Raw genomic sequence first — 72089 nt, forward strand, 5'->3', positions numbered from 1 at the left:
GAGAAACTATTGGGAAACAAACCGTAAATCTTACAAAGAGCGTTTTAGAAGAAACATTTGATGAGGATATGTCAAGTATCATCGTTGTGCACAATAAATTCCCGGAATAAAGCTGTGGTAATGAAATCGACTACGAGACCAAGTGCAGGTTTATCAAAATGTTTAATACGTTATAAGATACTAAAAAAAGATCAAAAATACCTTTCACCAGATGCGAAATGAAAATTAATTTAGAAAAATCGAAGCCATTCAGTTGTTCACCTAGGCGGTTATCATATAGTGAAAAGGATCAGCTCGAAAAAATGTTAGACGAATACCTAGATAAAGGTATTATAAGAAATTGTGACTCGGAATATGCTTCTCCAATCTTTTTGGTAAAGAAGAAAACTGGAGATCTTAGGTTATGCATAGACTATCGCACGCTATATAAGGTTTTAATTAAAGACAACTATCCTCTGCCTATAATGGATGACCTCTTGGACAAGCTAGTCAATAAAAATGTATTTTCGAAGCTCGATCTAAATATTTTCACTTATTCGTGAGCGAAGATTCGATAAGGTACACGTCCTTTGTGACTCCTTTAGGACAGTTTGAATTTTTGAGGATGTCCATTGGAATAAAAAATGCTTCAGCCGTTTTTCAACGTTTCGTAGACAACATTTTTTCCGATTTGATTAGAGAAAATAAGGGTATTGTATATATGGATGGCATAGATATAGAGGAACATTTAAGTACATCAAAGGAAGTGTTTATTCAATTAGTTAATAAAAAGTTATAGATGCGGCTGGATAAATGGATTTAGGAATTAGAGCAGATGATAGAGGGCTTGATGCTATCAAAAACTTTCCGACTCCAGTAAAATTACACAACGAGTTTAATGACAAAAGAGTTTAATTGTTTTTCGAGTCTTAAGAAAAAACTAATTGAGACAGGAGATTTACTATTTATGTTCACAAAGACGATGTCGAGTTACATTGCGATGCAAGTTCTTTAGGTTTCGGTGCAGTTTTATTGCAAAAGAAATGTGATGGAAAACTTTATCCCGTGTTTTATTTCTCAAAGCGAACGACGAAGACTGAGTCCAAGTACCACAGCTTTGAGTTAGAAACATTGGCTATCATATACGCTCTTCGCAGGTTTCGAATTTACCTTCATGGACAGCCTTTTAAGATAATAACCGATTGCAATTCTTTGACCCTTACTTTAAATAGGACTGACCTAAACCGAAGTGCCCGATGGGCAATCGAGCTTCAAAATTTTGATTACGAAGTAGTTCAACGATCGGGAAATAAGATGCAGCACGTAGATGCTATAAGTAGGTGTCATGTATTGACAGTTAAAGCCAATAGTTTTGAAATCTGTTAATTTGTCAATCAAAGGATTCAAATATTTTACAAGTTCGGAACCAACTGGATAGTCATGTTTTACATAAATACCACAATGAACTTATTGAACGTATTGGTTTAATAAGATGAAAGAGAAGTGCAGTAGTCACATCGAAAGTTGCCTAAAATGTGTTGCATTTGCTCAGAAAACGGGGAAATCAGAAGGTTTTCTGTACAGCATTCCGAAAGGGGATAAGCCATTCGAGTTACTGCATATAGATCACTACGGACCAGTAGATAAAGGAAGAGCAAATAAACACATATTTTTGATAGTTGACGGGTTTACTAAGTTCGTACGACTGTACTCAACTAAGGCGACAATTACAAAAGAAAGTTTAGAGGAAATTCAACTAAAAGCAATAGATAATCAAAATAAAGCTCAGGCGTACAATAAGACTTATTTTGACAAGACAAAGAAAAAGACCTAGGACTATGAAAAGAGGGATTATGTCATGGTAAAAAACTTGGAGTTGCGAGAAAGTTGATCCCCAAGAATAAAGGACCATATGTTATAGCCAAAGGGCTTAGGAACGACAGGTTCTTGTTGCAGGACGTTGAAGGCTTTCAAGTATCGCGAAATTTGTATAAGGTTGTCTGGAGTGCTCAAAATATAAGACCATGAATAGGGAAAAGGAAATCACTGTAAGACATAAGATAATGTGATTAAACGTCGTAATAAGATAAGAGTAATGTTAACTTTCGCCTTAAGAATCTCAGGATCAGGGGATCCAAGTCGCAGAATGGCCGAATTGTAGTAGGCTGAGTATATGGTCAACTTAGGTCCGATAAAACTCTCGATTGTAAATGTTAAGCTAACATTAAGGATAACATTATCTGTAAGCAAGCCCAAGATTGGACATTCTTAGTACACGAGCTGAATAAAGTGGACGCTCCTTAAGTGAAACCGTGTATTACAGTATATTTTGTAAAACCTTCTCTTTCACAAATTCAGAAGTGGGATCAGATCTAAGTAATGGACGACATAAACTTTAACGAATACTCGGTTGTGTAGTTAAAAAGATGGCTTTCCGCGTTGGGATTGCCAACTCAAGGCCTTAAGGCCGAATTAATGGCTCGCCTTGTGCGTGTTCCTCGTGAAGAACGCGGCCATGCACCACGTGAGGACGCCAACCAAAACCATGGACAAGATCAAGACGCCAACCAAAACAATGGAGAGGATCAACCCGCTAACGAGAATTCTGGAGAGGGACGCCTCCGCCCAAGAACTTCAAGGCGCCGAGGGCACCGAACCGGACAACGCACCAGCGGCTGCACAGAGGGCGATTTCCCGAGATGCTCTCGAGCAACATGAGCTTCTTGCTATCATCAGGCAACTGCAGGCAGAAGTTGGTGCGCATCGCAGTTTGTTGTAGAAGGCGCAGACACGTGGCGCCACACAACAACAAAAACAATAAGCAGTTGGAGTCTCGAACATTCTACCGCAGTCGCATGTGCATGCATCGATTGGCAACCCTGCCAGTCTGATCGTACCACCAACCTCAAACGACAACGCATCTGGTGGCAGCACTGCAATCCTGAACGTTTCGGCAGCCCTGCAAGGCATCGTATCGGGTGGCAACACCAGCAGTTTGGCAGAATTCGGTTCAGCAGACAATAACAACCTCGTTTTCAACGCCGACAGAGCCACCAGCCGGGCTGCATCAGCAGCATCATTGTCTTTCGCCAAAGAAGCAGCCATAGACTTTGATGAAAACATGTGTGCTCGCAACTGGGTGGAGCACCTTAAAAACATTGGATGCTGTTTGTTACCAAGCTTAAGGGAAAGGCACAGCGTTGGTTACTTGCCAACCCTACTAGGATACTGGAACCTTTCGAAAGGTTATGCGAGCAGCTAATTATGGCTTTCGGGCAAATATCTTCTAATTCCGAGCAGTGTAGCAAGTTCGAGCAACGTAAATGGCAGGAAACCGAGCGTTGTGCCAAGTACTTCGAGGAAAAGATGATGTTAGCTCAACCCATCAACCTGGACACAGATGAGCTTTTAGAGCAAATCATCGAGGGAATGCCATCAGAAAATTTGAGGGATCAAGCTCGCATCCAACGATTCGCCAACCCGGAGCAGATGCAGCAAGCCTTCGCAAATATCTGCCTCCCGCAGATATATGAACAACAACAACTATGTAAGATCTATCCAAATTTTTTTTGTTCATTATTCTTATGTAACAATCATTGCAGAATCTCTCATAGACTCAGGCAGCGCGATATCTTTTATAATACTATCCAAAGTCCCTTATGGAATACACATTAATAAAGTTAACACTCCATATTATGGTATAAATAAGAGCTAACTTGATGTAAAAGGAAAAACGTTGTGCTTTATTATGAAGAAAGAAATAAAGATTCATTTTGATTTAATAATTGTTGCTGATGAGTCCATGAGCCATGATGCAATTATGGGAAGGGATTTCATGGATGTTTATAGATTAAGCATTAATCTAGACTCCCTTGACACTATTAAGAATAGTGATTGTAGTATTTATAAAAAGAACTCCATCTGTCACACCTACAACTTGAACCTGTTGTGTTGGACGAAGGGACAACGACATGCAATGGCTGAGTTATCAGATTCTTTTTGTACGGATTGCCTAACTAAAAATAAGACTGTTAGGGAACAATTGGTAGAAGAAAAGATTGTTAAGGAGCAACTGTTAGGAAATGAGATTGTTAAGCAGCAACTGTTAGGAAATAAGATTGTTAAGGAGCAACTGGTAGGAGAAGAGACTGTTATGAACCGACTTTTAGGAAATGAAACTTTTGAGGAGAAACTATTGGGAAACAAACCGTAAATCTTACAAAGAGCGTTTTAGAAGAAACATTTGATGAGGATATGTCAAGTATCATCGTTGTGCACAATAAATTCCCGGAATAAAGCTGTGGTAATGAAATTGACTACGAGACCAAGTGCAGGTTTATCAAAATGTTTAATACGTTATAAGATACTAAAAAAAGACCAAAAATACCTTTCACCAGATGCGAAATGAAAATTAATTTAGAAAAATCGAAGCCATTCAGTTGTTCACCTAGGCGGTTATCATATAGTGAAAAGGATCAGCTCGAAAAAATGTTAGACGAATACCTAGATAAAGGTATTATAAGAAATAGTGACTCGGAATATGCTTCTCCAATCGTTTTGGTAAAGAAGAAAACTGGAGATCTTAGGTTATGCATAGACTATCGCACGCTATATAAGGTTTTAATTAAAGACAACTATCCTCTGCCTATAATGGATGACCTCTTGGACAAGCTAGTCAATAAAAATGTATTTTCGAAGCTCGATCTAAATATTTTCACTTATTCGTGAGCGAAGATTCGATAAGGTACACGACCTTTGTGACTCCTTTAGGACAGTTTGAATTTTTGAGGATGTCCATTGGAATAAAAAATGCTTCAGCCGTTTTTCAACGTTTCGTAAACAACATTTTTTCCGATTTGATTAGAGAAAATAAGGGTATTGTATATATGGATGGCATAGATATAGAGGAACATTTAAGTACATCAAAGGAAGTGTTTATTCAATTAGTTAATAAAAAGTTATAGCTGCGGCTGGATAAATGGATTTAGGAATTAGAGCAGATGATAGAGGGCTTGATGCTATCAAAAACTTTCCGACTCCAGTAAAATTACACAACGAGTTTAATTACAAAAGAGTTTAATTGTTTTTCGAGTCTTAAGAAAAAACTAATTGAGACAGGAGATTGACTATTTATGTTCACAAAGACGATGTCGAGTTACATTGCGTTGCAAGTTCTTTAGGTTTCGGTGCAGCTTTATTGCAAAAGAAATGTGATGGAAAACTTTATCCCGTGTTTTATTTCTCAAAGCGAACGACGAAGACTGAGTCCAAGTACCACAGCTTTGAGTTAGAAACATTGGCTATCATATACGCTCTTCGCAGGTTTCGAATTTACCTTCATGGACAGCCTTTTAAGATAATAACCGATTGCAATTCTTTGACCCTTACTTTAAATAGGACTGACCTAAACCGAAGTGCCCGATGGGCAATCGATATTTTACAAGTTCGGGACCAACTGGATAGTCATGTTTTACATAAATACCACAATGAACTTATTGAACGTATTGGTTTAATAAGATGAAAGAGAAGTGCAGTAGTCACATCGAAAATTGCCTAAAATGTGTTGCATTTGCTCAAAAAACGGGGAAATCAGAAGGTTTTCTGTATAGCATTCCGAAAGGGGATAAGCCATTCGAGTTACTGCATATAGATCACTACGGACCAGTAGATAAAGGAAGAACAAATAAACACATATTTTTGATAGTTGACGGGTTTACTAAGTTCGTACGACTGTACTCAACTAAGGCGACAATTACAAAAGAAAGTTTAGAGGAAATTCAACTAAAAGCAATAGATAATCAAAATAAAGCTCAGGCGTACAATAAGACTTATTTTAACAAGACAAAGAAAAAGACCTAGGACTATGAAAAGAGGGATTATGTCATGGTAAAAAACTTGGAGTTGCGAGAAAGTTGATCCCCAAGAATAAAGGACCATATGTTATAGCCAAAGGGCTTAGGAACGACAGGTTCTTGTTGCAGGACGTTGAAGGCTTTCAAGTATCGCGAAATTCGTATAAGGTTGTCTGGAGTGCTCAAAATATAAGACCATGGATAGGGAAAAGGAAATCACTGTAAGACATAAGATAATGTGATTAAACGTCGTAATAAGATAAGAGTAATGTAATTAGCTTTAACTTTCGCCTTAAGAATCTCAGGATCAGGGGATCCAAGTCGCAGAATGGCCGAATTGTAGTAGGCTGAGTATATGGTCAACTTAGGTCCGATAAAACTCTCGATTGTAAATGTTAAGCTAACATTAAGGATAACATTATCTGTAAGCAAGCCCAAGATTGGACATTGTTAGTACACGAGCTGAATAAAGTGGACGCTCCTTAAGTGAAACCGTGTATTACAGTGTATTTTGTAAAACCTTCTCTTTCACAAATTCAGAAGTGGGATCAGATCTAAGCAATGGACGACATAAACTTTAACGAATACTCGGTTGTGTAGTTAAAAAGGTGGTTTTCCGCGTTGGGATTGCCAACTCAAGGCCTTAAAGCCGAATTAATGGCTCCCCTTGTGCGTGTTCCTCGTGAAGAACGCGGCCATGCACCACGTGAGGACGCCAACCAAAACCATGGACAAGATCAAGACGCCAACCAAAACAATGGAGAGGATCAACCCGCTAACGAGAATTCTGGAGAGGGACGCCTCCGCCCAAGAACTTCAAGGCGCCGAGGGCACCGAACCGGACAACGCACCAGCGGCTGCACAGAGGGCGATTTCCCGAGATTCTCTCGAGCAACATGAGCTTCTTGCTATCATCAGGCAACTGCAGGCAGAAGTTGGTGCGCATCGCAGTTTGTTGCAGAAGGCGCAGACACGTGGCGCCACACAACAACAAAAACAATAAGCAGTTGGAGTCTCGAACATTCTACCGCAGTCGCATGTGCATGCATCGATTGGCAACCCTGCCAGTCTGATCGTACCACCAACCTCAAACGACAACGCATCTGGTGGCAGCACTGCAATCCTGAACGTTTCGGCAGCCCTGCAAGGCATCGTATCGGGTGGCAACACCAGCAGTTTGGCAGAATTCGGTCCAGCAGACAATAACAACCTCGTTTTTAACGCCGACAGAGCCACCAGCCGGGCTGCATCAGCAGCATCATTGTCTTTCGCCAAAGAAGCAGCCATAGACTTTGACGAAAACATGTGTGCTCGAAACTGGGTGGAGCACCTTAAAAACATTGGATGCTGTTTGTTACCAAGCTTAAGGGAAAGGCACAGCGTTGGTTACTTGCCAACCCTACTAGGATGCTGGAACCTTTCGAAAGGTTATGCGAGCAGCTAATTATGGCTTTCGGGCAAATATCTTCTAATTCCGAGCAGTGTAGCAAGTTCGAGCAACGTAAATGGCAGGAAACCGAGCGTTGTGCCAAGTACTTCGAGGAAAAGATGATGTTAGCTCAACCCATCAACCTGGACACAGATGAGCTTTTAGAGCAAATCATCGAGGGAATGCCATCAGAAAATTTGAGGGATCAAGCTCGCATCCAACGATTCGCCAACCCGGAGCAGATGCAGCAAGCCTTCGCAAATATCTGCCTCCCGCAGATATATGAACAACAACAACTATGTAAGATCTATCCAAATTTTTTTTGTTCATTATTCTTATGTAACAATCATTGCAGAATCTCTCATAGACTCAGGCAGCGCGATATCTTTTATAATACTATCCAAAGTCCCTTATGGAATACACATTAATAAAGTTAACACTCCATATTATGGTATAAATAAGAGCTAACTTGATGTAAAAGGAAAAACGTTGTGCTTTATTATGAAGAAAGAAATAAAGATTCATTTTGATTTAATAATTGTTGCTGATGAGTCCATGAGCCATGATGCAATTCTGGGAAGGGATTTCATGGATGTTTATAGATTAAGCATTAATCTAGACTCCCTTGACACTATTAAGAATAGTGATTGTAGTATTTATAAAAAGAACTCCATCTGTCACACCTACAACTTGAACCTGTTGTGTGGGACGAAGGGACAACGACATGCAATGGCTGAGTTATCAGATTCTTTTTGTACGGATTGCCTAACTAAAAATAAGACTGTTAGGGAACAATTGGTAGAAGAAAAGATTGTTAAGGAGCAACTGTTAGGAAATGAGATTGTTAAGCAGCAACTGTTAGGAAATGAGATTGTTAAGGAGCAACTGTTAGGAAATGAGATTGTTAAGGAGCAACTGGTAGGAGAAGAGACTGTTATGAACCGACTTTTAGGAAATGAAACTTTTGAGGAGAAACTATTGGGAAACAAACCGTAAATCTTACAAAGAGCGTTTTAGAAGAAACATTTGATGAGGATATGTCAAGTATCATCGTTGTGCACAATAAATTCCCGGAATAAAGCTGTGGTAATGAAATTGACTACGAGACCAAGTGCAGGTTTATCAAAATGTTTAATACGTTATAAGATACTAAAAAAAGACCAAAAATACCTTTCACCAGATGCGAAATGAAAATTAATTTAGAAAAATCGAAGCCATTCAGTTGTTCACCTAGGCGGTTATCATATAGTGAAAAGGATCAGCTCGAAAAAATGTTAGACGAATACCTAGATAAAGGTATTATAAGAAATAGTGACTCGGAATATGCTTCTCCAATCGTTTTGGTAAAGAAGAAAACTGGAGATCTTAGGTTATGCATAGACTATCGCACGCTATATAAGGTTTTAATTAAAGACAACTATCCTCTGCCTATAATGGATGACCTCTTGGACAAGCTAGTCAATAAAAATGTATTTTCGAAGCTCGATCTAAATATTTTCACTTATTCGTGAGCGAAGATTCGATAAGGTACACGTCCTTTGTGACTCCTTTAGGACAGTTTGAATTTTTGAGGATGTCCATTGGAATAAAAAATGCTTCAGCCGTTTTTCAACGTTTCGTAAACAACATTTTTTCCGATTTGATTAGAGAAAATAAGGGTATTGTATATATGGATGGCACAGATATAGAGGAACATTTAAGTACATCAAAGGAAGTGTTTATTCAATTAGTTAATAAAAAGTTATAGCTGCGGCTGGATAAATGGATTTAGGAATTAGAGCAGATGCTATCAAAAACTTTCCAACTCCAGTAAAATTACACAACGAGTTTAATTACAAAAGAGTTTAATTGTTTTTCGAGTCTTAAGAAAAAACTAATTGAGACAGGAGATTGACTATTTATCTTCACAAAGACGATGTCGAGTTACATTGCAATGCAAGTTCTTTAGGTTTCGGTGCAGTTTTATTGCAAAAGAAATGTGATGGAAAACTTTATCCCGTGTTTTATTTCTCAAAGCGAACGACGAAGACTGAGTCCAAGTACCACAGCTTTGAGTTAGAAACATTGGCTATCATATACGCTCTTCGCAGGTTTCGAATTTACCTTCATGGACAGCCTTTTAAGATAATAACCGATTGCAATTCTTTGACCCTTACTTTAAATAGGACTGACCTAAACCGAAGTGCCCGATGGGCAATCGAGCTTCAAAATTTTGATTACGAAGTAGTTCAACGATCGGGAAATAATATGCAGCACGTAGATGCTATAAGTAGGTGTCATGTATTGACAGTTAAAGCCAATAGTTTTGAAATCTGTTAATTTGTCAATCAAAGGATTCAAATATTTAACAAGTTCAGGACCAACTGGATAGTCATGTTTTACATAAATACCACAATGAACTATTGGTTTAATAAGATGAAAGAGAAGTGCAGTAGTCACATCGAAAATTGCCTAAAATGTGTTGCATTTGCTCAAAAAACGGGGAAATCAGAAGGTTTTCTGTATAGCATTCCGAAAAGGAATAAGCCATTCGAGTTACTGCATATAGATCACTACGGACCAGTAGATAAAGGAAGAGCAAATAAACACATATTTTTGATAGTTGACGGGTTTACTAAGTTCGTACGACTGTACTCAACTAAGGCGACAATTACAAAAGAAAGTTTAGAGGAAATTCAACTAAAAGCAATAGATAATCAAAATAAAGCTCAGGCGTACAATAAGACTTATTTTGACAAGACAAAGAAAAAGACCTAGGACTATGAAAAGAGGGATTATGTCATGGTAAAAAACTTGGAGTTGCGAGAAAGTTGATCCCCAAGAATAAAGGACCATATGTTATAGCCAAAGGGCTTAGGAACGACAGGTTCTTGTTGCAGGACGTTGAAGGCTTTCAAGTATCGCGAAATTTGTATAAGGTTGTCTGGAGTGCTCAAAATATAAGACCATGGATAGGGAAAAGGAAATCACTGTAAGACATAAGATAATATGAATAAACGTCGTAATAAGATAAGAGTAATGTAATTAGCTTTAACTTTCGCCTTAAGAATCTCAGGATCAGGGGATCCAAGTCGCAGAATGGCCGAATTGTAGTAGGCTGAGTATATGGTCAACTTAGGTCCGATAAAACTCTCGATTGTAAATGTTAAGCTAACATTAAGGATAACATTATCTGTAAGCAAGCCCAAGATTGGACATTCTTAGTACACGAGCTGAATAAAGTGGACGCTCCTTAAGTGAAACCGTGTATTACAGTGTATTTTGTAAAACCTTCTCTTTCACAAATTCAGAAGTGGGATCAGATCTAAGCAATGGACGACATAAACTTTAACGAATACCCGGTTGTGTAGTTAAAAAGATGGCTTTCCGCGTTGGGATTGCCAACTCAAGGCCTTAAAGCCGAATTAATGGCTCGCCTTGTGCGTGTTTCTCGTGAAGAACGCGGCCATGCACCACGTGAGGACGCCAACCAAAACCATGGACAAGATCAAGACGCCAACCAAAACAATGGAGAGGATCAACCCGCTAACGAGAATTCTGGAGAGGGACGCCTCCGCCCAAGAACTTCAAGGCGCCGAGGGCACCGAACCGGACAACGCACCAGCGGCTGCACAGAGGGCGATTTCCCGAGATTCTCTCGAGCAACATGAGCTTCTTGCTATCATCAGGCAACTGCAGGCAGAAGTTGGTGCGCATCGCAGTTTGTTGCAGAAGGCGCAGACACGTGGCGCCACACAACAACAAAAACAATAATCAGTTGGAGTCTCGAACATTCTACCGCAGTCGCATGTGCATGCATCGATTGGCAACCCTGCCAGTCTGATCGTACCACCAACCTCAAACGACAACGCTTTTGGTAGCAGCACTGCAATCCTGAACGTTTCGGCAGCCCTGCAAGGCATCGTATCGGGTGGCAACACCAGCAGTTTGGCAGAATTCGGTTCAGCAGACAATAACAACCTCGTTTTTAACGCCGACAGAGCCACCAGTCGGGCTGCATCAGCAGCATCATTGTCTTTCGCCAAAGAAGCAGCCATAGACTTTGACGAAAACATGTGTGCTCGCAACTGGGTGGAGCACCTTAAAAACATTGGATGCTGTTTGTTACCAAGCTTAAGGGAAAGGCACAGCGTTGGTTACTTGCCAACCCTACTAGGATGCTGGAACCTTTCGAAAGGTTATGCGAGCAGCTAATTATGGCTTTCGGGCAAATATCTTCTAATTCCGAGCAGTGTAGCAAGTTCGAGCAACGTAAATGGCAGGAAACCGAGCGTTGTGCCAAGTACTTCGAGGAAAAGATGATGTTAGCTCAACCCATCAACCTGGACACAGATGAGCTTTTAGAGCAAATCATCGAGGGAATGCCATCAGAAAATTTGAGGGATCAAGCTCGCATCCAACGATTCGCCAACCCGGAGCAGATGCAGCAAGCCTTCGCAAATATCTGCCTCCCGCAGATATATGAACAACAACAACTATGTAAGATCTATCCAAATTTTTTTTGTTCATTATTCTTGTGTAACAATCATTGCAGAATCTCTCATAGACTCAGGCAGCGCGATATCTTTTATAATACTATCCAAAGTCTCTTATGGAATACACATTAATAAAGTTAACACTTCATATTATGGTATAAATAAGAGCTAACTTGATGGAAAAGGAAAAACGTTGTGCTTTATTATGAAGAAAGAAATAAAGATTCATTTTGATTTAATAATTGTTGCTGATGAGTCCATGAGCCATGATGCAATTCTGGGAAGGGATTTCATGGATGTTTATAGATTAAGCATTAATCTAGACTCCCTTGACACTATTAAGAATAGTGATTGTAGTATTTATAAAAAGAACTCCATCTGTCACACCTACAACTTGAACCTGTTGTGTGGGACGAAGGGACAACGACATGCAATGGCTGAGTTATCAGATTCTTTTTGTACGGATTGCCTAACTAAAAATAAGACTGTTAGGGAACAATTGGTAGAAGAAAAGATTGTTAAGGAGCAACTGTTAGGAAATGAGATTGTTAAGCAGCAACTGTTAGGAAATGGGATTGTTAAGGAGCAACTGTTAGGAAATGAGATTGTTAAGGAGCAACTGCTCAAAATATAAGACCATGGATAGGAAAAAGGAAATCACTGTAAGACATAAGATAATATGATTAAACGTCGTAATAAGATAAGAGTAATGTAATTAGCTTTAACTTTCGCCTTAAGAATCTCAGGATCAGGGGATCCAAGTCACAGAATGGCCGAATTGTAGTAGGCTGAGTATATGGTCAACTTAGGTCCGATAAAACTCTCGATTGTAAATGTTAATCTAAATGTTAATTATCTGTAAGCAAGCCCAAGATTGGACAGTCTTAGTACACGAGCTGAATAAAGTGGACGCTCCTTAAGTGAAACCGTGTATTACAGTGTATTTTGTAAAACCTTCTCTTTCACAAATACATACATATTAATTTACTTTTAACTATATTTTATTTCAATTGTATAATTTAAATTTTCTGTATATTATTTTATATATATATATATATTATTTTCAGCGTCACCAGACGAGTCAATCTACGCAAACAAGTCTCTCAGTTTTAAAGCTATCGGGCTGAAACTTTCCCAAAAGTCTTCTTTCTATTGCAGGTAGAGCATAAGTCGGAACCAGTCCGATTGGACAACTATATCTTATAGCTCCCACAGGAACTATTGGTGAAAAAATTTTAAAAAAATTATATCTTCGATATTTTTTAACATATAATTTTCTAAGCTTGGAAATAACATTTTTTAATTAGCTCTGAATTTCGAATTAAATTTTATCAAAGTCGGAGGACTATATCATATAGCTGTCATAGGAATGATCGGAAAATTGGTGGGAAAATAATATATAACAAATTATAGCTTTGGTGGATTTTGACATATAACCTTCTTAGCTTGGAAATAAAATTATTTTATTAGTTCTGAATGTGGAATTAAATTTTATCAAAATCGGACGACTATATTATATAGCTGTCATAGGAACAATCGGGAAATTAGTGGAAAAATAATATGAAAGAATTATTTAGTAAAGTTGATTATTTCTTATAACTGCAAGGGTATACAAACTTCGGTTTACCGAAGATAACTTCCCTTCTTGTTTGTTTAAAATATCACTTTTTTAAATGAATTTAAATGTTTCGCATCGCACAATTTTAACAGCCGCAGACGCAAAAAAATGACTGGCCGAAGGTTGCTCTCTGAGAGCCCCGGGCAGGCAGATTATAAGACACAGAAAGAAAGTAATATTCGAAGATTTGCCGATGGCCCTCAAAAGAAACACACGAGAGGCCTAATCCTGGGGAGCTCCTACACAGAAAAAAAATTGATATGATATGATGGTCAATTTGATGAAATCCAATATTAATTCGGCCCCGATATGTCACAAATTGATATTTGATATAATCGAAATGTTAAGAAAGATATTTCGGTAATATTATTTTTACATTAGCGGTATCACTTCTTTCTAGAAAAAAGCTTTGACAAAGCTTTCTTTTCACAATCAAGGGTTGGCTCAGAGGGCTAGCGCTTCGTTTATGATACTCATGTCTGAGGGTTAGGGCTTCAAGTCCTCCCCGTGACAATTTATTTGTATTTTTTTTATTGAAATCTGATATTATTTAAGCAGCTTTGTTATAACAATTATAAGGACATTTTAGATATTATTCTTAAACACTTAAAGCATACTCTGCCTTGGAGTGTACTTCGACCTGGGACCTTCAGCATCAGAGACAGACACCTTACCAGCTGGTCTATCGTACAACGTTTTCCGCGGGCGTTAAGTTCAAAAGACATGGAAACCATGTTAGTGCAAACGAGACAACATGTTTGAAGTAATCCAAGTCGAATTTCGAATAGGTCTATTTCGCTTCCACTCACGTAATTAACGCCTCCATATTGCTCTATCCTCTCTTTTTCGATGTCAAGAAATATTCGAAAAGAGAGAATTCGAGAAATTACATTTTTTGGTATCAATTTGACATTATTTCATGGTAAAATTGATATTTGTCGAAAAAACACAAACTTACCATGCGCATATCAAATCGATCTTGACGCATTTTTTTTGTGTAGGGAAGAGAAGGGACAGGCCAAAAGGTACGTAACTGCACGTAAGCTATACGATTTAACCAAAACTCGCGACCTTTCTGATTTTAGGAAAACGAAAAGGTCAAATAGAGCTCTCGAAAAAAATCTGGCCAAATTCACAATTACACAGGGAAGTAAATACAATATAGATAATCAAGGTACATATACAAAAAAATTGTGGTAATTCTCAACGCCGCGATGCCACGACCGGGAGATACCGAGATAAGGTGAACGTTGTAGTCTGGAACGGACTCACCGGGAAATGCTGTCGTCGGCGTAAATGGCAATGGGCGTTCTCGGCTGATATTATCGATAGAGTCCTTCCCATTATCGACTTCAGGTGCAACAAACGATTCTCCTCATCCTAGCCTCTTAAAGTTTTTGTCTTCACAAGAACTCTAGAGCAAGAATTCGTGCAGATGGCATTTTGGTTTGTTCTTAAAATTCTTGAAAATTTTTTTACAAATGTAAACAAACGAATTTAGCAACAACAAACAGCTATCCAGAGCTGCATTATGTAGCCTGACCGGTAATTAAAATATTTAAGTAAGTACAAATATTTAAGTAAGTAAGCACTTTAAACAACTATTCCTTTTGTAATTTTGCAAATAAAATCATAAATTAAGCTTATAAATTTTTGGAAAATTTTCAAAATAAGACAAAAAAAAATTCCTTAGTTCTTCAATATTTGAAAAAAAAAATTCCTTAGTTCTTCAATATTTGATAATGTGTGTACTTAATAGTCGTGGCCAATTTTCGGTACCTACGGTTTTTATGGATTGGTTTCCAAACCAACCATACCCAAATCCGTCCCCGGTTTCTGTGACATCTCTGATAAACAATTTCATAAAAAAGTCATATACAAAATATCGATGGTGTGCTAGTTTTATTTTTTCTTGTATTTTGTTGTTGTATTTTTATTTTATTTTTATTTAGTACAAAGTAACCAAATACTTTTGCCCAGAATTTAATTCAATTTAGTGTGTGGACCATTGAAACAATCGGAAAATTAGTTGGAAAATAAAAAAAATTATATCTTTGGTGCTTTTTAACATATAACCTTATAAGTTCGGAAATAACATTTTTTAATTAGTTCGGAATTTCGAATTAAATTTTGTCAAAATCGGACGTCTATATCATAAGCTGCCATAGAAACAATCGCAAAATTAGTCGGAAAATATGAATAAAAGTATATCTTCGGTGTTTTTTAACATACAACCTTCTAAGCTTGGAAATACCATTTTTTAATTAGTTCGAAATTTTGAATTCAATTTTATTAAAATCGGACGACTATATCATATATCTGCCATAGAAACGACCTCAAAATTGGTCGGCAAATATGAAAAAATGATATCTTTCGTGTTTTTTAACATATAACCTTCTAAGCTTGAAAATAATATATTTTAATTAGTTCTGAATTTCAAATTAAATTTTATTAAAATCGGACGACTATATAATATAGCTGTCATAGGAACATTCGGAAAATTGGGGGAAATATAATATGAAACAAATTATAGCTTTGGGGCTTTTTGACATATTATTTATAATATTGGGAATATAATTTTTTATATTTTTAAGAATTTCGAATTCAATTAAATAAAAACCGGATTGCTCTAACAATATGTATATCTTTAAAAAATGGTCTAGAAAAATCACTGAAGCCAGCAACAATCCCTAAAAATATCACATGGTTGATTACATGATTGATAATTTCTTATAACTGCAAGGGTATACACTTCGGCTTGCCGAAGTTTACTTCCTTTCCTTTTAATGTTGGATTCCACAGCTCTTCTGCAAGAACACAGTCAAAATTGCATTTTTTGAGCCTTTCTCGTATTATCACAAGTCATATATACCTTTCGTTCATTGCTATGGCTAGCTCGCGGCTTTAGTCTTCGGCTTAGGCTATAAGAAGTACACTTTTTATAAAAATAAGAGTAAATATAACTTTGATTCTGGAGGAAATGGGAACACACACCCAAATTAAGTTTAAGTACTTACAGTATAATTTGTAATATGATTTTTCCTAGATGTCCTAAGAGCATCGGCACCACTTATTGAGTGAGTTGACAGTTATTATTGGATACGCGGTTACGCGCTCTGCCCGTGAAACTTTAACTTAATCTGTCGTTAAAGCGCCCGCACAATAGGAGCTTCAGATAGCAATGGGTCCCAGCCTGCATGTCTTCGTCGGAGGGAGCTCCGAATTTAATTCTTGGTTTAGGAGCGCATGATCGGTGCTCCCTAACGTCCATCTCGTCGGCTAGGCCCCGCAAAGAGGTGCATTCTAGATCTTATCGTATAGGTGCGCACAAACTTGTGGGCACCCATATAGAGATGTGAAAACTACATCGTCTTTCGTCTCTGCATCACACAGAGAGTGGTGAACCCCACAGACATCCGTCATCGGCGCGCACAAACGGTGTAGAGGAAGCGCACATCGGCAGCATCCCTAGCCCCAAATCGTCGCAGGCTACCAACATAATCTCGTCGCGGGAACAACAGGAGGTACATCCTGAATCTTTATCTTATCGCGGAATCGTCCGTACAGCGATCCGCATTTTAAATTGTTGGTAGAGTTGCCTTCGTAAATACATGAAAACTTTGTTGCTTTCACTTGCATACATTCATATCATAATTTCAACTGGCTTTCAGTCATCATCCGCAAAAAGGACTATACCCATGCCTTGCCTTTTCCTTCGCGCCCTCTTTTGTTGCGTCTGCTAAAAAAGGGAATTTTCTGGTCACAATGGATGAAAAGTGGAAAACGAATTGGTAGAACTCCCTCAGCGGAGGAGGACACTAACGAATAGCTGGTAGAGCTTGAGCAGAATAAGAAACACATAATTAGAATTGACCCCACAGTTAATACATAATTAGTTTTCAACGACGAATCGCTATCAAATGTCGAAAAGTTCAATCATCCGTTATACTGTTAAGAAAAGGAAGCATTAGCAACAGTAAAAGCCTACCAGATCCCAGAAGTAAAATTCGCAATTACGTGCCTTAAATACTTTAAATTTATCACTCGCTTGCTAGAAGTCCCAACAATGTAAGTGCCATCCGCAGCAGCGCTACGATCTCTCATCGACACCGTTACTAGTATTTACAAATATCTTCCTTCGATCGGCAAAAAGAAAGTTTATAACAACGCAATGATAATTTATATCGTTGTGTCTAGAGTAGATCCCAGAGCGCACTCGCGTTGGAAAGAACAAATTAGTTACGATTTAATTCCTTCATGAAACGATTGCTCAGAAGCGCTTAACAAACGTTAACAATACTTGGCGGCTAAATAGTCCACGACTGGAAGAAAACCACCCAAACTGGGACAGCTGGGCAAGAAGCCTTAAACCATTATCGACTCCAGGCGCAACAAACGGTTCTCCTCATCATAGCCTCTTGAAGTTGTTGTCTTCGCAAGTACACTACAGCAAGAATTCGTGCAGATGGCATTTTGGTTTGTTTTTACAATTATTATACAAATATTAAATTCAGCAACAACAAGCAGCTGTCCAGAGTTGCATTATGTAGTCTGACGGGTAATTCAATTTTTTTATTTTATTCCTTAACTTTGTACATTTTAAACAAGTTTTCCCCTTGTAATTTTGCAAAACAAAGAATAAATTAAGTTTATAAATTTTCAAAAAAGGTCAATTAAAATTCCCAAATTTTTAAATATTCGATAATGTGTGCAGATACATAGACAGCCGTGGTTAATTTTCGGTAAATTTTCCGAAGAAACAAAATCGCTGTGAAACCTACGGTTTCAATTTCCAATCCAACCATTCAAAAATCCGTTGTCGGTTTCTGTGACACCCCTTATAAACATTTTTACAAAAAAAAATCGGAGAACTCGGCTTTAAATTTTCTTTCTTCTTTGTTTGCCCAGAATTTAATTCAATTTAGAGTGTGCGCGCCCAACAGGATGTACATTTATGGGCTTATCGATTGCATAATCTCTAATCTCGGATTGAAGCAATATTAAGTCTTTAGCAAAATTTTGTAAGTCGCGCCCATCTGTGATTAATCCTCAAATGCAAAGTACACAAAAATTCGTAAAAATGGTCAAGATGGTCGTCGTAGATCCACCAGGTATGGAGCCATGTTGATTCGTTTCGATATAACCCCTTATTAGGAATGATAATTATTTGAAAAATATTCTTTAGAACAATTTAGCTATGCTGCTGACTTAGAAATTGGCACTGCCAGGTGGAATATAGGAAGCCACAATGGATATCTTCCCGGATGAGCGAGACACCGTCACCGCTAACTGAAAATTTAGGAGTTGCGGCTTATAGCCATGATGTCACCACCTCCTCTCTCACACTGCGTTCTGCTAAAGTCTCTTTATGAAAAACTTGAAATAATTTAGTATCTAAGAATTCATTCGAACTAAAGTTCGAAATTAGCCCAGATTCAACCAGTATAATAACGTCACAGAAAAAAATTGCATCAATAGAGAGAAGTGGTGGAAAGCCCAGTGAAGAGAGTAGGCGACAACTCATATAAGAGAGCGCAAGTGTAAGCAGAGTGCGGCGAGCAATATCGCGAATGGCAAACGGCGAATGCAGGAAAACAGAATGAAAGCAGAGAGCGCCAAACCACAGAGGGAGCCGTTTTGGGAGAGTAACTGTGAGCATAAGCAACGCAAAAGAAACAGCAGAATTTGAAGCATCTGTATTTTGTATTTTGTATTTTGTTGTTGTATTTTTATTTTATTTTTATTTAGTACAAAGTAACCAAATACTTTTGCCCAGAATTTAATTCAATTTAGTGTGTGGACCATTGAAACAATCGGAAAATTAGTTGGAAAATAAAAAAAATTATATCTTTGGTGCTTTTTAACATATAACCTTATAAGTTCGGAAATAACATTTTTTAATTAGTTCGGAATTTCGAATTAAATTTTGTCAAAATCGGACGTCTATATCATAAGCTGCCATAGAAACAATCGCAAAATTAGTCGGAAAATATGAATAAAAGTATATCTTCGGTGTTTTTTAACATACAACCTTCTAAGCTTGGAAATACCATTTTTTAATTAGTTCGAAATTTTGAATTCAATTTTATTAAAATCGGACGACTATATCATATATCTGCCATAGAAACGACCTCAAAATTGGTCGGCAAATATGAAAAAATGATATCTTTCGTGTTTTTTAACATATAACCTTCTAAGCTTGAAAATAATATATTTTAATTAGTTCTGAATTTCAAATTAAATTTTATTAAAATCGGACGACTATATAATATAGCTGTCATAGGAACATTCGGAAAATTGGGGGAAATATAATATGAAACAAATTATAGCTTTGGGGCTTTTTGACATATTATTTATAATATTGGGAATATAATTTTTTATATTTTTAAGAATTTCGAATTCAATTAAATAAAAACCGGATTGCTCTAACAATATGTATATCTTTAAAAAATGGTCTAGAAAAATCACTGAAGCCAGCAACAATCCCTAAAAATATCACATGGTTGATTACATGATTGATAATTTCTTATAACTGCAAGGGTATACACTTCGGCTTGCCGAAGTTTACTTCCTTTCCTTTTAATGTTGGATTCCACAGCTCTTCTGCAAGAACACAGTCAAAATTGCATTTTTTTAGCCTTTCTCGTATTATCACAAGTCATATATACCTTTCGTTCATTGCTATGGCTAGCTCGCGGCTTTAGTCTTCGGCTTAGGCTATAAGAAGTACACTTTTTATAAAAATAAGAGTAAATATAACTTTGATTCTGGAGGAAATGGGAACACACACCCAAATTAAGTTTAAGTACTTACAGTATAATTTGTAATATGATTTTTCCTAGATGTCCTAAGAGCATCGGCACCACTTATTGAGTGAGTTGACAGTTATTATTGGATACGCGGTTACGCGCTCTGCCCGTGAAACTTTAACTTAATCTGTCGTTAAAGCGCCCGCACAATAGGAGCTTCAGATAGCAATGGGTCCCAGCCTGCATGTCTTCGTCGGAGGGAGCTCCGAATTTAATTCTTGGTTTAGGAGCGCATGATCGGTGCTCCCTAACGTCCATCTCGTCGGCTAGGCCCCGCAAAGAGGTGCATTCTAGATCTTATCGTATAGGTGCGCACAAACTTGTGGGCACCCATATAGAGATGTGAAAACTACATCGTCTTTCGTCTCTGCATCACACAGAGAGTGGTGAACCCCACAGACATCCGTCATCGGCGCGCACAAACGGTGTAGAGGAAGCGCACATCGGCAGCATCCCTAGCCCCAAATCGTCGCAGGCTACCAACATAATCTCGTCGCGGGAACAACAGGAGGTACATCCTGAATCTTTATCTTATCGCGGAATCGTCCGTACAGCGATCCGCATTTTAAATTGTTGGTAGAGTTGCCTTCGTAAATACATGAAAACTTTGTTGCTTTCACTTGCATACATTCATATCATAATTTCAACTGGCTTTCAGTCATCATCCGTAAAAAGGACTATACCCATGCCTTGCCTTTTCCTTCGCGCCCTCTTTTGTTGCGTCTGCTAAAAAAGGGAATTTTCTGGTCACAATGGATGAAAAGTGGAAAACGAATTGGTAGAACTCCCTCAGCGGAGGAGGACACTAACGAATAGCTGGTAGAGCTTGAGCAGAATAAGAAACACATAATTAGAATTGACCCCACAGTTAATACATAATTAGTTTTCAACGACGAATCGCTATCAAATGTCGAAAAGTTCAATCATCCGTTATACTGTTAAGAAAAGGAAGCATTAGCAACAGTAAAAGCCTACCAGATCCCAGAAGTAAAATTCGCAATTACGTGCCTTAAATACTTTAAATTTATCACTCGCTTGCTAGAAGTCCCAACAATGTAAGTGCCATCCGCAGCAGCGCTACGATCTCTCATCGACACCGTTACTAGTATTTACAAATATCTTCCTTCGATCGGCAAAAAGAAAGTTTATAACAACGCAATGATAATTTATATCGTTGTGTCTAGAGTAGATCCCAGAGCGCACTCGCGTTGGAAAGAACAAATTAGTTACGATTTAATTCCTTCATGAAACGATTGCTCAGAAGCGCTTAACAAACGTTAACAATACTTGGCGGCTAAATAGTCCACGACTGGAAGAAAACCACCCAAACTGGGACAGCTGGGCAAGAAGCCTTAAACCATTATCGACTCCAGGCGCAACAAACGGTTCTCCTCATCATAGCCTCTTGAAGTTGTTGTCTTCGCAAGTACACTACAGCAAGAATTCGTGCAGATGGCATTTTGGTTTGTTTTTACAATTATTATACAAATATTAAATTCAGCAACAACAAGCAGCTGTCCAGAGTTGCATTATGTAGTCTGACGGGTAATTCAATTTTTTTATTTTATTCCTTAACTTTGTACATTTTAAACAAGTTTTCCCCTTGTAATTTTGCAAAACAAAGAATAAATTAAGTTTATAAATTTTCAAAAAAGGTCAATTAAAATTCCCAAATTTTTAAATATTCGATAATGTGTGTAGATACATAGACAGCCGTGGTTAATTTTCGGTAAATTTTCCGAAGAAACAAAATCGCTGTGAAACCTACGGTTTCAATTTCCAATCCAACCATTCAAAAATCCGTTGTCGGTTTCTGTGACACCCCTTATAAACATTTTTACAAAAAAAAATCGGAGAACTCGGCTTTAAATTTTCTTTCTTCTTTGTTTGCCCAGAATTTAATTCAATTTAGAGTGTGCGCGCCCAACAGGATGTACATTTATGGGCTTATCGATTGCATAATCTCTAATCTCGGATTGAAGCAATATTAAGTCTTTAGCAAAATTTTGTAAGTCGCGCCCATCTGTGATTAATCCTCAAATGCAAAGTACACAAAAATTCGTAAAAATGGTCAAGATGGTCGTCGTAGATCCACCAGGTATGGAGCCATGTTGATTCGTTTCGATATAACCCCTTATTAGGAATGATAATTATTTGAAAAATATTCTTTAGAACAATTTAGCTATGCTGCTGACTTAGAAATTGGCACTGCCAGGTGGAATATAGGAAGCCACAATGGATATCTTCCCGGATGAGCGAGACACCGTCACCGCTAACTGAAAATTTAGGAGTTGCGGCTTATAGCCATGATGTCACCACCTCCTCTCTCACACTGCGTTCTGCTAAAGTCTCTTTATGAAAAACTTGAAATAATTTAGTATCTAAGAATTCATTCGAACTAAAGTTCGAAATTAGCCCAGATTCAACCAGTATAATAACGTCACAGAAAAAAATTGCATCAATAGAGAGAAGTGGTGGAAAGCCCAGTGAAGAGAGTAGGCGACAACTCATATAAGAGAGCGCAAGTGTAAGCAGAGTGCGGCGAGCAATATCGCGAATGGCAAACGGCGAATGCAGGAAAACAGAATGAAAGCAGAGAGCGCCAAACCACAGAGGGAGCCGTTTTGGGAGAGTAACTGTGAGCATAAGCAACGCAAAAGAAACAGCAGAATTTGAAGCATCTGTATTTTGTATTTTGTATTTTGTTGTTGTATTTTTATTTTATTTTTATTTAGTACAAAGTAACCAAATACTTTTGCCCAGAATTTAATTCAATTTAGTGTGTGGACCATTGAAACAATCGGAAAATTAGTTGGAAAATAAAAAAAATTATATCTTTGGTGCTTTTTAACATATAACCTTATAAGTTCGGAAATAACATTTTTTAATTAGTTCGGAATTTCGAATTAAATTTTGTCAAAATCGGACGTCTATATCATAAGCTGCCATAGAAACAATCGCAAAATTAGTCGGAAAATATGAATAAAAGTATATCTTCGGTGTTTTTTAACATACAACCTTCTAAGCTTGGAAATACCATTTTTTAATTAGTTCGAAATTTTGAATTCAATTTTATTAAAATCGGACGACTATATCATATATCTGCCATAGAAACGACCTCAAAATTGGTCGGCAAATATGAAAAAATGATATCTTTCGTGTTTTTTAACATATAACCTTCTAAGCTTGAAAATAATATATTTTAATTAGTTCTGAATTTCAAATTAAATTTTATTAAAATCGGACGACTATATAATATAGCTGTCATAGGAACATTCGGAAAATTGGGGGAAATATAATATGAAACAAATTATAGCTTTGGGGCTTTTTGACATATTATTTATAATATTGGGAATATAATTTTTTATATTTTTAAGAATTTCGAATTCAATTAAATAAAAACCGGATTGCTCTAACAATATGTATATCTTTAAAAAATGGTCTAGAAAAATCACTGAAGCCAGCAACAATCCCTAAAAATATCACATGGTTGATTACATGATTGATAATTTCTTATAACTGCAAGGGTATACACTTCGGCTTGCCGAAGTTTACTTCCTTTCCTTTTAATGTTGGATTCCACAGCTCTTCTGCAAGAACACAGTCAAAATTGCATTTTTTGAGCCTTTCTCGTATTATCACAAGTCATATATACCTTTCGTTCATTGCTATGGCTAGCTCGCGGCTTTAGTCTTCGGCTTAGGCTATAAGAAGTACACTTTTTATAAAAATAAGAGTAAATATAACTTTGATTCTGGAGGAAATGGGAACACACACCCAAATTAAGTTTAAGTACTTACAGTATAATTTGTAATATGATTTTTCCTAGATGTCCTAAGAGCATCGGCACCACTTATTGAGTGAGTTGACAGTTATTATTGGATACGCGGTTACGCGCTCTGCCCGTGAAACTTTAACTTAATCTGTCGTTAAAGCGCCCGCACAATAGGAGCTTCAGATAGCAATGGGTCCCAGCCTGCATGTCTTCGTCGGAGGGAGCTCCGAATTTAATTCTTGGTTTAGGAGCGCATGATCGGTGCTCCCTAACGTCCATCTCGTCGGCTAGGCCCCGCAAAGAGGTGCATTCTAGATCTTATCGTATAGGTGCGCACAAACTTGTGGGCACCCATATAGAGATGTGAAAACTACATCGTCTTTCGTCTCTGCATCACACAGAGAGTGGTGAACCCCACAGACATCCGTCATCGGCGCGCACAAACGGTGTAGAGGAAGCGCACATCGGCAGCATCCCTAGCCCCAAATCGTCGCAGGCTACCAACATAATCTCGTCGCGGGAACAACAGGAGGTACATCCTGAATCTTTATCTTATCGCGGAATCGTCCGTACAGCGATCCGCATTTTAAATTGTTGGTAGAGTTGCCTTCGTAAATACATGAAAACTTTGTTGCTTTCACTTGCATACATTCATATCATAATTTCAACTGGCTTTCAGTCATCATCCGCAAAAAGGACTATACCCATGCCTTGCCTTTTCCTTCGCGCCCTCTTTTGTTGCGTCTGCTAAAAAAGGGAATTTTCTGGTCACAATGGATGAAAAGTGGAAAACGAATTGGTAGAACTCCCTCAGCGGAGGAGGACACTAACGAATAGCTGGTAGAGCTTGAGCAGAATAAGAAACACATAATTAGAATTGACCCCACAGTTAATACATAATTAGTTTTCAACGACGAATCGCTATCAAATGTCGAAAAGTTCAATCATCCGTTATACTGTTAAGAAAAGGAAGCATTAGCAACAGTAAAAGCCTACCAGATCCCAGAAGTAAAATTCGCAATTACGTGCCTTAAATACTTTAAATTTATCACTCGCTTGCTAGAAGTCCCAACAATGTAAGTGCCATCCGCAGCAGCGCTACGATCTCTCATCGACACCGTTACTAGTATTTACAAATATCTTCCTTCGATCGGCAAAAAGAAAGTTTATAACAACGCAATGATAATTTATATCGTTGTGTCTAGAGTAGATCCCAGAGCGCACTCGCGTTGGAAAGAACAAATTAGTTACGATTTAATTCCTTCATGAAACGATTGCTCAGAAGCGCTTAACAAACGTTAACAATACTTGGCGGCTAAATAGTCCACGACTGGAAGAAAACCACCCAAACTGGGACAGCTGGGCAAGAAGCCTTAAACCATTATCGACTCCAGGCGCAACAAACGGTTCTCCTCATCATAGCCTCTTGAAGTTGTTGTCTTCGCAAGTACACTACAGCAAGAATTCGTGCAGATGGCATTTTGGTTTGTTTTTACAATTATTATACAAATATTAAATTCAGCAACAACAAGCAGCTGTCCAGAGTTGCATTATGTAGTCTGACGGGTAATTCAATTTTTTTATTTTATTCCTTAACTTTGTACATTTTAAACAAGTTTTCCCCTTGTAATTTTGCAAAACAAAGAATAAATTAAGTTTATAAATTTTCAAAAAAGGTCAATTAAAATTCCCAAATTTTTAAATATTCGATAATGTGTGTAGATACATAGACAGCCGTGGTTAATTTTCGGTAAATTTTCCGAAGAAACAAAATCGCTGTGAAACCTACGGTTTCAATTTCCAATCCAACCATTCAAAAATCCGTTGTCGGTTTCTGTGACACCCCTTATAAACATTTTTACAAAAAAAAATCGGAGAACTCGGCTTTAAATTTTCTTTCTTCTTTGTTTGCCCAGAATTTAATTCAATTTAGAGTGTGCGCGCCCAACAGGATGTACATTTATGGGCTTATCGATTGGATAATCTCTAATCTCGGATTGAAGCAATATTAAGTCTTTAGCAAAATTTTGTAAGTCGCGCCCATCTGTGATTAATCCTCAAATGCAAAGTACACAAAAATTCGTAAAAATGGTCAAGATGGTCGTCGTAGATCCACCAGGTATGGAGCCATGTTGATTCGTTTCGATATAACCCCTTATTAGGAATGATAATTATTTGAAAAATATTCTTTAGAACAATTTAGCTATGCTGCTGACTTAGAAATTGGCACTGCCAGGTGGAATATAGGAAGCCACAATGGATATCTTCCCGGATGAGCGAGACACCGTCACCGCTAACTGAAAATTTAGGAGTTGCGGCTTATAGCCATGATGTCACCACCTCCTCTCTCACACTGCGTTCTGCTAAAGTCTCTTTATGAAAAACTTGAAATAATTTAGTATCTAAGAATTCATTCGAACTAAAGTTCGAAATTAGCCCAGATTCAACCAGTATAATAACGTCACAGAAAAAAATTGCATCAATAGAGAGAAGTGGTGGAAAGCCCAGTGAAGAGAGTAGGCGACAACTCATATAAGAGAGCGCAAGTGTAAGCAGAGTACGGCGAGCAATATCGCGAATGGCAAACGGCGAATGCAGGAAAACAGAATGAAAGCAGAGAGCGCCAAACCACAGAGGGAGCCGTTTTGGGAGAGTAACTGTGAGCATAAGCAACGCAAAAGAAACAGCAGAATTTGAAGCATCTGTATTTTGTATTTTGTATTTTGTTGTTGTATTTTTATTTTATTTTTATTTAGTACAAAGTAACCAAATACTTTTGCCCAGAATTTAATTCAATTTAGTGTGTGGACCATTGAAACAATCGGAAAATTAGTTGGAAAATAAAAAAAATTATATCTTTGGTGCTTTTTAACATATAACCTTATAAGTTCGGAAATAACATTTTTTAATTAGTTCGGAATTTCGAATTAAATTTTGTCAAAATCGGACGTCTATATCATAAGCTGCCATAGAAACAATCGCAAAATTAGTCGGAAAATATGAATAAAAGTATATCTTCGGTGTTTTTTAACATACAACCTTCTAAGCTTGGAAATACCATTTTTTAATTAGTTCGAAATTTTGAATTCAATTTTATTAAAATCGGACGACTATATCATATATCTGCCATAGAAACGACCTCAAAATTGGTCGGCAAATATGAAAAAATGATATCTTTCGTGTTTTTTAACATATAACCTTCTAAGCTTGAAAATAATATATTTTAATTAGTTCTGAATTTCAAATTAAATTTTATTAAAATCGGACGACTATATAATATAGCTGTCATAGGAACATTCGGAAAATTGGGGGAAATATAATATGAAACAAATTATAGCTTTGGGGCTTTTTGACATATTATTTATAATATTGGGAATATAATTTTTTATATTTTTAAGAATTTCGAATTCAATTAAATAAAAACCGGATTGCTCTAACAATATGTATATCTTTAAAAAATGGTCTAGAAAAATCACTGAAGCCAGCAACAATCCCTAAAAATATCACATGGTTGATTACATGATTGATAATTTCTTATAACTGCAAGGGTATACACTTCGGCTTGCCGAAGTTTACTTCCTTTCCTTTTAATGTTGGATTCCACAGCTCTTCTGCAAGAACACAGTCAAAATTGCATTTTTTGAGCCTTTCTCGTATTATCACAAGTCATATATACCTTTCGTTCATTGCTATGGCTAGCTCGCGGCTTTAGTCTTCGGCTTAGGCTATAAGAAGTACACTTTTTATAAAAATAAGAGTAAATATAACTTTGATTCTGGAGGAAATGGGAACACACACCCAAATTAAGTTTAAGTACTTACAGTATAATTTGTAATATGATTTTTCCTAGATGTCCTAAGAGCATCGGCACCACTTATTGAGTGAGTTGACAGTTATTATTGGATACGCGGTTACGCGCTCTGCCCGTGAAACTTTAACTTAATCTGTCGTTAAAGCGCCCGCACAATAGGAGCTTCAGATAGCAATGGGTCCCAGCCTGCATGTCTTCGTCGGAGGGAGCTCCGAATTTAATTCTTGGTTTAGGAGCGCATGATCGGTGCTCCCTAACGTCCATCTCGTCGGCTAGGCCCCGCAAAGAGGTGCATTCTAGATCTTATCGTATAGGTGCGCACAAACTTGTGGGCACCCATATAGAGATGTGAAAACTACATCGTCTTTCGTCTCTGCATCACACAGAGAGTGGTGAACCCCACAGACATCCGTCATCGGCGCGCACAAACGGTGTAGAGGAAGCGCACATCGGCAGCATCCCTAGCCCCAAATCGTCGCAGGCTACCAACATAATCTCGTCGCGGGAACAACAGGAGGTACATCCTGAATCTTTATCTTATCGCGGAATCGTCCGTACAGCGATCCGCATTTTAAATTGTTGGTAGAGTTGCCTTCGTAAATACATGAAAACTTTGTTGCTTTCACTTGCATACATTCATATCATAATTTCAACTGGCTTTCAGTCATCATCCGCAAAAAGGACTATACCCATGCCTTGCCTTTTCCTTCGCGCCCTCTTTTGTTGCGTCTGCTAAAAAAGGGAATTTTCTGGTCACAATGGATGAAAAGTGGAAAACGAATTGGTAGAACTCCCTCAGCGGAGGAGGACACTAACGAATAGCTGGTAGAGCTTGAGCAGAATAAGAAACACATAATTAGAATTGACCCCACAGTTAATACATAATTAGTTTTCAACGACGAATCGCTATCAAATGTCGAAAAGTTCAATCATCCGTTATACTGTTAAGAAAAGGAAGCATTAGCAACAGTAAAAGCCTACCAGATCCCAGAAGTAAAATTCGCAATTACGTGCCTTAAATACTTTAAATTTATCACTCGCTTGCTAGAAGTCCCAACAATGTAAGTGCCATCCGCAGCAGCGCTACGATCTCTCATCGACACCGTTACTAGTATTTACAAATATCTTCCTTCGATCGGCAAAAAGAAAGTTTATAACAACGCAATGATAATTTATATCGTTGTGTCTAGAGTAGATCCCAGAGCGCACTCGCGTTGGAAAGAACAAATTAGTTACGATTTAATTCCTTCATGAAACGATTGCTCAGAAGCGCTTAACAAACGTTAACAATACTTGGCGGCTAAATAGTCCACGACTGGAAGAAAACCACCCAAACTGGGACAGCTGGGCAAGAAGCCTTAAACCATTATCGACTCCAGGCGCAACAAACGGTTCTCCTCATCATAGCCTCTTGAAGTTGTTGTCTTCGCAAGTACACTACAGCAAGAATTCGTGCAGATGGCATTTTGGTTTGTTTTTACAATTATTATACAAATATTAAATTCAGCAACAACAAGCAGCTGTCCAGAGTTGCATTATGTAGTCTGACGGGTAATTCAATTTTTTTATTTTATTCCTTAACTTTGTACATTTTAAACAAGTTTTCCCCTTGTAATTTTGCAAAACAAAGAATAAATTAAGTTTATAAATTTTCAAAAAAGGTCAATTAAAATTCCCAAATTTTTAAATATTCGATAATGTGTGTAGATACATAGACAGCCGTGGTTAATTTTCGGTAAATTTTCCGAAGAAACAAAATCGCTGTGAAACCTACGGTTTCAATTTCCAATCCAACCATTCAAAAATCCGTTGTCGGTTTCTGTGACACCCCTTATAAACATTTTTACAAAAAAAAAATCGGAGAACTCGGCTTTAAATTTTCTTTCTTCTTTGTTTGCCCAGAATTTAATTCAATTTAGAGTGTGCGCGCCCAACAGGATGTACATTTATGGGCTTATCGATTGGATAATCTCTAATCTCGGATTGAAGCAATATTAAGTCTTTAGCAAAATTTTGTAAGTCGCGCCCATCTGTGATTAATCCTCAAATGCAAAGTACACAAAAATTCGTAAAAATGGTCAAGATGGTCGTCGTAGATCCACCAGGTATGGAGCCATGTTGATTCGTTTCGATATAACCCCTTATTAGGAATGATAATTATTTGAAAAATATTCTTTAGAACAATTTAGCTATGCTGCTGACTTAGAAATTGGCACTGCCAGGTGGAATATAGGAAGCCACAATGGATATCTTCCCGGATGAGCGAGACACCGTCACCGCTAACTGAAAATTTAGGAGTTGCGGCTTATAGCCATGATGTCACCACCTCCTCTCTCACACTGCGTTCTGCTAAAGTCTCTTTATGAAAAACTTGAAATAATTTAGTATCTAAGAATTCATTCGAACTAAAGTTCGAAATTAGCCCAGATTCAACCAGTATAATAACGTCACAGAAAAAAATTGCATCAATAGAGAGAAGTGGTGGAAAGCCCAGTGAAGAGAGTAGGCGACAACTCATATAAGAGAGCGCAAGTGTAAGCAGAGTACGGCGAGCAATATCGCGAATGGCAAACGGCGAATGCAGGAAAACAGAATGAAAGCAGAGAGCGCCAAACCACAGAGGGAGCCGTTTTGGGAGAGTAACTGTGAGCATAAGCAACGCAAAAGAAACAGAAGAATTTGAAGCATCTCGCCCTATGAATGAACTCTTAAGTCGAAACTTAGGTGTATGACATGCAATCCAGAAAATAAACATGTAGCCGAAAAAAAGATTGTTGAAAATAGTGCTGTAAAGCGAAACGAATAGCAGTAGGATCCAAGAGCAGTCCGATAGTGACGTCTATGTCAGTGGCGTCGACTACTGGTGAATTTTTGATTGACATGTAGAAGGAGTAGAAGTATGCAACGGTACTCTCTCTATTAAATGCACAACTGTAGAATCCAAGGAGGGTTGTATCATCCCCATGAATGAACTGGATCACTTTTACTGTTTGTGGCCAAATTCATTACTGAAAACCGTTTCGTGCACCGGTTCTCCAAGTTTGAAATAATTGGAAGTTAACTTGTTAGTATGCACGTATATTTAGTTAGAGAATTGCAAATAATTAAGTTTTCCTTAAGGCTCACCTTTTTTCGTAACATGTTTTCATAGCGCCTCTGATTGTGTGTTTACTGAAAATATGCCTATGAAGAGAAAACGTTTGCTCAGTAGAGCTTCGAATGGAACTCAAAGAGGAACCAAGCCAATAATGTACCTCTTCCTCTTGTTGTTGTCCCTGCGACTATTGTTTCGCTTCTTTTCCACCACTTTCGTTTATATAATGCGATTGTGGTTTTAAGAAGGGTTAACTTGATCGGATTATGACGCAAATGGCGCTGGTATAAGAGCTTTTTCCACCCTTCGCTGATTGCTTTTCGCGCTTGCTGTTGCCAAAGCTGCATGTTCAAATCTACAAAAGTCACATAGATAACTGTGCACGCATACATTCATGTTTGCATGCCTTATAAATGACACTGCATTGTTCTCTGAATATGGGCCATCGAGTTTGCCAAACGCCGTTCTTAATTTCCTCCCTCAACGCCTGCCTAACTCCCAACTCCTGAGATGCGCGATAGGTTTTGTGCCCAAAACTGCGTTCATCGCCGACTCCGCCTTTGTATTCCGTTCCCGGTTCAGCTTTTGCGGGCCCTCCTGCTTCGGATCACGAGGTTGCTCCTGCGCCCCGACGAATGCTTTGAAATCGAGGACCCTCGGCGACCGATGGTGTACCAGATCCGCCGGTTGATCCCTAATTCGATCCACCGCACACCGCCTACCGGCGTTTTGGGTAAGCCCCAGCCCGCCATATCCGCGGCAACTGCGCAGCACCCTCTACGTCAATGGACGTATACAGCGATAAAAAATAAATATATAAGATAAGAAATAAATAAGAAAATAAATAATATAATAAGTCACAAAATAAGTAAATCAATACGATAATAACTAACAACAAAAAACAATAATCATGAAACAAAACTCCCTCAATACCAATAACCTTTCCTCACGAACACAAATTCAAATTATATTTGTTTTTCTTCTCTTAATAGCTCTGGACGTTGGGAGCTGGACTCGTCCTGCGCTTTTATTAAAGCCCCTATTCTTCCGTCGTCAACTGAACTAGCTATCCACAATCGATATGAAGCATGTGGGGTTGACATGGGTCACGATTACGCAAATAAGTAAATAAATATACCGATAAAAAATTAGAAGTACAGGACAGGGCGAAAATCCCAAGACCCAACATCCTAACAAAAATAATTTAAATAAAAAATACCGAAAAAAATTGTTTAAAACTACTACATCAACGATTTGTCTCTCGTAATGCAAATCCTGGTTTCGGCCAAGTTGCTTTTACCAGTTCACTGGAGCAATATCTCGGCAGTGTTCGCCGAACAGCCTCCCGCCCTATTTCCGATCTTCTACTCAATTACCTTCTTCCCCCGTCACTTCTCCCTACCAGTTGCAATCTATGTTGCAAGCCACGTCGGGGTCTTAAGTGGGCGAGACGACGTCTCCTCGACAATTTATTTAGCTTTAATTGAGCGCCACTGTGTTACGAACTGCATATTTTTCGGTGGCAGTGCCGTTAGCGCATTCTTTCCCAGGGCGGAAATTAAATTAAATATTAAATTCAGCAACAACAAGCAGCTGTCCAGAGTTGCATTATGTAGCCTGACGGGTAATTCAAATTCTTATTTTATTCGTTAACTTTGTACACTTTAAACAAGTTTTCCCCTTGTAATTTTGCAAAAAAAAAATGAATAAATTAAGTTTATAACTTTTCGGAAAATTTTCAAAATAAGTCAATTGAAATACACTAATTGTTAAATTTTCGATAATGTGTGTAGATACATACACAGCCGTACTTAATTAAAAAACAAAATCGCTCGAATTTCTGTGACACCTACGGCTTGAATTTCCTAACCAACCATCCCCAAATCCGTTGTCGGTTTCTGTGACACCCCTGATAAACATTTTTACAAAGAAACTCGGAGAACTCGGCTTTAAATTTTCTTTCTTCTTCTTTTGCCCAGAATTTAATTCAATTTAGAGTGCGCGCCCGACAGGATGTCCATTTATGGGCTTGTCGATTGGATAATCTCTAATCTCGAATTGAAGCAATATTAAGTCTTTAGCAAAATTTTGTAAGTCGCGGCCATCTGTGACTAATCCTCAAATGCAAAGTACACAATAATTCGTAAAAATGGTCAAGTTGGTCGTCGTAGATCCACCAGGTATGTTGATTCGGTTCGATATAACCCCTTATTAGGAATGATAATTATTTGAAAATATTCTTCAGGACAATTTAGCTATGCTGCTGACTTAGAAATCGGCACTGCCAGGTGGAATATAGGAAGCCCCCATCGATATCTCCCGGATGAGCGAGACATCGTCACTGCCAACCAAAAATTTTGGTGTTACGGCTTATAGCCATGATGTCACCACCTCCTCTCTCACACTGTGTTCTGCTAAAGTCTCTTTATAAAAAACTTGAAATAATTTAGTATTGAAGAATTCATTCAAACTAAAGTTCGAAATTAGCCCAGATTCAACCAGTATTATAACGTCACAAATAGAATTGCATCAATAGAGAGAAGTGGAGGAAAGCCCAGAAAGAGAGTAGGCGACAACTCATATAAGAGAGCGCAAGTGTATGAGGAGTGCGGCGAGCAATATCGCGAAAGACAAACGGCGAATGCAGGAAAACAGAATGAAAGCAGAGAGCGCCAAACCACAGAGGGAGCCGTTTTGGGAGAGTAACTGTGAGCATAAGCAACGCAAAAGAAACAGCAGAATTTGAAGCATCTGTATTTTGTATTTTGTATTTTGTTGTTGTATTTTTATTTTATTTTTATTTAGTACAAAGTAACCAAATACTTTTGCCCAGAATTTAATTCAATTTAGTGTGTGGACCATTGAAACAATCGGAAAATTAGTTGGAAAATAAAAAAAATTATATCTTTGGTGCTTTTTAACATATAACCTTATAAGTTCGGAAATAACATTTTTTAATTAGTTCGGAATTTCGAATTAAATTTTGTCAAAATCGGACGTCTATATCATAAGCTGCCATAGAAACAATCGCAAAATTAGTCGGAAAATATGAATAAAAGTATATCTTCGGTGTTTTTTAACATACAACCTTCTAAGCTTGGAAATACCATTTTTTAATTAGTTCGAAATTTTGAATTCAATTTTATTAAAATCGGACGACTATATCATATATCTGCCATAGAAACGATCTCAAAATTGGTCGGCAAATATGAAAAAATGATATCTTTCGTGTTTTTTAACATATAACCTTCTAAGCTTGAAAATAATATATTTTAATTAGTTCTGAATTTCAAATTAAATTTTATTAAAATCGGACGACTATATAATATAGCTGTCATAGGAACATTCGGAAAATTGGGGGAAATATAATATGAAACAAATTATAGCTTTGGGGCTTTTTGACGTATTATTTATAATATTGGGAATATAATTTTTTATATTTTTAAGAATTTCGAATTCAATTAAATAAAAACCGGATTGCTCTAACAATATGTATATCTTTAAAAAATGGTCTAGAAAAATCACTGAAGCCAGCAACAATCCCTAAAAATATCACATGGTTGATTACATGATTGATAATTTCTTATAGCTGCAAGGGTATACACTTCGGCTTGCCGAAGTTTACTTCCTTTCCTTTTAATGTTGGATTCCACAGCTCTTCTGCAAGAACACAGTCAAAATTGCATTTTTTGAGCCTTTCTCGTATTATCACAAGTCATATTTACCTTTCGTTCATTGCTATGGCTAGCTCGCGGCTTTAGTCTTCGGCTTAGGCTATAAGAAGTACACTTTTTATAAAAATAAGAGTAAATATAACTTTGATTCTGGAGGAAATGGGAACACACACCCAAATTAAGTTTAAGTACTTACAGTATAATTTGTAATATGATTTTTCCTAGATGTCCTAAGAGCATCGGCACCACTTATTGAGTGAGTTGACAGTTATTATTGGATACGCGGTTACGCGCTCTGCCCGTGAAACTTTAACTTAATCTGTCGTTAAAGCGCCCGCACAATAGGAGCTTCAGATAGCAATGGGTCCCAGCCTGCATGTCTTCGTCGGAGGGAGCTCCGAATTTAATTCTTGGTTTAGGAGCGCATGATCGGTGCTCCCTAACGTCCATCTCGTCGGCTAGGCCCCGCAAAGAGGTGCATTCTAGATCTTATCGTATAGGTAGCGCACAAACTTGTGGGCACCCATATAGAGATGTGAAAACTACATCGTCTTTCGTCTCTGCATCACACAGAGAGTGGTGAACCCCACAGACATCCGTCATCGGCGCGCACAAACGGTGTAGAGGAAGCGCACATCGGCAGCATCCCTAGCCCCAAATCGTCGCAGGCTACCAACATAATCTCGTCGCGGGAACAACAGGAGGTACATCCTGAATCTTTATCTTATCGCGGAATCGTCCGTACAGCGATCCGCATTTTAAATTGTTGGTAGAGTTGCCTTCGTAAATACATGAAAACTTTGTTGCTTTCACTTGCATACATTCATATCATAATTTCAACTGGCTTTCAGTCATCATCCGCAAAAAGGACTATACCCATGCCTTGCCTTTTCCTTCGCGCCCTCTTTTGTTGCGTCTGCTAAAAAAGGGAATTTTCTGGTCACAATGGATGAAAAGTGGAAAACGAATTGGTAGAACTCCCTCAGCGGAGGAGGACACTAACGAATAGCTGGTAGAGCTTGAGCAGAATAAGAAACACATAATTAGAATTGACCCCACAGTTAATACATAATTAGTTTTCAACGACGAATCGCTATCAAATGTCGAAAAGTTCAATCATCCGTTATACTGTTAAGAAAAGGAAGCATTAGCAACAGTAAAAGCCTACCAGATCCCAGAAGTAAAATTCGCAATTACGTGCCTTAAATACTTTAAATTTATCACTCGCTTGCTAGAAGTCCCAACAATGTAAGTGCCATCCGCAGCAGCGCTACGATCTCTCATCGACACCGTTACTAGTATTTACAAATATCTTCCTTCGATCGGCATAAAGAAAGTTTATAACAACGCAATGATAATTTATATCGTTGTGTCTAGAGTAGATCCCAGAGCGCACTCGCGTTGGAAAGAACAAATTAGTTACGATTTAATTCCTTTATGAAACGATTGCTCAGAAGCGCTTAACAAACGTTAACAATACTTGGCGGCTAAATAGTCCACGACTGGAAGAAAACCACCCAAACTGGGACTGCTGGGCAAGAAGCCTTAAACCATTATCGACTCCAGGCGCAACAAACGGTTCTCCTCATCATAGCCTCTTGAAGTTGTTGTCTTCGCATGTACACTACAGCAAGAATTCGTGCAGATGGCATTTTGGTTTGTTTTTACAATTATTATACAAATATTAAATTCAGCAACAACAAGCAGCTGTCCAGAGTTGCATTATGTAGTCTGACGGGTAATTCAATTTTTTTATTTTATTCCTTAATTTTGTACATTTTAAACAAGTTTTCCCCTTGTAATTTTGCAAAACAAAGAATAAATTAAGTTTATAAATTTTCAAAAAAGGTCAATTAAAATTCCCTAATTTTTAAATATTCGATAATGTGTGTAGATACATAGACAGCCGTGGTTAATTTTCGGTAAATTTTCCGAAGAAACAAAATCGCTGTGACACCTACGGTTTCAATTTCCAATCCAACCATTCAAAAATCCGTTGTCGGTTTCTGTGACACCCCTTATAAACATTTTTACAAAAAAAAATCGGAGAACTCGGCTTTAAATTTTCTTTCTTCTTTGTTTGCCCAGAATTTAATTCAATTTAGAGTGTGCGCGCCCAACAGGATTTACATTTATGGGCTTATCGATTGGATAATCTCTAATCTCGGATTGAAGCAATATTAAGTCTTTAGCAAAATTTTGTAAGTCGCGCCCATCTGTGATTAATCCTCAAATGCAAAGTACACAATAATTCGTAAAAATGGTCAAGTTGGTCGTCGTAGATCCACCAGGTATGTTGATTCGGTTCGATATAACCCCTTATTAGGAATGATAATTATTTGAAAATATTCTTCAGGACAATTTAGCTATGCTGCTGACTTAGAAATCGGCACTGCCAGGTGGAATATAGGAAGCCCCCATCGATATCTCCCGGATGAGCGAGACATCGTCACTGCCAACCAAAAATTTTGGTGTTACGGCTTATAGCCATGATGTCACCACCTCCTCTCTCACACTGTGTTCTGCTAAAGTCTCTTTATAAAAAACTTGAAATAATTTAGTATTGAAGAATTCATTCAAACTAAAGTTCGAAATTAGCCCAGATTCAACCAGTATTATAACGTCACAAATAGAATTGCATCAATAGAGAGAAGTGGAGGAAAGCCCAGAAAGAGAGTAGGCGACAACTCATATAAGAGAGCGCAAGTGTATGAGGAGTGCGGCGAGCAATATCGCGAAAGACAAACGGCGAATGCAGGAGAACAGAATGAAAGCAGAGAGCGGCAAACCAGAGAGGGAGCGGTTTGGGAGAATAACTGTGAGCATAAGCAACGCAAAAGAAACAGCATAATCTGAAGCATCTCGCCCTATGAATGAACTGGGGAATTTTTGATTGACATATAGAAAGAGTAGGAGTATGCAACAGTACTCTCTCTATTAAATGTACAACTGTAGAGTCCAAGGAGGGTTGTATCATCCCCATGAATGAACTGGATCACTTTTACTGTTTGTGGCCAAATTCATAACTGAAAACCGTTTCGTGCACCGGTTCTCCAAGTTTGAAATAATTGGAAGTTAACTTGTTAGTATGCACGTATATTTAGTTAGAGAATTGCAAATAATTAAGTTTTCCTTAAGGCTCACCTTTTTTCGTAACATGTTTTCATAGCGCCTCTGATTGTGTGTTTACTGAAAATATGCCTATGAAGAGAAAACGTTTGCTCAGTAGAGCTTCGAATGGAACTCAAAGAGGAACCAAGCCAATAATGTACCTCTTCCTCTTGTTGTTGTCCCTGCGACTATTGTTTCGCTTCTTTTCCACCACTTTCGTTTATATAATGGGATCGTGGATTTTAGAAGGGTTAACTTTATCGGATTATGACGCAAATGGCGCTGGTATAAGAGCTTTTTTCACCCTTCGCTGCATGTTCAAATGTGCAAAAGTCACATAGATAATTGTGCACGCATACATTCATGTTTGCATGCCTTATAAATGACACTGCATTGTTCTCTGAATATGAGCGTTTGCAATCAAATAGGGCAATCGAGTTTGCCAAACGCGTAGAGTTTATCTACGTTGGCCTAGGGACGTCGTTCAGCAACTTCATCATGTCTATAAAGCCGTTTTTTTTTTCCTCCCTCAACGCTTGCCTAACTCCCAACTCCTGAGATGCGCGATAGGTTTGGGCCGCTTGTGCCAAAGCTCCGTTCATCGCCGACTCCGCCTTTGTATCCCTTTCCCGGTTCAGCTTTTGCAGGCTCTCCTGCTCCGGATCACGAGGTTGCTCCTGCGCCTCGACTATTGCTTTGAAATCGAGGACCCTGGGCGACCGGTGTACCAGATCCGCCGGTTGATCCCTAATTTGATCCACCGCACACCGCCTATCGGCGTTTTGGGTAAGCCCCAGCCAGCGATATCCGCGGCAACTCCGCAGCACCCTCTACGTCAATGGACGTATACAGCAACAAAAAATAAATATATAAGATAAGAAATCAATAAGAAAATAAATAATATAAAAAGTCACAAAATAAGTAAATCAATACGATAATAACTAACAACAAAAAACAATAATCATGAAACAAAACTCCCTCAATACCAAACACCTTTCCTCACGAACACAAATTCAAATTATATTTTTTTTTTTTCTCTTTATAGATTTGGACCTGGGGAGATGGAACTGGCCTCGCCGGTGGGCTTCCGACCCAACTCGTCCTGCGCTTTCACCAAAGCCCCTATTCTTCCGTCGTCAACTGAACTAGCTATCCACAATCGATATGCAGCATGTGGGGTTGACATGGGACACGATTACGCAATTAAGTATATACATATACCGATAACAAATTAGAAGTACAAGACGGGGAGAAAATCCCAAGAGCCAACATCATTTAAATAAAAAATACCAAAAAAAAACCTTTAAAACTACTATATCAAAGATTTTCTTCAGTGCCTCTCGTAATGCAAATCCTGGTTTCGGCCAAGTTGCATTTATCAGTTCACTGGAGCAATACCTCGGCAGTGTTCGCCTAACAGCCTCCCGCTCTATTTCCGATCTTCTACTCAAATATTATATATATTGCTAGCCATAATTCGGACTGACGGGAGCGTCGGGGTTTTAAGTGGGCGAGACGACGTCGCCTCGATAATTTATATAGCTTAAAATGAGCGCCACTGTGTTACTAACTGCATATTTTTCGGTGACAGTGCCGGTAGCTCATTCTTTCCCAGGGCGGAGTAACCCTTATGCCACAGCCACACAGGCACAACTATCGCTTATCCCGAAGGACAAATGGTAAGCAAAGGTAAATATTTACAATTATTGACGAAAAAATTGGTTTTATTTGGTAGCTATTGATGACTTAGCCAAGCGCTCCCTTTCAACCATGGGTACCCTAAAGATGCTGCTGGTCACCACCCATTCTCGCTCGGCCGGCGGCCCTCCTCACAACTACGACGGGTCCATCCCCGTCACTGGGACAATTTACTCACAAAAGGAACCCACGCGAGGCGTGCATGTTGTGTCTCGTAATCCTGAGGAGCTTCTGGGGAAAAGAAGGGACAGGCCGAAAGGTACGTAACTGCACTGTAAACTATACCATTTAACTAAAACTCAAAACCGTTCTGATTCTACGAAAACAAAGAGGACAAATATGGCTCTCGAGCCTAAATCCAAAAAAAAAAAACAATAAATTAAATTTATAACTTTTCGGAACATTCAATTAAAATTCTCTAGTTGTTGAATATTCGATAATGTGTGTAGATACATACACAGCCGTGGTTAATTTTCGGTAAATTTTCCAAAAAAAGCAAAGTCGCTCGAATTGCTGTGACACCTACGGTTTGAATTTCCAAACCAACCGTCCCCAAATCCGTTGACGGTTTCTATGACACCCCTGATAAACATTTTTACAAAAAAGCTCGGAGAACTCGGCGTTAAATTTTCTTTCTTCTTCTTTTGCCCAGAATTCGTAAATGGCGAATGCAGGAGAACAGAATGAAAGCAGAGAGCGGTTTGGTAGAGTAACTGTGAGCATAAGCAACGCAAAAGAAACAGCAGAATCTGAAGCATCTCGCCCTATGAATGAACTATTAAGTCGAAACTTAGGTGTATGACATGCAATCCAGAAAATAAATAGGTAGCCGAAAAAAAGATTGTTGTAAATAGTGCTGTAAAGCGAAACGAATAGCAGTAGGATCCAAGAGCAGTCCGATAGTGACGTCTATGTCAGTGACGTCGACTACTGGGGAATTTTTGATTGATATAAAGAAGGAGTAGGAGTATGCATTAAATCTATTAAATGTACAACTGTAGAATCCAAGGAGGGTTGTATCATCCCCATGAATGAACTGGATCACTTTTACTGTTTGTGGCCAAATTCATTACTGAAAACCGTTTCGTGAACCGGTTCTCCAAGTTTGAAATAATTGAAAGTTAACTTGTTAGTATGCACGTATATTTAGTTAGAGAATTGCAAATAATTAAATTTTCCTTAAGGCTCACCTTTTTTCGTAACATGTTTTCATAGCGCCTCTGATTGTGTGTTTACTGAAAATATGCCTATGAAGAGAAAACGTTTGCTCAGTAGAGCTTCGAATGGAACTCAAAGAGGAACCAAGCCAATAATGTACCTCTTCCTCTTGTTGTTGTCCCTGCGACTATTGTTTCGCTTCTTTTCCACCACTTTCGTTTATATAATGGGATCGTGGTTTTTAGAAGGGTTAACTTTATCGGATTATGACGCAAATGGCGCTGGTATAAGAGCTTTTTTCACCCTTCGCTGCATGTTCAAATGTGCAAAAGTCACATAGATAATTGTGCACGCATACATTCATGTTTGCATGCCTTATAAATGACACTGCATTGTTCTCTGAATATGAGCGTTTGCAATCAAATAGGGCAATCGAGTTTGCCAAACGCGTAGAGTTTATCTACGTTGGCCTAGGGACGTCGTTCAGCAACTTCATCATGTCTATAAAGCCGTTTTTTTTTTCCTCCCTCAACGCTTGCCTAACTCCCAACTCCTGAGATGCGTTTGGGCCGCTTGTGCCAAAGCTCCGTTCATCGCCGACTCCGCCTTTGTATCCCTTTCCCGGTTCAGCTTTTGCAGGCTCTCCTGCTCCGGATCACGAGGTTGCTCCTGCGCCTCGACTATTGCTTTGAAATCGAGGACCCTGGGCGACCGGTGTACCAGATCCGCCGGTTGATCCCTAATTTGATCCACCGCACACCGCCTATCGGCGTTTTGGGTAAGCCCCAGCCAGCGATATCCGCGGCAACTCCGCAGCACCCTCTACGTCAATGGACGTATACAGCAACAAAAAATAAATATATAAGATAAGAAATCAATAAGAAAATAAATAATATAAAAAGTCACAAAATAAGTAAATCAATACGATAATAACTAACAACAAAAAACAATAATCATGAAACAAAACTCCCTCAATACCAAACACCTTTCCTCACGAACACAAATTCAAATTATATTTTTTTTTTTTCTCTTTATAGATTTGGACCTGGGGAGATGGAACTGGCCTCGCCGGTGGGCTTCCGACCCAACTCGTCCTGCGCTTTCACCAAAGCCCCTATTCTTCCGTCGTCAACTGAACTAGCTATCCACAATCGATATGCAGCATGTGGGGTTGACATGGGACACGATTACGCAATTAAGTATATACATATACCGATAACAAATTAGAAGTACAAGACGGGGAGAAAATCCCAAGAGCCAACATCATTTAAATAAAAAATACCAAAAAAAAACCTTTAAAACTACTATATCAAAGATTTTCTTCAGTGTCTCTCGTAATGCAAATCCTGGTTTCGGCCAAGTTGCATTTATCAGTTCACTGGAGCAATACCTCGGCAGTGTTCGCCTAACAGCCTCCCGCTCTATTTCCGATCTTCTACTCAAATATTATATATATTGCTAGCCATAATTCGGACTGACGGGAGCGTCGGGGTTTTAAGTGGGCGAGACGACGTCGCCTCGATAATTTATATAGCTTAAAATGAGCGCCACTGTGTTACTAACTGCATATTTTTCGGTGACAGTGCCGGTAGCTCATTCTTTCCCAGGGCGGAGTAACCCTTATGCCACAGCCACACAGGCACAACTATCGCTTATCCCGAAGGACAAATGGTAAGCAAAGGTAAATATTTACAATTATTGACGAAAAAATTGGTTTTATTTGGTAGCTATTGATGACTTAGCCAAGCGCTCCCTTTCAACCATGGGTACCCTAAAGATGCTGCTGGTCACCACCCATTCTCGCTCGGCCGGCGGCCCTCCTCACAACTACGACGGGTCCATCCCCGTCACTGGGACAATTTACTCACAAAAGGAACCCACGCGAGGCGTGCATGTTGTGTCTCGTAATCCTGAGGAGCTTCTGGGGAAAAGAAGGGACAGGCCGAAAGGTACGTAACTGCACTGTAAACTATACCATTTAACTAAAACTCAAAACCGTTCTGATTCTACGAAAACAAAGAGGACAAATATGGCTCTCGAGCCTAAATCCAAAAAAAAAAAACAATAAATTAAATTTATAACTTTTCGGAACATTCAATTAAAATTCTCTAGTTGTTGAATATTCGATAATGTGTGTAGATACATACACAGCCGTGGTTAATTTTCGGTAAATTTTCCAAAAAAAGCAAAGTCGCTCGAATTGCTGTGACACCTACGGTTTGAATTTCCAAACCAACCGTCCCCAAATCCGTTGACGGTTTCTATGACACCCCTGATAAACATTTTTACAAAAAAGCTCGGAGAACTCGGCGTTAAATTTTCTTTCTTCTTCTTTTGCCCAGAATTCGTAAATGGCGAATGCAGGAGAACAGAATGAAAGCAGAGAGCGGTTTGGTAGAGTAACTGTGAGCATAAGCAACGCAAAAGAAACAGCAGAATCTGAAGCATCTCGCCCTATGAATGAACTATTAAGTCGAAACTTAGGTGTATGACATGCAATCCAGAAAATAAATAGGTAGCCGAAAAAAAGATTGTTGTAAATAGTGCTGTAAAGCGAAACGAATAGCAGTAGGATCCAAGAGCAGTCCGAAAGTGACGTCTATGTCAGTGACGTCGACTACTGGGGAATTTTTGATTGATATAAAGAAGGAGTAGGAGTATGCATTAAATCTATTAAATGTACAACTGTAGAATCCAAGGAGGGTTGTATCATCCCCATGAATGAACTGGATCACTTTTACTGTTTGTGGCCAAATTCATTACTGAAAACCGTTTCGTGCACCGGTTCTCCAAGTTTGAAATAATTGAAAGTTAACTTGTTAGTATGCACGTATATTTAGTTAGAGAATTGCAAATAATTAAATTTTCCTTAAGGCTCACCTTTTTTCGTAACATGTTTTCATAGCGCCTCTGATTGTGTGTTTACTGAAAATATGCCTATGAAGAGAAAACGTTTGCTCAGTAGAGCTTCGAATGGAACTCAAAGAGGAACCAAGCCAATAATGTACCTCTTCCTCTTGTTGTTGTCCCTGCGACTATTGTTTCGCTTCTTTTCCACCACTTTCGTTTATATAATGGGATCGTGGTTTTTAGAAGGGTTAACTTTATCGGATTATGACGCAAATGGCGCTGGTATAAGAGCTTTTTTCACCCTTCGCTGCATGTTCAAATGTGCAAAAGTCACATAGATAATTGTGCACGCATACATTCATGTTTGCATGCCTTATAAATGACACTGCATTGTTCTCTGAATATGAGCGTTTGCAATCAAATAGGGCAATCGAGTTTGCCAAACGCGTAGAGTTTATCTACGTTGGCCTAGGGACGTCGTTCAGCAACTTCATCATGTCTATAAAGCCGTTCTTTACTTCCTCCCTCAACGCTTGCCTAACTCCCAACTCCTGAGATGCGCGATAGGTTTGGGCCGCTTGTGCCAAAGCTCCGTTCATCGCCGACTCCGCCTTTGTATCCCTTTCCCGGTTCAGCTTTTGCGGGCTCTCCTGCTCCGGATCACGAGGTTGCTCCTGCGCCTCGACTATTGCTTTGAAATCGAGGACCCTGGGCGACCGGTGTACCAGATCCGCCGGTTGATCCCTAATTTGATCCACCGCACACCGCCTATCGGCGTTTTGGGTAAGCCCCAGCCAGCAATATCCGCGGCAACTCCGCAACACCCTCTACGTCAATGGACGTATACAGCAACAAAAAATAAATATATAAGATAAGAAATCAATAAGAAAATAAATAATATAATAAGTCACAAAATAAGTAAATCAATACAATAATAACTAACAACAAAAATCAAAATCCCAAGACCCAACATCCCAACAAAAATAATTTAAATAAAAAATACCAAAAAAAAATTCTTTAAAACTACTATACGTATCAAAGATTTGTCTCTCGTAATGCAAATCCTGGTTTCGGCCAAGTTGCTTTTACCAGTTCACTGGAGCAATACCTCGGCAGTGTTTGCCTAACAGCCTCCCGCTCTATTTCCGATCTTCTACCCAAATACCGTCTTCACCCGTCACCTCTTCCTACCAGTTGCAATCTATGTTGGACGATTGGGCGAGACGACGTCGTAGCTTAAATTGAGCGCCACTGTGTTACGAACTGCATATTTTTCGGTGACAGTGCCGGTAGCTCATTCTTTCCCAGGGCGGAGTAACCCTAATGACACAGCCACACCGGCATCCCTGAAACTATCGCTCATCTCTAAGGACAAAATGGTAAGCAAAGGTAAATATTTACAAATATTGACGAAAAAATGGGTTTAATTTGGTAGCTATTGATAATTTAGTCAAGCGCTCCCTTTCAACCATGGGTACCCAGAAGATGCTGCTGGTCACCACCAATTCTCGACCGGCCGGCGCCCCTCCTCGCGACTACGTCGGGTCCATCCCCGTCACTGGGATAACTTACTCACACATCGTGAATATGGTAAGTACAATAATTTATATTCATGTTCTTCCTAACCGATATATACTTCCTCAGGCCTTAAAAGCAAAACTTGGCCGCCGTCTTCAATATTAACGCGGTCACAGCAGAGGATCTGTTGCTAGGAAAAAGCTACAGGAAAGTTATGCTTTACCAGTCCTGTATTGATAAAGCTTGCATGGAAACATGGCCTTCAAAAGGAACCCATGCGAGGCATGCATGTTGTGTCTCGTAATCCTGAGGAGCTTCTGGGGAAAAGAAGGGACAGGTCGAAAGGTACGTAACTGCACTGTAATCTATACCATTTAACTAAAACTTGACACCTTTTTGATTCTACGAAAACGAAGAGGACAAATATGGGTCTCTAGTCTAAATCCGGATAAATTCACAAGCACACAGGGAACTAAACACAATAAATATAATGTCATCATGTGATTTAATTGTTTTAAATTCCAGCCACTGCTGGCCCGGCCTGTAGGGCGGGTTCCTATCGATAGAGTCCCTCCCATTATCGACTCCAGGTGCAACAAACGGTTCTCCTCATCCTAGCCTCTTGACGTTTTTGTCTTCGCAAGTATACTAAAGCAAGAATTCGTGCAGATGGCATTTTGGTTTGTTTTTACAATTATTATACAAATATTAAATTCAGCAACAACAAGCAGCTGTCCAGAGTTGCATTATGTAGTCTGACGGGTAATTCAATTATTTTATTTTATTCCTTAACTTTGTACACTTTAAACAAGTTTTCCCCTTGTAATTTTGCAAAAAAAAAGAAAAAAATTAAGTTTTTAACTTTTCGGAAAATTTTCAAAATAAGTCAATTAAAATTCCCTAATTGTTAAATATTCGATAATGTGTGTAGATACATACACCTCCGTGGTTAGCTATGTTTTGAATTTCCAAAACAACCATCCCCAAATCCGTTGTCGGTTTCTGTGACACCCCTTATAAACATTTTTACAAAAAAAAATCGGAGAACTCGGCTTTAAATTTTCTTTCTTCTTTGTTTGCCCAGAATTTAATTCAATTTAGAGTGTGCGCGCCCAACAGGATGTACATTTATGGGCTTATCGATTGGATAATCTCTAATCTCGGATTGAAGCAATATTAAGTCTTTAGCAAAATTTTGTAAGTCGCGCCCATCTGTGATTAATCCTCAAATGCAAAGTACACAAAAATTCGTAAAAATGGTCAAGATGGTCGTCGTAGATCCACCAGGTATGGAGCCATGTTGATTCGTTTCGATATAACCCCTTATTAGGAATGATAATTATTTGAAAAATATTCTTTAGAACAATTTAGCTATGCTGCTGACTTAGAAATTGGCACTGCCAGGTGGAATATAGGAAGCCACAATGGATATCTTCCCGGATGAGCGAGACACCGTCACCGCTAACTGAAAATTTAGGAGTTGCGGCTTATAGCCATGATGTCACCACCTCCTCTCTCACACTGCGTTCTGCTAAAGTCTCTTTATGAAAAACTTGAAATAATTTAGTATCTAAGAATTCATTCGAACTAAAGTTCGAAATTAGCCCAGATTCAACCAGTATAATAACGTCACAGAAAAAAATTGCATCAATAGAGAGAAGTGGTGGAAAGCCCAGTGAAGAGAGTAGGCGACAACTCATATAAGAGAGCGCAAGTGTAAGCAGAGTGCGGCGAGCAATATCGCGAATGGCAAACGGCGAATGCAGGAAAACAGAATGAAAGCAGAGAGCGCCAAACCACAGAGGGAGCCGTTTTGGGAGAGTAACTGTGAGCATAAGCAACGCAAAAGAAACAGCAGAATTTGAAGCATCTGTATTTTGTATTTTGTATTTTGTTGTTGTATTTTTATTTTATTTTTATTTAGTACAAAGTAACCAAATACTTTTGCCCAGAATTTAATTCAATTTAGTGTGTGGACCATTGAAACAATCGGAAAATTAGTTGGAAAATAAAAAAAATTATATCTTTGGTGCTTTTTAACATATAACCTTATAAGTTCGGAAATAACATTTTTTAATTAGTTCGGAATTTCGAATTAAATTTTGTCAAAATCGGACGTCTATATCATAAGCTGCCATAGAAACAATCGCAAAATTAGTCGGAAAATATGAATAAAAGTATATCTTCGGTGTTTTTTAACATACAACCTTCTAAGCTTGGAAATACCATTTTTTAATTAGTTCGAAATTTTGAATTCAATTTTATTAAAATCGGACGACTATATCATATATCTGCCATAGAAACGATCTCAAAATTGGTCGGCAAATATGAAAAAATGATATCTTTCGTGTTTTTTAACATATAACCTTCTAAGCTTGAAAATAATATATTTTAATTAGTTCTGAATTTCAAATTAAATTTTATTAAAATCGGACGACTATATAATATAGCTGTCATAGGAACATTCGGAAAATTGGGGGAAATATAATATGAAACAAATTATAGCTTTGGGGCTTTTTGACGTATTATTTATAATATTGGGAATATAATTTTTTATATTTTTAAGAATTTCGAATTCAATTAAATAAAAACCGGATTGCTCTAACAATATGTATATCTTTAAAAAATGGTCTAGAAAAATCACTGAAGCCAGCAACAATCCCTAAAAATATCACATGGTTGATTACATGATTGATAATTTCTTATAGCTGCAAGGGTATACACTTCGGCTTGCCGAAGTTTACTTCCTTTCCTTTTAATGTTGGATTCCACAGCTCTTCTGCAAGAACACAGTCAAAATTGCATTTTTTGAGCCTTTCTCGTATTATCACAAGTCATATTTACCTTTCGTTCATTGCTATGGCTAGCTCGCGGCTTTAGTCTTCGGCTTAGGCTATAAGAAGTACACTTTTTATAAAAATAAGAGTAAATATAACTTTGATTCTGGAGGAAATGGGAACACACACCCAAATTAAGTTTAAGTACTTACAGTATAATTTGTAATATGATTTTTCCTAGATGTCCTAAGAGCATCGGCACCACTTATTGAGTGAGTTGACAGTTATTATTGGATACGCGGCTACGCGCTCTGCCCGTGAAACTTTAACTTAATCTGTCGTTAAAGCGCCCGCACAATAGGAGCTTCAGATAGCAATGGGTCCCAGCCTGCATGTCTTCGTCGGAGGGAGCTCCGAATTTAATTCTTGGTTTAGGAGCGCATGATCGGTGCTCCCTAACGTCCATCTCGTCGGCTAGGCCCCGCAAAGAGGTGCATTCTAGATCTTATCGTATAGGTAGCGCACAAACTTGTGGGCACCCATATAGAGATGTGAAAACTACATCGTCTTTCGTCTCTGCATCACACAGAGAGTGGTGAACCCCACAGACATCCGTCATCGGCGCGCACAAACGGTGTAGAGGAAGCGCACATCGGCAGCATCCCTAGCCCCAAATCGTCGCAGGCTACCAACATAATCTCGTCGCGGGAACAACAGGAGGTACATCCTGAATCTTTATCTTATCGCGGAATCGTCCGTACAGCGATCCGCATTTTAAATTGTTGGTAGAGTTGCCTTCGTAAATACATGAAAACTTTGTTGCTTTCACTTGCATACATTCATATCATAATTTCAACTGGCTTTCAGTCATCATCCGCAAAAAGGACTATACCCATGCCTTGCCTTTTCCTTCGCGCCCTCTTTTGTTGCGTCTGCTAAAAAAGGGAATTTTCTGGTCACAATGGATGAAAAGTGGAAAACGAATTGGTAGAACTCCCTCAGCGGAGGAGGACACTAACGAATAGCTGGTAGAGCTTGAGCAGAATAAGAAACACATAATTAGAATTGACCCCACAGTTAATACATAATTAGTTTTCAACGACGAATCGCTATCAAATGTCGAAAAGTTCAATCATCCGTTATACTGTTAAGAAAAGGAAGCATTAGCAACAGTAAAAGCCTACCAGATCCCAGAAGTAAAATTCGCAATTACGTGCCTTAAATACTTTAAATTTATCACTCGCTTGCTAGAAGTCCCAACAATGTAAGTGCCATCCGCAGCAGCGCTACGATCTCTCATCGACACCGTTACTAGTATTTACAAATATCTTCCTTCGATCGGCATAAAGAAAGTTTATAACAACGCAATGATAATTTATATCGTTGTGTCTAGAGTAGATCCCAGAGCGCACTCGCGTTGGAAAGAACAAATTAGTTACGATTTAATTCCTTTATGAAACGATTGCTCAGAAGCGCTTAACAAACGTTAACAATACTTGGCGGCTAAATAGTCCACGACTGGAAGAAAACCACCCAAACTGGGACAGCTGGGCAAGAAGCCTTAAACCATTATCGACTCCAGGCGCAACAAACGGTTCTCCTCATCATAGCCTCTTGAAGTTGTTGTCTTCGCATGTACACTACAGCAAGAATTCGTGCAGATGGCATTTTGGTTTGTTTTTACAATTATTATACAAATATTAAATTCAGCAACAACAAGCAGCTGTCCAGAGTTGCATTATGTAGTCTGACGGGTAATTCAATTTTTTTATTTTATTCCTTAATTTTGTACATTTTAAACAAGTTTTCCCCTTGTAATTTTGCAAAACAAAGAATAAATTAAGTTTATAAATTTTCAAAAAAGGTCAATTAAAATTCCCTAATTTTTAAATATTCGATAATGTGTGTAGATACATAGACAGCCGTGGTTAATTTTCGGTAAATTTTCCGAAGAAACAAAATCGCTGTGACACCTACGGTTTCAATTTCCAATCCAACCATTCAAAAATCCGTTGTCGGTTTCTGTGACACCCCTTATAAACATTTTTACAAAAAAAAATCGGAGAACTCGGCTTTAAATTTTCTTTCTTCTTTGTTTGCCCAGAATTTAATTCAATTTAGAAGGTGCGCGCCCAACAGGATTTACATTTATGGGCTTATCGATTGGATAATCTCTAATCTCGGATTGAAGCAATATTAAGTCTTTAGCAAAATTTTGTAAGTCGCGCCCATCTGTGATTAATCCTCAAATGCAAAGTACACAAAAATTCGTAAAAATGGTCAAGATGGTCGTCGTATATCCACCAGGTATGGAGCCATGTTGATTCGTTTCGATATAACCCCTTATTAGGAATGATAATTATTTGAAAAATATTCTTTAGAACAATTTAGCTATGCTGCTGACTTAGAAATTGGCACTGCCAGGTGGAATATAGGAAGCCACAATGGATATCTTCCCGGATGAGCGAGACACCGTCACCGCTAACTGAAAATTTAGGAGTTGCGGCTTATAGCCATGATGTCACCACCTCCTCTCTCACACTGCGTTCTGCTAAAGTCTCTTTATGAAAAACTTGAAATAATTTAGTATCTAAGAATTCATTCGAACTAAAGTTCGAAATTAGCCCAGATTCAACCAGTATAATAACGTCACAGAAAAAAATTGCATCAATAGAGAGAAGTGGTGGAAAGCCCAGTGAAGAGAGTAGGCGACAACTCATATAAGAGAGCGCAAGTGTAAGCAGAGTGCGGCGAGCAATATCGCGAATGGCAAACGGCGAATGCAGGAAAACAGAATGAAAGCAGAGAGCGCCAAACCACAGAGGGAGCCGTTTTGGGAGAGTAACTGTGAGCATAAGCAACGCAAAAGAAACAGAAGAATTTGAAGCATCTCGCCCTATGAATGAACTCTTAAGTCGAAACTTAGGTGTATGACATGCAATCCAGAAAATAAACATGTAGCCGAAAAAAAGATTGTTGTAAATAGTGTTGTAAAGCGAAACGAATAGCAGTAGGATCCAAGAGCAGTCCGATAGTGACGTCTATGTCAGTGGCGTCGACTACTGGTGAATTTTTGATTGACATGTAGAAGGAGTAGAAGTATGCAACGGTACTCTCTCTATTAAATGCACAACTGTAGAATCCAAGGAGGGTTGTATCATCCCCATGAATGAACTGGATCACTTTTACTGTTTGTGGCCAAATTCATTACTGAAAACCGTTTCGTGCACCGGTTCTCCAAGTTTGAAATAATTGAAAGTTAACTTGTTAGTATGCACGTATATTTAGTTAGAGAATTGCAAATAATTAAGTTTTCCTTAAGGCTCACCTTTTTTCGTAACATGTTTTCATAGCGCCTCTGATTGTGTGTTTACTGAAAATATGCCTATGAAGAGAAAACGTTTGCTCAGTAGAGCTTCGAATGGAACTCAAAGAGGAACCAAGCCAATAATGTACCTCTTCCTCTTGTTGTTGTCCCTGCGACTATTGTTTCGCTTCTTTTCCACCACTTTCGTTTATATAATGGGATCGTGGTTTTTAGAAGGGTTAACTTTATCGGATTATGACGCAAATGGCGCTGGTATAAGAGCTTTTTTCACCCTTCGCTGCATGTTCAAATGTGCAAAAGTCACATAGATAATTGTGCACGCATACATTCATGTTTGCATGCCTTATAAATGACACTGCATTGTTCTCTGAATATGAGCGTTTGCAATCAAATAGGGCAATCGAGTTTGCCAAACGCGTAGAGTTTATCTACGTTGGCCTAGGGACGTCGTTCAGCAACTTCATCATGTCTATAAAGCCGTTTTTTTTTCCTCCCTCAACGCTTGCCTAACTCCCAACTCCTGAGATGCGCGATAGGTTTGGGCCGCTTGTGCCAAAGCTCCGTTCATCGCCGACTCCGCCTTTGTATCCCTTTCCCGGTTCAGCTTTTGCAGGCTCTCCTGCTCCGGATCACGAGGTTGCTCCTGCGCCTCGACTATTGCTTTGAAATCGAGGACCCTGGGCGACCGGTGTACCAGATCCGCCGGTTGATCCCTAATTTGATCCACCGCACACCGCCTATCGGCGTTTTGGGTAAGCCCCAGCCAGCGATATCCGCGGCAACTCCGCAGCACCCTCTACGTCAATGGACGTATACAGCAACAAAAAATAAATATATAAGATAAGAAATCAATAAGAAAATAAATAATATAAAAAGTCACAAAATAAGTAAATCAATACGATAATAACTAACAACAAAAAACAATAATCATGAAACAAAACTCCCTCAATACCAAACACCTTTCCTCACGAACACAAATTCAAATAATATTTTTTTTTTTCTCTGTATAGATTTGGACCTGGGGAGATGGAACTGGCCTCGCCGGTGGGCTTCCGACCTAACTCGTCCTGCGCTTTCACCAAAGCCCCTATTCTTCCGTCGTCAACTGAACTAGCTATCCACAATCGATATGCAGCATGTGGGGTTGACATGGGACACGATTACGCAATTAAGTATATACATATACCGATAACAAATTAGAAGTACAAGACGGGGAGAAAATCCCAAGAGCCAACATCATTTAAATAAAAAATACCAAAAAAAAACCTTTAAAACTACTATATCAAAGATTTTCTTCAGTGTCTCTCGTAATGCAAATCCTGGTTTCGGCCAAGTTGCATTTATCAGTTCACTGGAGCAATACCTCGGCAGTGTTCGCCTAACAGCCTCCCGCTCTATTTCCGATCTTCTACTCAAATATTATATATATTGCTAGCCATAATTCGGACTGACGGGAGCGTCGGGGTTTTAAGTGGGCGAGACGACGTCGCCTCGATAATTTATATAGCTTAAATTGAGCGCCACTGTGTTACTAACTGCATATTTTTCGGTGACAGTGCCGGTAGCTCATTCTTTCCCAGGGCGGAGTAACCCTTATGCCACAGCCACACAGGCACAACTATCGCTTATCCCGAAGGACAAATGGTAAGCAAAGGTAAATATTTACAATTATTGACGAAAAAATTGGTTTTATTTGGTAGCTATTGATGACTTAGCCAAGCGCTCCCTTTCAACCATGGGTACCCTAAAGATGCTGCTGGTCACCACCCATTCTCGCTCGGCCGGCGGCCCTCCTCACAACTACGACGGGTCCATCCCCGTCACTGGGACAATTTACTCACAAAAGGAACCCACGCGAGGCGTGCATGTTGTGTCTCGTAATCCTGAGGAGCTTCTGGGGAAAAGAAGGGACAGGCCGAAAGGTACGTAACTGCACTGTAAACTATACCATTTAACTAAAACTCAAAACCGTTCTGATTCTACGAAAACAAAGAGGACAAATATGGCTCTCGAGCCTAAATCCAAAAAAAAAAAACAATAAATTAAATTTATAACTTTTCGGAACATTCAATTAAAATTCTCTAGTTGTTGAATATTCGATAATGTGTGTAGATACATACACAGCCGTGGTTAATTTTCGGTAAATTTTCCAAAAAAAGCAAAGTCGCTCGAATTGCTGTGACACCTACGGTTTGAATTTCCAAACCAACCGTCCCCAAATCCGTTGACGGTTTCTATGACACCCCTGATAAACATTTTTACAAAAAAGCTCGGAGAACTCGGCGTTAAATTTTCTTTCTTCATCTTTTGCCCAGAATTCGTAAATGGCGAATGCAGGAGAACAGAATGAAAGCAGAGAGCGGTTTGGTAGAGTAACTGTGAGCATAAGCAACGCAAAAGAAACAGCAGAATCTGAAGCATCTCGCCCTATGAATGAACTATTAAGTCGAAACTTAGGTGTATGACATGCAATCCAGAAAATAAATAGGTAGCCGAAAAAAAGATTGTTGTAAATAGTGCTGTAAAGCGAAACGAATAGCAGTAGGATCCAAGAGCAGTCCGATAGTGACGTCTATGTCAGTGACGTCGACTACTGGGGAATTTTTGATTGATTTAAAGAAGGAGTAGGAGTATGCATTAAATCTATTAAATGTACAACTGTAGAATCCAAGGAGGGTTGTATCATCCCCATGAATGAACTGGATCACTTTTACTGTTTGTGGCCAAATTCATTACTGAAAACCGTTTCGTGCACCGGTTCTCCAAGTTTGAAATAATTGAAAGTTAACTTGTTAGTATGCACGTATATTTAGTTAGAGAATTGCAAATAATTAAATTTTCCTTAAGGCTCACCTTTTTTCGTAACATGTTTTCATAGCGCCTCTGATTGTGTGTTTACTGAAAATATGCCTATGAAGAGAAAACGTTTGCTCAGTAGAGCTTCGAATGGAACTCAAAGAGGAACCAAGCCAATAATGTACCTCTTCCTCTTGTTGTTGTCCCTGCGACTATTGTTTCGCTTCTTTTCCACCACTTTCGTTTATATAATGGGATCGTGGTTTTTAGAAGGGTTAACTTTATCGGATTATGACGCAAATGGCGCTGGTATAAGAGCTTTTTTCACCCTTCGCTGCATGTTCAAATGTGCAAAAGTCACATAGATAATTGTGCACGCATACATTCATGTTTGCATGCCTTATAAATGACACTGCATTGTTCTCTGAATATGAGCGTTTGCAATCAAATAGGGCAATCGAGTTTGCCAAACGCGTAGAGTTTATCTACGTTGGCCTAGGGACGTCGTTCAGCAACTTCATCATGTCTATAAAGCCGTTCTTTACTTCCTCCCTCAACGCTTGCCTAACTCCCAACTCCTGAGATGCGCGATAGGTTTGGGCCGCTTGTGCCAAAGCTCCGTTCATCGCCGACTCCGCCTTTGTATCCCTTTCCCGGTTCAGCTTTTGCGGGCTCTCCTGCTCCGGATCACGAGGTTGCTCCTGCGCCTCGACTATTGCTTTGAAATCGAGGACCCTGGGCGACCGGTGTACCAGATCCGCCGGTTGATCCCTAATTTGATCCACCGCACACCGCCTATCGGCGTTTTGGGTAAGCCCCAGCCAGCGATATCCGCGGCAACTCCGCAACACCCTCTACGTCAATGGACGTATACAGCAACAAAAAATAAATATATAAGATAAGAAATCAATAAGAAAATAAATAATATAATAAGTCACAAAATAAGTAAATCAATACAATAATAACTAACAACAAAAATCAAAATCCCAAGACCCAACATCCCAACAAAAATAATTTAAATAAAAAATACCAAAAAAAAATTCTTTAAAACTACTATACGTATCAAAGATTTGTCTCTCGTAATGCAAATCCTGGTTTCGGCCAAGTTGCTTTTACCAGTTCACTGGAGCAATACCTCGGCAGTGTTTGCCTAACAGCCTCCCGCTCTATTTCCGATCTTCTACCCAAATACCGTCTTCACCCGTCACCTCTTCCTACCAGTTGCAATCTATGTTGGACGATTGGGCGAGACGACGTCGTAGCTTAAATTGAGCGCCACTGTGTTACGAACTGCATATTTTTCGGTGACAGTGCCGGTAGCTCATTCTTTCCCAGGGCGGAGTAACCCTAATGACACAGCCACACCGGCATCCCTGAAACTATCGCTCATCTCTAAGGACAAAATGGTAAGCAAAGGTAAATATTTACAAATATTGACGAAAAAATGGGTTTAATTTGGTAGCTATTGATAATTTAGTCAAGCGCTCCCTTTCAACCATGGGTACCCAGAAGATGCTGCTGGTCACCACCCATTCTCGACCGTCCGGCGCCCCTCCTCGCGACTACGTCGGGTCCATCCCCGTCACTGGGATAACTTACTCACACATCGTGAATATGGTAAGTACAATAATTTATATTCATGTTCTTCCTAACCGATATATACTTCCTCAGGCCTTAAAAGCAAAACTTGGCCGCCGTCTTCAATATTAACGCGGTCACAGCAGAGGATCTGTTGCTAGGAAAAAGCTACAGGAAAGTTATGCTTTACCAGTCCTGTATTGATAAAGCTTGCATGGAAACATGGCCTTCAAAAGGAACCCACGCGAGGCATGCATGTTGTGTCTCGTAATCCTGAGGAGCTTCTGGGGAAAAGAAGGGACAGGTCGAAAGGTACGTAACTGCACTGTAATCTATACCATTTAACTAAAACTTGACACCTTTTTGATTCTACGAAAACGAAGAGGACAAATATGGGTCTCTAGTCTAAATCCGGATAAATTCACAAGCACACAGGGAACTAAACACAATAAATATAATGTCATCATGTGATTTAATTGTTTTAAATTCCAGCCTGTAGGGCGGGTTCCTATCGATAGAGTCCCTCCCATTATCGACTCTAGGTGCAACAAACGGTTCTCCTCATCCTAGCCTCTTGACGTTTTTGTCTTCGCAAGTATACTAAAGCAAGAATTCGTGCAGATGGCATTTTGGTTTGTTTTTACAATTATTATACAAATATTAAATTCAGCAACAACAAGCAGCTGTCCAGAGTTGCATTATGTAGTCTGACGGGTAATTCAATTATTTTATTTTATTCCTTAACTTTGTACACTTTAAACAAGTTTTCCCCTTGTAATTTTGCAAAAAAAAGAAAAAAATTAAGTTTCTAAGTTTTCGGAAAATGTTCAAAATAAGTCAATTAAAATTCCCTAATTGTTATAAATATTCGATAATGTGTGTAGATACATACACAGCCGTGGTAACATAGGTAAATGTTTTGAATTTCCAAAACAACCATCCCCAAATCCGTTGTCGGTTTCTGTGACACCCCTTATAAACATTTTTAAAAAGGAGAACTCGGCTTTAAATTTTCTTTCTTCTTCTTTTGCCCAGAATTTAATTCAATTTAGAGTGCGCGCCCGACAGGATGTCCATTTATGGGCTTATCGATTGGATAATCTCTAATCTCGAATTGAAGCAATATTAAGTCTTTAGCAAAATTTTGTAAGTCGCGGCCATCTGTGATTAATCCACAAATGCAAAGTACACAATAATTCGTAAAAATGGCCAAGTTGGTCGTCGTAGATCCACCAGGTATGGAGCCATGTTGATTCGGTTCGATATAACCCCTTATTAGGAATGATAATTATTTGAAAATATTCTTCAGGACAATTTAGCTATGCTGCTGACTTAGAAATCGGCACTGCCAGGTGGAATATAGGAAGCCCCCATCGATATCTCCCGGATGAGCGAGACATCGTCACTGCCAACTGAAAATTTAGGAGTTACGGCTTATAGCCATGATGTCACGACCTCCTTTCTCACACTGCGTTCTGCTAAAGTCTCTTTATGAAAAACTTGAAATAATTTAGTATTGAAGAATTCGCTTGAACTAAAGTTCGAAATTAGCCCAGATTCAACCAGTATTATAACGTCACAAATAGAATTGCATCAATAGAGAGAAGTGGAGGAAAGCCCAGAAAGAGAGTAGGCGACAACTCATATAAGAGAGCGCAAATGTAAGCAGAGTGCGGCGAGCAATATCGCGAAAGGCAGACGGCGAATGCAGGAGAACAGAATGAAAGCAGAGAGCGGCAAACCAGAGACGAAGCGGCTTGGGAGAGTAACTGTGAGCATAAGCAACGCAAAAGAAACAGCAGAATCTGAAGCATCTCTCCCTATGAATGAACTCTTAAGTCGAAACTTAGGTGTATGACATGCAATCCAGAAAATAAAAAAAAGATTGTTGTAAATAGTGCTGTAAAGCGAAACGAAGAGCAGTAGGATCCGATAGTGACGTCTATGTCAGTGGCGTCGACTACTGGGGAATTTTTGATTGACATAAAGAAGGAGTAGGAGAATGCATTAAATCTATTAAATGCACAACTGTAGAATCCAAGGAGGGTTGTATCATCCCCATGAATGAACTGGATCACTTTTACTGTTTGTGGCCAAATTCATTACTGAAAACCGTTTCGTGCACCGGTTCTCCAAGTTTGAAATAATTGAAAGTTAACTTGTTAGTATGCACGTATATTTAGTTAGAGAATTGCAAATAATTAAGTTTTCCTTAAGGCTCACCTTTTTTCGTAACATGTTTTCATAGCGCCTCTGATTGTGTGTTTACTGAAAATATGCCTATGAAGAGAAAACGTTTGCTCAGTAGAGCTTCGAATGGAACTCAAAGAGGAACCAAGCCAATAATGTACCTCTTCCTCTTGTTGTTGTCCCTGCGACTATTGTTTCGCTTCTTTTCCACCACTTTCGTTTATATAATGGGATCGTGGTTTTTAGAAGGGTTAACTTTATCGGATTATGACGCAAATGGCGCTGGTATAAGAGCTTTTTTCACCCTTCGCTGCATGTTCAAATGTGCAAAAGTCACATAGATAATTGTGCACGCATACATTCATGTTTGCATGCCTTATAAATGACACTGCATTGTTCTCTGAATATGAGCGTTTGCAATCAAATAGGGCAATCGAGTTTGCCAAACGCGTAGAGTTTATCTACGTTGGCCTAGGGACGTCGTTCAGCAACTTCATCATGTCTATAAAGCCGTTTTTTTTTCCTCCCTCAACGCTTGCCTAACTCCCAACTCCTGAGATGCGCGATAGGTTTGGGCCGCTTGTGCCAAAGCTCCGTTCATCGCCGACTCCGCCTTTGTATCCCTTTCCCGGTTCAGCTTTTGCAGGCTCTCCTGCTCCGGATCACGAGGTTGCTCCTGCGCCTCGACTATTGCTTTGAAATCGAGGACCCTGGGCGACCGGTGTACCAGATCCGCCGGTTGATCCCTAATTTGATCCACCGCACACCGCCTATCGGCGTTTTGGGTAAGCCCCAGCCAGCGATATCCGCGGCAACTCCGCAGCACCCTCTACGTCAATGGACGTATACAGCAACAAAAAATAAATATATAAGATAAGAAATCAATAAGAAAATAAATAATATAAAAAGTCACAAAATAAGTAAATCAATACGATAATAACTAACAACAAAAAACAATAATCATGAAACAAAACTCCCTCAATACCAAACACCTTTCCTCACGAACACAAATTCAAATTATATTTTTTTTTTTCTCTTTATAGATTTGGACCTGGGGAGATGGAACTGGCCTCGCCGGTGGGCTTCCGACCTAACTCGTCCTGCGCTTTCACCAAAGCCCCTATTCTTCCGTCGTCAACTGAACTAGCTATCCACAATCGATATGCAGCATGTGGGGTTGACATGGGACACGATTACGCAATTAAGTATATACATATACCGATAACAAATTAGAAGTACAAGACGGGGAGAAAATCCCAAGAGCCAACATCATTTAAATAAAAAATACCAAAAAAAAACCTTTAAAACTACTATATCAAAGATTTTCTTCAGTGTCTCTCGTAATGCAAATCCTGGTTTCGGCCAAGTTGCATTTATCAGTTCACTGGAGCAATACCTCGGCAGTGTTCGCCTAACAGCCTCCCGCTCTATTTCCGATCTTCTACTCAACTACCGTCTTCCCCCGTCACTTCTCCCTACCAGTTGCAATCTATGTTGCAAGCCACGTCGGGGTTTTAAGTGGTCGAGACGAAGTCTCCTCGACAATTTATTTTGCTTTAATTGAGCGCCACTGTGTTACGAACTGCATATTTTTCGGTGGCAGTGCCGTTATCGCATTTTTTCCCAGGGCGGAGTAACCCTAATGCCACAGCCACACCGGCATCTCTGAAACTATCGCTCATCTGTAAGGACAAAATGGTAAGCAAAGGTAAATATTTACAAATATTGACGAAAACATGGGATTTATTTGGTATGGTTTTTATATGGTAGCTAGCCAAGCGCTCCCTTTCAACCATGGGTACCCTGAAGATGCTGCTGGTCACCACCCATTCTCGCTCGGCCGGCGCCCATCCTCGCGACTATGTCGGGTCCATCCCCGTCACTGGGACAACTTACTCACACATTGTGAATGTGGTAAGTACAATAATTTATATTCATGTTCTTCCTAACCGATGTATGCTTCCTCAGCCTTTAAGAGCAAAACTTGGCCACCGTCTTTAATATTAACGCGGTCACAGCAGAGGATCTGTTGCTAGGAAAAAGCTACAGGAAAGTTATGCTTTACCAGTCCTGTATTGATAAAGCTTGCATGGAAACATGGCCTTCAAAAGGAACCCACGCGAGGCATGCATGTTGTGTCTCGTAATCCTGAGGAGCTTCTGGGGAAAAGAAGGGACAGGTCGAAAGGTACGTAACTGCACTGTAATCTATACCATTTAACTAAAACTTGACACCTTTTTGATTCTACGAAAACGAAGAGGACAAATATGGGTCTCTAGTCTAAATCCGGATAAATTCACAAGCACACAGGGAACTAAACACAATAAATATAATGTCATCATGTGATTTAATTGTTTTAAATTCCAGCCTGTAGGGCGGGTTCCTATCGATAGAGTCCCTCCCATTATCGACTCCAGGTGCAACAAACGGTTCTCCTCATCCTAGCCTCTTGACGTTTTTGTCTTCGCAAGTATACTAAAGCAAGAATTCGTGCAGATGGCATTTTGGTTTGTTTTTACAATTATTATACAAATATTAAATTCAGCAACAACAAGCAGCTGTCCAGAGTTGCATTATGTAGTCTGACGGGTAATTCAATTATTTTATTTTATTCCTTAACTTTGTACACTTTAAACAAGTTTTCCCCTTGTAATTTTGCAAAAAAAAGAAAAAAATTAAGTTTCTAAGTTTTCGGAAAATGTTCAAAATAAGTCAATTAAAATTCCCTAATTGTTATAAATATTCGATAATGTGTGTAGATACATACACAGCCGTGGTAACATAGGTAAATGTTTTGAATTTCCAAAACAACCATCCCCAAATCCGTTGTCGGTTTCTGTGACACCCCTTATAAACATTTTTAAAAAGGAGAACTCGGCTTTAAATTTTCTTTCTTCTTCTTTTGCCCAGAATTTAATTCAATTTAGAGTGCGCGCCCGACAGGATGTCCATTTATGGGCTTATCGATTGGATAATCTCTAATCTCGAATTGAAGCAATATTAAGTCTTTAGCAAAATTTTGTAAGTCGCGGCCATCTGTGATTAATCCACAAATGCAAAGTACACAATAATTCGTAAAAATGGCCAAGTTGGTCGTCGTAGATCCACCAGGTATGGAGCCATGTTGATTCGGTTCGATATAACCCCTTATTAGGAATGATAATTATTTGAAAATATTCTTCAAGACAATTTAGCTATGCTGCTGACTTAGAAATCGGCACTGCCAGGTGGAATATAGGAAGCCCCCATCGATATCTCCCGGATGAGCGAGACATCGTCACTGCCAACTGAAAATTTAGGAGTTACGGCTTATAGCCATGATGTCACGACCTCCTTTCTCACACTGCGTTCTGCTAAAGTCTCTTTATGAAAAACTTGAAATAATTTAGTATTGAAGAATTCGCTTGAACTAAAGTTCGAAATTAGCCCAGATTCAACCAGTATGATAACTTCACAAATAGAATTGCATCAATAGAGAGAAGTGGAGGAAAGCCCAGAAAGAGAGTAGGCGACAACTCATATAAGAGAGCGCGAGTGTAAGCAGAGTGCGGCGAGCAATATCGCGAAAGGCAAACGACGAATGCAGGAGAACAGAATGAAAGCAGAGAGCGGCAAACCAGAGAGGGAGCGGTTTGGGAGAGTAACTGTGAGCATAAGCAACGCAAAAGAAACAGAAAAATCTGAAGCATCTCGCCCTATGAATGAACTCTTAAGTCGAAACTTAGCTGTATGACATGCAATCCAGAAAATAAATAGGAAGCCGAAAATAAGATTGTTGAAAAGCAGTAGGATCCAAGAGCAGGCCGATAGTGACGTCTATGTCAGTGGCGTCGACTACTGGGGAATTTTCGATTGACATGTAGAAGGAGTAGAAGTATGCAACGGTGCTCTCTCTATTAAATGCACAACTGTAGAATCCAAGGAGGGTTGTATCATCCCCATGAATGAACTGGATCACTTTCACTGTTTGTGGCCAAATTCATTACTGAAAACCGTTTCGTGCACCGGTACTCCAAGTTTGAAATAATAGATAGTCAACGTGTTAGTATGCACGTATATTTAGTCAGAGAATTGCAAATAATAAAGTTTTCCTTAAGGCTCACCTTTTTTCGTAACATGTTTTCATAGCGCCTGTGGTTGTGTTTACTGAAAATATGCCTATGAAGAAAAAACGTTCGCTCCGTAGAGCTTTAAATGGAACTCAAGGAGGAGCCAAGCCAATAATGTACCTCTTCCTGCTGTTTGCCCCTGCGATTATTGTTTCGCTTCTTTTCCACCACTTTCGTTTATATAATGCGATCGTGGTTTTTAGAAGGGTTAACTTGATCGGATTATGATGCAAATGGCGCTGCATATCTTGGTTTCGGCCAAGATGCTTTTACCAGTTCACTGAAGCAATACCTCGGCAGTGTTTGCCTAACAGCCTCCCGCTCTATTTCCGATCTTCTACCCACATACCGTCTTCACCCGTCACCTCTTCCTACCAGTTGCAATCTATGTTGCAAGCCACAATTCGGACTGACGATTGGGCGAGACGACGTCGCCTCGATAATTTATATAGCTTAAATTGAGCGCCACTGTGTTACGAACTGCATATTTTTCGGTGACAGTGCCGGTAGCTCATTCTTTCCCAGGGCGGAGTAACCCTAATGCCACAGCCACACCGGCATTCCTGAAACTATCGCTCATCTCTAAGGACAAAATGGTAAGCAAAGATAAATATTTACAAATATTGACGAAAACATGGGATTTATTTGGTATGGTTTTTATATGGTAGCTAGCCAAGCGCTCCCTTTCAACCATGGGTACCCTGAAGATGCTGCTGGTCACCACCCATTCTCGCTCGGCCGGCGCCCATCCTCGCGACTACGTCGGGTCCATCCCCGTCACTGGGACAACTTACTCACAAATTGTGAATGTGGTAAGTACAATAATTTATATTCATGTTCTTCCTAACCGATGTATGCTTCCTCAGCCTTTAAGAGCAAAACTTGGCCACCGTCTTTAATATTAACGCGGTCAAAGCAGAGGATCTGTTGCTAGGAAAAAGCTAGAGGAAAGTTATGGTCTACCAGTCCTGTATTGATAAAGCTTGCATGGAAACATGGCCTTCAAAAGGAACCCACGCGAGGCGTGCATGTTGTGTCTCGTAATCCTGAGGAGCTTCTGGGGAAAAGAAGGGACAGGCCAAAAGCTTCGTATCTGCACTGTAAACTATACCATTTAACTAAAACTCGACACCTTTCTGATTCTACGAAAACGAAGAGGACAAATAAGGCTCTCGAGTCTAAGTCCGTTTAAATTCACAATTACACAGGGATTTAAAAAAAATATATATAATCTAGGTTCATGTGATTTAATTGTTTTAAATTCCGGCCACTGCTGGCCCGGCCTGTAGGGCGTGTTCCTATCGATAGAGTCCCTCCCATTATCGACTCCAGGTGCAACAAACAGTTCTCCTCATCCTAGCCTTTTGAAGTTGTTGTCTTCGCAAGTACACTAGAGCAAGAATTGGTGCAGATGGCATTTTGGTTTGTTTTTACAATTATTATACAAATATTAAATTCAGCAACAACAAGCAGCTGTCCAGAGTTGCATTATGTAGCCTGACGGGTAATTCAATTTTTTTATTTTATTCCTTAACTTTGTACACTTTAAACAAGTTTTCCCCTTGTAATTTTGCAAAAAAAAAGAATAAATTAAGTTTATAACTTTTCGGAAAATTTTCAAAAAAGGTCAATTAAAATACCCTAATTGTTAAATATTCGATAATGTGTGTAGATACATACACAGCCGTGGTTAATTTTCACAAAAACAAAATCGCTCGAATTTTTGAATTTCCAAACCAACCATCCCCAAATCCGTTGTCGGTTTCTGTGACACCCCTGATAAATATTTTTACCAAAAAACTCGGAGAACGCGGCTTTAAATTTTCTTTCTTCTTCTTTTGCCCAGAATTTAATTCAATTTAGAGTGCGCGCCCGACAGGATGTCCATTTATGGGCTTATCGATTGGATAATCTCTAATCTCGAATTGAAGCAATATTAAGTCTTTAGCAAAATTTTGTAAGTCGCGGCCATCTGTGATTAATCCTCAAATGCAAAGTACACAATAATTCGTAAAAATGGTCAAGTTGGTCGTCGTAGATCCACCAGGTATGGAGCCATGTTGATTCGGTTCGATATAACCCCTTATTAGGAATGATAATTATTTGAAAATATTCTTTAGGACAATTTAGCTATGCTGCTGACTTAGAAATTGGCACTGCCAGGTGGAATATAGGAAGCCCCCATCGATATCTTCCCGGATGAGCGAGACACTGTCACCGCCAACTGAAAATTTAGGACTTACGTCTTCTAGCCATGATGTCACCACCTCCTTTCTCACATTGCGTTCTGCTAAAGTCTCTTTATGAAAAACTTGAAATAATTTAGTATCGAAGAATTCATTCGAACTAAAGTTCGAAATTAGCCCACATTCAACCAGTATGATAACGTCACAAAGGAATTGCATCAATAGAGAGAAGTGGTGGAAAGCCCATTGAAGAGAGTGGGCGACAACTCATATAAGAGAGCGCGAGTGTAAGCAGAGTGCGGCGAGCAATATCGCGAAAGGCAAACGACGAATGCAGGAGAACAGAATGAAAGCAGAGAGCGGCAAACCAGAGAGGGAGCGGTTTGGGAGAGTAACTGTGAGCATAAGCAACGCAAAAGAAACAGAAAAATCTGAAGCATCTCGCCCTATGAATGAACTCTTAAGTCGAAACTTAGCTGTATGACATGCAATCCAGAAAATAAATAGGAAGCCGAAAATAAGATTGTTGAAAAGCAGTAGGATCCAAGAGCAGGCCGATAGTGACGTCTATGTCAGTGGCGTCGACTACTGGGGAATTTTCGATTGACATGTAGAAGGAGTAGAAGTATGCAACGGTACTCTCTCTATTAAATGCACAACTGTAGAATCCAAGGAGGGTTGTATCATCCCCATGAATGAACTGGATCACTTTTACTGTTTGTGGCCAAATTCATTACTGAAAACCGTTTCGTGCACCGGTACTCCAAGTTTGAAAGAGTTGAAAGTCAACGTGTTAGTATGCACGTATATTTATTTACAGAAATGCAAATAGTTAAGTTTTCCTTAAGGCTCAACTTTTTTCGTAACATGTTTTTATAGAGATTTTTCCACCCTTTGCTGATTGCTTTTCGCGCTTACTGTTGCCGAAGCTGCATGTTCAAATGTACAAAAGTCACATAGATAACTGTGCACGCATACATTCATGTTTGCATGCCTTATAAATGACACTGCATTGTATTGTGAATATGAGCGTTTGCAACCAAAGAGGCCCATCGAGTTTGACAAACGCGTCGAGTTTATCTACGTTGGCCTAGGGACGTCGTTCAGCAACTTCATCATGTCTATCAAGCCGTTCTTAATTTCCTCCCTCAACGACTGCCTAACTCCCAACTCCTGAGATGCGCGATAGGTTTGGGCCGCTTGTGCCAAAGCTGCGTTCATCGCCGACTACGCCTTTGTATCCCGTTCCCGGTTCAGCTTTTGCTGGCTCTCCTGCGCTTCGACTATTGCTTTGAAATCGAGGACCCTGGGCGACCGATGGTGTACCAAATCCGCCGGTTGATCCCTAATCCGATCCACCGGACAACGCCTACCAGCGTTTTGGGTAAGATCCAGCCAGCGCTATCCGCGGCAACTCCGTAGCACCCTCTACGTCAATGGACGTATACAGCAACAAAAAAAAAATATATAAGATAAGAAATAAATAAGAAAATAAATAATATAAGTAACAACATAAATCAATAAGCATGAAACAAAACTCCCTCAATACCAAACACCTTTCCTCACGAACACAAATTCAAATTATATTTTTTTTTCTTCTCTTTATAGCTCTGGACGTGGGGAGATGGAACTGGCCTCGCCGGTGGGCTTCTGACCTAACTCGTCCTGCGCTTTCACCAAAGCCCCTATTCTTCCGTCGTCAACTGAACTAGCTATCCACAATCGATATGCAGCATGTGGGGTTGACATGGGTCACGATTACGCAATTAAGTATATACATATACCGATAAAAAATTAGAAGTACAGGACGGGGAAAAAATCCGAAGACCCAACATCCCAACAAAAATAATTTAAATAAAATATACCGAAAAAAATTATTTAAAACTACTATATCACAGATTTTCTTCAATGTCTCTCGTAATGCAAATCCTGGTTTCGGCCAAGTTGCTTTTACCAGTTCACTGGAGCAATATCTCAGCAGTGTTCGCCTAACAGCCTCCCGCTCTATTTCCGATCTTCTACTCAATTACCGTCTTCCCCCGCCACTTCTCCCTACCAGTTGCAATCTATGTTGCAAGCCACGTCGGGGTTTTAAGTGGTCGAGACGACGTCTCCTCGACAATTTATTTTGCTTTAATTGAGCGCCACTGTGTTACGAACTGCATATTTTTCGGTGGCAGTGCCGTTATCGCATTTTTTCCCAGGGCGGAGTAACCCTAATGCCACAGCCACACCGGCATCTCTGAAACTATCGCTCATCTCTAAGGACAAAATGGTAAGCAAAGGTAAATATTGACGAAAAAATGGGTTTTATTTGGTAGCTATTGATGACTTAGCCAAGCGCTCCCTTTCAACCATAGGTACCCTGAAGATGCTGCTGGTCACCACCCATTCTCGCTCGGGACAACTTACTCACACATTGTGAATATGGTAAGTACAATAATTTCTATTCATGTTCGTCACTGGGACAACTTACTCACACATTGTGAATATGGTAAGTACAATAATTTCTATTCATGTTCTTTCTAATCGATGTATACTTCCTCAGCCTTTAAGAGCAAAACTTGGCCACCGTCTTCAATATTAACGCGGTCAAAGCAGAGGATCTGTTGTTAGGAAAAAGCTACAGGAAAGTTATGCTCTACCAGTCATGTATTGATAAAGCTTGCATAAAAACATGGCCTTCAAAAGGAACCCATGCGAGGGGTGCATGTGGTGTCTCGTAATCCTGAGGAGCTTCTGGGGAAAAGAAGAGACAGACCGAAAGGTACGTAACTGCACTGTAATCTATACCATTTAACTAAACCTTGACACCTTTTTGATTCTACGAAAACGAAGAGAACAAATATGGGTCTCTAGTCTAAATCCGGATAAATTCACAAGCACACAGGGAACTAAACACAATAAATATAATCTAGGTTCATGTGATTTAATTGTTTTAAATTCCAGCCACTGCTGGCCCGGCCTGTAGGGCGGGTTCCTATCGATAGAGTCCCTCCCATTATCGACTCCAGGTGCAACAAACGGTTCTCCTCATCCTAGCCTCTTGACGTTTTTGTCTTCGCAAGTATACTAAAGCAAGAATTCGTGCAGATGGCATTTTGGTTTGTTTTTACAATTATTATACAAATATTAAATTCAGCAACAACAAGCAGCTGTCCAGAGTTGCATTATGTAGTCTGACGGGTAATTCAATTATTTTATTTTATTCCTTAACTTTGTACACTTTAAACAAGTTTTCCCCTTGTAATTTTGCAAAAAAAAAGAACAAAATTAAGTTTTTAACTTTTCGGAAAATTTTCAAAATAAGTCAATTAAAATTCCCTAATTGTTATAAATATTCGATAAAGTGTGTAGATACATACACAGCCGTGGTAAACTATGTTTTGAATTTCCAAAACAACCATCCCCAAATCCGTTGTCGGTTTCTGTGACACCCCTGATAAACATTTTTACAAAAAAGCTCGGAGAACTCGGTCTTAAATTTTCCTTTTTCTTCTTTTGCCCAGAATTTAAATCAATTTAGAGTGTGCGCTCTCGACAGGATGTCCATTTATGGGCTTATCGATTGGATAATCTCTAATCTCGGATTGAAGAAATATTAAGTCAACCAAAATTTTGTAAGTAGCGTCCATCTGTGATTAATCCTCAAATGCAAAGAACACAATAATTCGTAAAAATGGCCAAATTGGTCGTCGTAGATCCACCAGGTATGGAGCCATGTTGATTCGGTTCGATATAACCCCTTATTAGGAATGATAATTATTTGAAAATATTCTTTAGAACAATTTAGCTATGCTGCTGACTTAGAAATTGGCACTGCCATGTGGAATATAGGAAGCCCCCATCGATATCTTCCGGATGAGGGAGACATCGTCACTGCCAACTGAAAATTTATGAGTTACGGCTTATAGCCATGATGTCACCACCTCCTTTCTCACACTGCGTTCTGCTAAAGTCTCTTTATGAAAAACTTGAAATAATTTTGTATTGAAGAATTCATTCGAACTAAAGTTCGAAATTAGCCCAGATTCAACCAGTATTATAACGTCACAAATAGAATTGCATCAATAGAGAGAAGTGGAGGAAAGCCCAGAAAGAGAGTAGGCGACAACTCATATAAGAGAGCGCAAGTGTATGAGGAGTGCGGCGAGCAATATCGCGAAAGACAAACGGCGAATGCAGGAGAACAGAATGAAAGCAGAGAGCGGCAAACCAGAGAGGGAGCGGTTTGGGAGAGTAACTGTGAGCATAAGCAACGCAAAAGAAACAGCAGAATCTGAAGTATTTCGCCCTATGAATGAACTCTTAAGTCGAAACTTAGGTGTATGACATGCAATCCAGAAAATAAATAGGAAGCCGAAAAAAAGATTGTTGAAGAGCAGTAGGATCCAAGAGCAGGCCGATAGTGACGTCTATGTCAGTGGCGTCGACTACTGGGGAATTTTCGATTGACATGTAGAAGGAGTAGAAGTATGCAACGGTGCTCTCTATTAAATGCACAACTGTAGAATCCAAGGAGGGTTGTATCATCCCCATGAATGAACTGGATCACTTTCACTGTTTGTGGCCAAATTCATTACTGAAAACCGTTTCGTGCACCGGTACTCCAAGTTTGAAATAATAGATAGTCAACGTGTTAGTATGCACGTATATTTAGTCAGAGAATTGCAAATAATAAAGTTTTCCTTAAGGCTCACCTTTTTTCGTAACATGTTTTCATAGCGCCTGTGGTTGTGTTTACTGAAAATATGCCTATGAAGAAAAAACGTTCGCTCCGTAGAGCTTCAAATGGAACTCAAGGAGGAGCCAAGCCAATAATGTACCTCTTCCTGCTGTTTGCCCCTGCGATTATTGTTTCGCTTCTTTTCCACCACTTTCGTTTATATAATGCGATCGTGGTTTTTAGAAGGGTTAACTTGATCGGATTATGATGCAAATGGCGCTGCATATCTTGGTTTCGGCCAAGATGCTTTTACCAGTTCACTGAAGCAATACCTCGGCAGTGTTTGCCTAACAGCCTCCCGCTCTATTTCCGATCTTCTACCCACATACCGTCTTCACCCGTCACCTCTTCCTACCAGTTGCAATCTATGTTGCAAGCCACAATTCGGACTGACGATTGGGCGAGACGACGTCGCCTCGATAATTTATATAGCTTAAATTGAGCGCCACTGTGTTACGAACTGCATATTTTTCGGTGACAGTGCCGGTAGCTCATTCTTTCCCAGGGCGGAGTAACCCTAATGCCACAGCCACACCGGCATTCCTGAAACTATCGCTCATCTCTAAGGACAAAATGGTAAGCAAAGATAAATATTTACAAATATTGACGAAAACATGGGATTTATTTGGTATGGTTTTTATATGGTAGCTAGCCAAGCGCTCCCTTTCAACCATGGGTACCCTGAAGATGCTGCTGGTCACCACCCATTCTCGCTCGGCCGGCGCCCATCCTCGCGACTACGTCGGGTCCATCCCCGTCACTGGGACAACTTACTCACAAATTGTGAATGTGGTAAGTACAATAATTTATATTCATGTTCTTCCTAACCGATGTATGCTTCCTCAGCCTTTAAGAGCAAAACTTGGCCACCGTCTTTAATATTAACGCGGTCAAAGCAGAGGATCTGTTGCTAGGAAAAAGCTAGAGGAAAGTTATGGTCTACCAGTCACGTTTTGATAAAGCTTGCATGGAAACATGGCCTTCAAAAGGAACCCACGCGAGGCGTGCATGTTGTGTCTCGTAATCCTGAGGAGCTTCTGGGGAAAAGAAGGGACAGGCCAAAAGCTTCGTATCTGCACTGTAAACTATACCATTTAACTAAAACTCGACACCTTTCTGATTCTACGAAAACGAAGAGGACAAATAAGGCTCTCGAGTCTAAGTCCGTTTAAATTCACAATTACACAGGGATTTAAAAAAAATATATATAATCTAGGTTCATGTGATTTAATTGTTTTAAATTCCGGCCACTGCTGGCCCGGCCTGTAGGGCGTGTTCCTATCGATAGAGTCCCTCCCATTATCGACTCCAGGTGCAACAAACAGTTCTCCTCATCCTAGCCTTTTGAAGTTGTTGTCTTCGCAAGTACACTAGAGCAAGAATTGGTGCAGATGGCATTTTGGTTTGTTTTTACAATTATTATACAAATATTAAATTCAGCAACAACAAGCAGCTGTCCAGAGTTGCATTATGTAGCCTGACGGGTAATTCAATTTTTTTATTTTATTCCTTAACTTTGTACACTTTAAACAAGTTTTCCCCTTGTAATTTTGCAAAAAAAAGAACAAAATTAAGTTTTTAACTTTTCGGAAAATTTTCAAAATAAGTCAATTAAAATTCCCTAATTGTTATAAATATTCGATAATGTGTGTAGATACATACACAGCCGTGGTTACGTGTTTTGAATTTCCATCCCCAAATCCGTTGTCGGTTTCTGTGACACCCCTTATAAACATTTTTACAAAGAAACTCGGAGAACTCGGCTTTAAATTTTCTTTCTTCTTCTTTTGCCCAGAATTTAATTCAATTTAGAGTGCGCGCCCGACAGGATGTCCATTTATGGGCTTATCGATTGGATAATCTCTAATCTCGAATTTAAGCAATATTAAGGCTTTAGCAATTAATCCTGAAATGCAAAGTACACAATAATTCGTAAAATTGGTCAAGTTGGTCGTCGTAGATCCACCAGGTATGGAGCCATGTTGATTCGGTTCGATATAACCCCTTATTAGGAATGATAATTATTTGAAAATATTCTTTAGGACAATTTAGCTATGCTGCTGACTTAGAAATTGGCACTGCCAGGTGGAATATAGGAAGCCCCCATCGATATCTTCCCGGATGAGCGAGACACTGTCACCGCCAACTGAAAATTTAGGACTTACGTCTTCTAGCCATGATGTCACCACCTCCTTTCTCACATTGCGTTCTGCTAAAGTCTCTTTATGAAAAACTTGAAATAATTTAGTATCGAAGAATTCATTCGAACTAAAGTTCGAAATTAGCCCACATTCAACCAGTATGATAACGTCACAAAGGAATTGCATCAATAGAGAGAAGTGGTGGAAAGCCCATTGAAGAGAGTGGGCGACAACTCATATAAGAGAGCGCGAGTGTGAGCAGAGTGCGGCGAGCAATATCGCGAAAGGCAAACGACGAATGCAGGAGAACAGAATGAAAGCAGAGAGCGGCAAACCAGAGAGGGAGCGGTTTGGGAGAGTAACTGTGAGCATAAGCAACGCAAAAGAAACATAAAAATCTGAAGCATCTCGCCCTATGAATGAACTCTTAAGTCGAAACTTAGCTGTATGACATGCAATCCAGAAAATAAATAGGAAGCCGAAAATAAGATTGTTGTAAATAGTGCTGTAAAGCAAAACGAAGAGCAGGCCGATAGTGACGTCCATGTCAGTGGCGTCGACTACTGGGGAATTTTCGATTGACATGTAGAAGGAGTAGAAGTATGCAACGGTACTCTCTCTATTAAATGCACAACTGTAGAATCCAAGGAGGGTTGTATCATCCCCATGAATGAACTGGATCACTTTTACTGTTTGTGGCCAGATTCATTACTGAAAACCGTTTCGTGCACCGGTTCTCCAAGTTTGAAAGAGTTGAAAGTCAAAGTGTTAGTATGCACGTATATTTACTTACAGAAATGCAAATAATTAAGTTTTCCTTAAGGCTCAACTTTTTTCGTAACATGTTTTTATAGAGATTTTTCCACCCTTTGCTGATTGCTTTTCGCGCTTACTGTTGCCGAAGCTGCATGTTCAAATGTACAAAAGTCACATAGATAACTGTGCACGCATACATTCATGTTTGCATGCCTTATAAATGACACTGCATTGTATTGTGAATATGAGCGTTTGCAACCAAAGAGGCCCATCGAGTTTGCCAAACGCGTCGAGTTTATCTACGTTGGCCTAGGGACGTCGTTCAGCAACTTCATCATGTCTCTCAAACCGTTCTTAATTTCCTCCAACGACTGCCTAACTCCCAACTCCTGAGATGCGCGATAGGTTTGGGCCGCTTGTGCGTTCATCGCCGACTACGCCTTTGTATCCCGTTCCCGGTTCAGCTTTTGCGGGCTCTCCTGCGCTTCGACTATTGCTTTGAAATCGAGGACCCTGGGCGATGGTGTACCAGATCCGCCTGTTGATCCCTAATCCGATCCACCGCACAACGCCTACCAGCGTTTTGGGTAAGATCCAGCCAGCGCTATCCGCGGCAACTCCGTAGCACCCTCTACGTCAATGGACGTATAC

The 72089-nt window shown here is 39.3% G+C and overlaps 1 protein-coding gene and 2 long non-coding RNA genes across 3 annotated transcripts; all 3 read left to right on the top strand.

Annotated features, from left to right (window-relative positions):
• The first annotated feature begins 38065 nt into the window (after positions 1-38065).
• Positions 38066-38942, top strand: LOC127011726 (uncharacterized). Its single transcript, XR_007764994.1, has 2 exons — positions 38066-38413; positions 38673-38942. It is a non-coding gene; the product is annotated as an uncharacterized LOC127011726 (long non-coding RNA).
• A 1978-nt stretch (positions 38943-40920) lies between these two features.
• Positions 40921-41790, top strand: LOC127011723 (uncharacterized). The gene is made up of 2 exons (XM_050889788.1): positions 40921-41261; positions 41521-41790. Exons 1-2 carry the CDS (start codon positions 41042-41044, stop codon positions 41622-41624), a joined length of 324 nt encoding a protein of 107 aa, XP_050745745.1. The 5' UTR covers positions 40921-41041; the 3' UTR covers positions 41625-41790.
• Positions 41791-51361: 9571 nt separating this feature from the next.
• On the top strand, positions 51362-52236 carry LOC127011725 (uncharacterized). The gene is made up of 2 exons (XR_007764993.1): positions 51362-51708; positions 51967-52236. It is a non-coding gene; the product is annotated as an uncharacterized LOC127011725 (long non-coding RNA).
• The last annotated feature ends 19853 nt before the right edge of the window (positions 52237-72089 follow it).

Source organism: Drosophila biarmipes, unplaced genomic scaffold (assembly GCF_025231255.1).
Source record: "Drosophila biarmipes strain raj3 unplaced genomic scaffold, RU_DBia_V1.1 ptg000007l, whole genome shotgun sequence".
NCBI lineage: Eukaryota > Metazoa > Arthropoda > Insecta > Diptera > Drosophilidae > Drosophila > Drosophila biarmipes.

Coding starts and splice junctions, on each gene's coding strand:
- LOC127011723 (XM_050889788.1), top strand. CDS start 41,042: ATGCGTTTGGGCCGCTTGTGCCAAAGCTCCGTTCATCGCCGACTCCGC. Junction 41,262..41,520: donor ACCGCCTATCGGCGTTTTGG/GTAAGCCCCAGC, acceptor TTCTCTTTATAG/ATTTGGACCTGGGGAGATGG.